The 70,293-nt window shown below is 39.3% G+C and overlaps 8 protein-coding genes across 36 annotated transcripts in view; 3 read left to right on the plus strand and 5 right to left on the minus strand.

Moving 5' to 3' along the window:
- Positions 1 to 8,707, minus strand: part of LOC111243478 (uncharacterized) — a 13,249-nt gene extending 4,542 nt beyond the window's left edge. For 2 of the 8 annotated variants that reach the window (XM_022789118.2, XM_086993904.1), the window contains exons 1-6: positions 4,552 to 8,471; positions 4,065 to 4,263; positions 3,377 to 3,584; positions 2,816 to 2,922; positions 1,951 to 2,076; positions 1,550 to 1,641 (exon numbers count right to left, since the gene is read on the minus strand). In XM_022789118.2, the coding sequence (XP_022644853.2) occupies positions 1,550 to 1,641; positions 1,951 to 2,076; positions 2,816 to 2,922; positions 3,377 to 3,584; positions 4,065 to 4,263; positions 4,552 to 4,649 (830 nt within the window). In that variant the 5' untranslated portion in view covers positions 4,650 to 8,471. Of the gene's footprint in view, positions 1 to 1,549; positions 1,642 to 1,950; positions 2,077 to 2,815; positions 2,923 to 3,376; positions 3,585 to 4,005; positions 4,042 to 4,064; positions 4,264 to 4,551; positions 8,472 to 8,568 lie in introns of those variants that run through there. The other 6 variants (XM_086993896.1, XM_086993890.1, XM_086993887.1 and 3 more) reach the window with 6 other exon arrangements.
- A 385-nt stretch (positions 8,708 to 9,092) lies between these two features.
- On the minus strand, positions 9,093 to 19,770 carry LOC111250964 (cap-specific mRNA (nucleoside-2'-O-)-methyltransferase 2-like). Of its 8 annotated transcripts, none has more exons than XM_022807057.2 (7): positions 18,563 to 19,770; positions 15,374 to 15,441; positions 14,384 to 14,498; positions 11,512 to 12,829; positions 10,735 to 11,097; positions 10,347 to 10,523; positions 9,093 to 9,523 (listed from the first exon to the last, which is right to left on the minus strand). In XM_022807057.2, the coding sequence occupies exons 4-7, from the start codon at positions 12,823 to 12,825 to the stop codon at positions 9,302 to 9,304; spliced, it is 2,076 nt and encodes a 691-aa protein (XP_022662792.1). In that variant the 5' UTR covers positions 12,826 to 12,829; positions 14,384 to 14,498; positions 15,374 to 15,441; positions 18,563 to 19,770; the 3' UTR covers positions 9,093 to 9,301. The 8 variants fall into 8 exon arrangements, with proteins under 8 accessions (XP_022662792.1, XP_022662758.1, XP_086850002.1 ...); XM_022807023.2 differs by lacking the exon at positions 18,563 to 19,770 and adding an exon at positions 18,041 to 18,501; XM_086993876.1 differs by lacking the exon at positions 18,563 to 19,770 and adding an exon at positions 18,338 to 18,405.
- Positions 16,936 to 18,045, minus strand: LOC111250984 (GPN-loop GTPase 2). The gene has a single exon (XM_022807071.2). It carries the CDS (start codon positions 17,977 to 17,979, stop codon positions 17,152 to 17,154), a length of 828 nt encoding a protein of 275 aa, XP_022662806.1. The 5' UTR covers positions 17,980 to 18,045; the 3' UTR covers positions 16,936 to 17,151.
- Positions 19,771 to 19,919: 149 nt separating the features above from the next.
- Positions 19,920 to 23,324, minus strand: Srp14 (signal recognition particle 14). Its single transcript, XM_022807086.2, has 3 exons — positions 22,922 to 23,324; positions 21,322 to 21,486; positions 19,920 to 21,082 (listed from the first exon to the last, which is right to left on the minus strand). Exons 1-3 carry the CDS (start codon positions 23,067 to 23,069, stop codon positions 21,024 to 21,026), a joined length of 372 nt encoding a protein of 123 aa, XP_022662821.1. The 5' UTR covers positions 23,070 to 23,324; the 3' UTR covers positions 19,920 to 21,023.
- Positions 23,325 to 28,242: 4,918 nt separating this feature from the next.
- Positions 28,243 to 37,354, plus strand: LOC111247461 (poly [ADP-ribose] polymerase 2-like). Of its 3 annotated transcripts, none has more exons than XM_086993850.1 (10): positions 28,243 to 28,267; positions 29,552 to 29,666; positions 29,907 to 30,140; positions 30,576 to 31,278; positions 33,534 to 33,844; positions 34,497 to 34,747; positions 34,991 to 35,216; positions 35,403 to 35,527; positions 35,739 to 36,025; positions 36,305 to 37,354. In XM_086993850.1, exons 2-10 carry the CDS (start codon positions 29,592 to 29,594, stop codon positions 36,547 to 36,549), a joined length of 2,457 nt encoding a protein of 818 aa, XP_086849976.1. In that variant the 5' UTR covers positions 28,243 to 28,267; positions 29,552 to 29,591; the 3' UTR covers positions 36,550 to 37,354. The 3 variants fall into 3 exon arrangements, with proteins under 3 accessions (XP_086849976.1, XP_022654123.1, XP_022654131.1); XM_022798388.2 differs by lacking the exon at positions 28,243 to 28,267 and adding an exon at positions 28,274 to 28,467; XM_022798396.2 differs by lacking the exon at positions 28,243 to 28,267 and adding an exon at positions 28,578 to 28,857.
- A 1,222-nt stretch (positions 37,355 to 38,576) lies between these two features.
- On the plus strand, positions 38,577 to 47,732 carry LOC111247469 (MFS-type transporter SLC18B1-like). 10 transcript variants are annotated; one of them, XM_086973682.1, is made up of 12 exons: positions 38,943 to 39,015; positions 41,903 to 41,998; positions 42,713 to 42,789; positions 43,207 to 43,287; positions 43,490 to 43,558; positions 44,513 to 44,603; positions 44,729 to 44,997; positions 45,145 to 45,236; positions 45,569 to 45,664; positions 45,973 to 46,050; positions 46,457 to 46,550; positions 46,895 to 47,732. In XM_086973682.1, exons 1-12 carry the CDS (start codon positions 38,958 to 38,960, stop codon positions 47,039 to 47,041), a joined length of 1,248 nt encoding a protein of 415 aa, XP_086829808.1. In that variant the 5' UTR covers positions 38,943 to 38,957; the 3' UTR covers positions 47,042 to 47,732. The 10 variants fall into 10 exon arrangements, with proteins under 10 accessions (XP_086829813.1, XP_086829808.1, XP_086829822.1 ...); XM_022798409.2 differs by lacking the exon at positions 38,943 to 39,015 and adding an exon at positions 39,911 to 41,642 and having other exon boundaries at positions 43,140 to 43,287; XM_086973687.1 differs by lacking the exon at positions 41,903 to 41,998 and having other exon boundaries at positions 38,577 to 38,947; positions 43,140 to 43,287.
- A 481-nt stretch (positions 47,733 to 48,213) lies between these two features.
- Positions 48,214 to 51,336, minus strand: LOC111255456 (1-acylglycerol-3-phosphate O-acyltransferase ABHD5-like). Its single transcript, XM_022817427.2, has one exon. The coding sequence runs from the start codon at positions 51,022 to 51,024 to the stop codon at positions 49,807 to 49,809; it is 1,218 nt and encodes a 405-aa protein (XP_022673162.1). The 5' UTR covers positions 51,025 to 51,336; the 3' UTR covers positions 48,214 to 49,806.
- Positions 51,337 to 69,031: 17,695 nt separating this feature from the next.
- LOC111255606 (protein Wnt-8a-like) overlaps positions 69,032 to 70,293 on the plus strand; it is a 39,069-nt gene continuing 37,807 nt past the window's right edge. For all 4 annotated transcript variants that reach the window (XM_022817732.2, XM_022817734.2, XM_022817736.2 and 1 more), the window contains exon 1: positions 69,032 to 70,293. This exon is cut by the window's right edge. The gene's annotated coding sequence lies outside the window, so the exon portion shown is untranslated.

A 70,293-nucleotide genomic window follows, 5' to 3' on the forward strand; every position in this document is an offset into this window, starting at 1 on the left:
ATCATCGTAAACGAGGCATTGACCCTTACCGCCAGCCAAAGAGGGACGCGGCAATAGAATCGTATCGCTCTGAAGAGAAATCGGGTTTAGTAGTAGTATCAAGTAGGTTCGAGCGAAAAACAATTTTAGGCCTCGCAATGTACAGCAGAAGGATCTGCTGTAATCAAACACTTCCCGAAAGTATAATGAATATAAAATAAAAAAAAATAATCAATGCAGTCTGCTATCTCAAGAGACTTATTACCCAGTAGCACGGCAGTCGAAAGCGCATAGGTGTACTTGCTGCTAACGCCGCATCTTATCGTCGTACCTCGGTTACCTTGGGATTCAGCGAAATGCTATTCAGTCCGCTTACTGTCGATCGAAGTCCGTGTAATTATAGGATGTTCAATACTTTAAGAGGCGCAGCTGGCAAGCAAGCATATCCAGTCATCGATTTACTTCAAGAAGTCATAGATAGAGGAGTTATATATGAGAACGCGAATGGTAGATATATGGTTGTCCAGAATCGAATGAGCGTTGAGTATGTAAAAAATTAAAGAGATTGCCTCTAACACGTATTAAAAAAATATATATAAAAAATCATCATTCTATGCTAACTAGTTTAAAAGATATTCGATTTTTTAGTCTGCCGGTTTCGCTTTTAACAACCTAATTGTAAGTTATCGAAGAAGTATTAATCGTTTTTTAGTCAAAATTAAAGCAAATATTTTTTATATTATAAGATAATACCTCTAAACTAAATGTGCGCCCTTTTGATCGGTGACGTTTTACCGTTTTTCTGGTAGCAATATAATCCCATTTCTGTGGTTGCTTGGCGAAAAACTGTGATTGTATTCTTCCATCGAACTTTTCATTAAAACTATTAATAACGCTCTGCAGAGGCCTAAAGAGATGACAGGCCGGTGGTGCGATGGAAAATCCGAACTCTACGGCGGTGACATAGAAATTTTCCATCCGAAGTGCCTCCATTTTTTTGAGTAGCTCAGGATGTATGTCGTTTAGTAGTGTCATAGTGGAAGGCAAAGCCTCTTCTGTTCATTAAGGCCAGTCGACTCTTTCAATGGCTTGTTGTAAATCTGTTAGTTATTAACAGCAGGCGGAATACTACGAATGAATCGTTTTACCAAACGACAGCAGGAAGTCATAATACACGACTCCTTTCCAATCCTACCAACTGCATTGCATCACCCTATTTGGCGTCATTCTGGAGTTTACCACAGATTGTGAAGCACATTCTCCATTATCCACTAACGCATCTTAACCACTAACAGTATAAATTCGTTTATGGCCTGAATACCAGTTCTATCTTTATTGCCATAGAACTGTAACGTAAAGCATTTTTTCACAAGGCGCTTCACTTTAAGAATAAAAATATTTAGAACAATCTTAACACATCTACTGCTGCCGAATTTGCTACTAACGTCAACTTAACACGGTATTATCTGCAACAAGTGACCTTGAGGTTTTTGTATATATATATATATATATCCCGAGTTTAAGTCGCACGGATCTTTGAGGACAAAATGCTTGACAATAAAGGCTGTACCCTGTTATCCTGAATTGTGCGATGAATCCGCTATGGGTGTGCAGCACACCTTTAGGTAGGCCAGTTGTACCCGACGTGAATACTATCAGCACCTGAATATCACAATAAAATACTCAAGATCTAGTTGTACCATTTTCGACTCATCTTCATACATCTTCACTCATATAATAAAAATACGTATATCGGTTTAGAAGTAAAATAAGCAATCGAGGCGCGTAGTATCTATCGAGCTCAACTTAATTTTTAGGTTAACACGACTAGGGTGCTATAGAAGATATTCATGATTAATGGCTAGCTTAATTAAACATTTAACTGCTTTTCGAGTATTATTAGAGCACGCAAAGTTTAAACGTTATCCGCTGGGGGTTATTGCTAAGACATAGGTGTGCGTGACAACTCACTTCGTCTTCACTCGGGTCAACGTCATCTGGTACCCTGAAACAGGCTCTGCGCTTTAATAGATCCTCCATAGTGGCTGCGATACGTAGATCGGTGGCAGGCGAACCCATATTAGCCACCACAACTTTCTAATAATTTCACGAATAAAAGAACAACAAAGTTGCAAGAGACGAAGCTTCAAAATCGGATTACCGATATCGATGTCTGTACAAAAATTGTTACCGCAGCGTAAACACACGTACAAAGAGATCACCCGCAAATGTTTGCCCATGAAGCTAGTAGTAAAAATCAACGAGAAATGTTAAACAGCTTTTTGCGACAGTCAAAAATAAACTATGATTGCATCAGTTAATTGAAGCCTTGGTTTTCGCAGATGTCAGTAGCATTAAGTGCTTGACCTTACTTATATTGACCGGATGTTAATATCCAAAACTCATTTAATCATTTCTGGATCGAGCAAAATTTACCAGATTCGTTCGATATCCCATCCCAGCGATCACCCACTATTTCAATAGTAGAGTAGATTGGTTTGTAAACACAAGTTGCTTGTGAATTTCAGCCTAATATAAACCCGTCTTGTTTCTTTGAGGGTTGATTTTGGAAAAATTAAGTGCCACTATTACTATTTTATTGCCGTTTTGCATTTTGCAAATTACTGTACGCTGGACGAAAATACCTAATTTTAGTGAAAATACGTATCAAAAAGTGTGAATGGATGAGTCTAATTGGTAATCTATTGAACATCAACCCTATCGTACAGGTAAAAGGTTGCTTTTCAAGCGTATTTATGCATGTTTAACTTCAGCCCATCTATTATTGATTCTAATAAGTTTAATTATCAAATGTGTTCATTGAAATTAGTCTCACCCGAACCATTGGAAGTTGATCGAGTGATTGCAGTACTACATTATAGCATGCTTTATCGGTTATGATAAATTCGACATCCGCCGCAGTACATTGATACACCATCTCGCCTGAAATGTCAATGAACGTAACTGAAGAACCACGCCTTTTTGTAGCGTACACGAAATCACGAAGCAACAACACTCGCCTTAATACCCTATATATATGTATATATATATATATATATATAAATGCTGACTCACTATAAAACCGAACTAATTAAGGTTATGGTATTCAGCCTATTGCTGTTATTGTTATAGTACTAAGATATCGACTACAGACGTAAAACGCGCAACCACCGACTAGATCTAATTCGGCTAAGTCGATTATTTTTTTAAGCCTTACGACTATCGGCAGTAAAGCTTGTTGGATTTTAACAGAAAACAGGATTGTAGCGTAATCAAACTGGCCAAAGGCAGTCTGCCGCCTGTATATATCCAGTGGGCCACCTTCACAATAGCTACTATTGGTATAACTGAGCTATAAGCTTGTACTGACAAGCGTCAACTAAATCGTCTTACTTACGAACGGTAAAGCTAGTCTTGCATGCAACAGTGGTTGCATTCAAAAATTCTAGTGCTAAAAGAGCAAGAACAGACTGCATCGAATTATCGGCATGAAGCGCTACCCGTTGACGAGCTGTAACCCCGATGGCAGACAAAGCTCCAGCTAACTGAGACACTGTTTCCAGAAGCTCCGAATAAGTCAGTAAGTCACCGGTTACGTGGTCCACCTGTGGATTGTTTTCTTGGTCATTTTACTGTGCTAAATGTTTTTGAGACTAAACTAAAATGTTAAATTAAACTAAAATGAGAATTTTACCATGCTATACTTTTTCGTTATTAATTAGGAACATATAAACACTCACTATAATAGGTCCACGGGCATTTACTCGAATTTTTCGATGCAAACAATTGTAGCGCGCTGTTCAAGGCTTTGAGCTATTCGTAGAGAATAGTATATACGTAGAGCCTATTCCTATGATGTGGTTGTAACACCGAATTAGGAAGCAGACGCCGGATCTTTGAGGGTTAGTTTTGACTATTAGAATATGTTCAGAGATAGTCTCTTATACTGGGAAATGCTTGTGTGATAGGTCTCTTGTATTAGACTCATGACGTATACGATACCAAAAAATCCTAATCGTTTCATACCTGAGCGATGAACAACCTCATCTACCAGCGCATTTGTAATGACTTTTAATACTACATACCAGGGCAGTCTTGTCACCATAGTAAGTCCATCTTGCCCGATAATGGTCACACAATGAACCGTCTCCAAGACTAAAGGTATCCACATCGTCTAAGGCCATTTTGTCCACCGGCATCTCAATGACATTCTCCTTGGCTCCACAAAAGCAAAACAGGTTCATCATCGTTCGTCTCGGCAAAACAGGTTCTTGTTGTGTCTTACTGAAGTAGAGACATAGTCATTAATACATTGGCAAGCGTGTATTAACCGACTTTGTTGAAAACACCTTTCTTTACTCACGAAGAGAATATTAGATGGTGGTTGTTATGCCTTTACTTTTTTGTCTGACCTTGTATTAGATGTGTATGCTATGCAGCTAAAATCATTAGCTTTCATGGAATCATTAACCCATTGATCATTGGAAGCACTGGAAGGCCTTCTGTAAGCCAAGTCACCTAAGTTTGTAAAAAAAAAAAATGCACGCTAACTGCTTGTTACAAGTTTTTTACTTGAGAAGTTGAAATCTGAGGACCTCCAAAGATCCGAGAGCGAAATGGGTCCTCGTTAAATCCGCTGCGCGCACCCTCACCACTCTCTCTCTTCCCATCCAAACGTTGTCAAATCGAAGTCTATTAGCATTTCGACAACAATAGCTAATGAAGTGCTCCAAATAGTAGTCACATCAATATGTCACTGCTAGAATAATAAAACATACTTGATTTATTGCCTCTTCGTTAACGAACAACACATGCTCATGGATAGGCTCGTTTCATAGCAGACTATCCGGCAATATGAACTGGCAAAATTGACATTTTGTCGATTAGTCCTAGTCATATAACTTCAAGTTACATAGATGTTCACTAAAGCGAGATAGATAGCTTTATTATAAAGTTATATAGATGTCCACTTGAATGATTATCCTAGTCTGGTCGATAAAATACTCGTGCTTATACGACGGTTGTGTGCGAGACATCAAAATAAGTTTAATAGCCTTTAGTTTAATAGGCTCGTTTTTAAAATAGACAATAGATTCCATCTGGTTTAATCACAAGAACTGTGGCGCTTTATGTTCATGGGTGAAAGCCAGCGTAGCTTGTATACACCACAAAGACTTATATTCCTTCGCGTATACACTAAATTCTCTATGGAACGTACTTGGCACTGATAGAGGATGCCTGTCGAAAGATTATTTTCTGTATGAAGTTAGCACTAACGACTCACAGTCATCTAATTTATCCGCTATTTCTAAATCGTGTAAGCGTTTCTATGTGTTTTGGCAAGCGCAGGTCAAACGAAACCAATGTAGACTACGTTCTGTAGAAGGACACCCCAGCTTCAGCACAAATTCAAAGCCAACTGATAATGGAAAATCCATTTGGCTTTATCGTGGGCCGAGTCTCAAAAAACTACGATCTCCCAAGCTCGTTTGCAAGTATTTCGAAAACTGTACCCCGTTGAGAAAGGTAGAAGGGACATGTATGGTTGAGAGTCTCTGAGCAGAAGTGTATTTACATGGATGAAATACGGGAATTATTGATTGCAACAGAAATAAGCCAGCAGAAGCAACGTATAACTTACCGTAATATTAAAGTTTCACGAATACTATTATAAGAATATGCAAACATAGAAGAACACACCTTAAACATTTTTCAATTTATTTATATGTTAAAAAAAAAATACTCCGTAAGCTTTTATAGCTAACATGGAGGTCATTACCGTAGCTTTAATAAAATTAAATTCGCGTTAGCTTTTTTTATTCTATTTTACTCTGACGTTGTCGGGTTTAAGTTCTGTATTCGTTGACTTCTAAAGGGATTTCGTTTCCACCCGCTGCTTTTCAAATCGCCATTTATACCTCCGAAGGGTCCCACCCATTAGTCAGACTATGATACGGACAGTCGATCGCCGCTCCTTGATTTCGCACATTTTTTGTTGCATAAATATTATATACATTTTTAAATGAAGTCGGAACAGGCTTTTTCCTGGCTCTGAAGTATAACAGACTTTCAGAAAATTACTCAACCCAATTTTCGTGCAATCAGAAAATAAAAGAATGAACATATTTACAACGTATATCGTCCCAATTTTCGTGCAATCAGAAAATAAAAGAATAAACATATTTACAACGTATATCGTCATTTACATGGATTTGTATTATATAACCTAGTGTCAGTGGACGAATGCATCACCGTAATTACTGATAACAGTAATTTACGGTAGAAAATATGGGGTCGGTACAAAATATTCATCCTGACCTGTTTTATTATTAGGTCACAGCAGATATATTAGTCTAATTAAATAAGTACAGCTCCGGTTGTAGCAAGGCCATTAAAAGTGATGGCAACGTTTTAACACTTTTATGGGGTGAATGAAATAAAATACTTTTCTAGGAAACTACATTTATAGAGCGTTCTAGCCTGTGCGATTCGCTTTCGTTTTTACTTATTGTTTATTTCTGTTCTGCGCCTTACTATATTTAGATTAAATGTACGGAATAGAAAGATGAAAGACTAAGTAGATATACTCAAGAATAATAAATAATAAAACTCAAGCATTACAAATAATGATAAGCGTGTTAGTGATAAATGTGATGTATTCGTCTGTGAACTTATTTGGCTTACGTATTGGTTGGTGGCGATGAAAAAGTTGTTGTGGCCATTGATCTTGTCAGCTAGGCTCCCTTATCGCGTAACCTATCGTTTTACTAATTAACCGAAACGCTCGCATTCTCTGTCTACAACGAAAACTCTATGATGCATCATTAGAGTTTATTGTAAGCCCTTGTTACTTTCCAACAACATGGGCCCTGCCCCCTCCCCCCCCCCTGCGCAGCGACGTCTAAGGTCAGTTTTATTCTTCACGGCTACTACCTACGTTATGAAAACAGTCTATCTAATCCGCTATCACTGCCCAAAATAGCTCCAACGTAGTATTTTTAATCGCCAATACACAGGCTGTCTATAGCATTGCGGGAACCTGTAGACTCCTTGCTGGTATCCGCGTAGGTCGTCACTTAGCAGCATGACGAACATACGAACCAGTAAGTATCTAAGGGCAGGAGAAGCGTACCTGTGGTACATTAGTGGATACATGCTTTTGCCATATTTGTTTTCATACCTCTAAAACGATTCGATAATGCAGATACGAAAAAAGTGAAAGAGAAGGACAAAAGAGAATCAGGACATCGAGCACTGACATTTCGCAAGAATCCGGTTGCTAAACGTTATTAAAGAGCTCATTTTTTTTTTTTATCTTCATACTCACAAAACGCTATCCTAAGCGATTACAATTGGGGTTCCACATTTGGACAAATATTTAAGCGGCAAAATATTCAAAAGGCCACCTGCAGTTAACTAACCCGAGCCCTGTGCTGTTTAGTATTCTATGGTAATAAACTTACGATATCTGCGCATCCTTAGACTAAGCAAAACTGTTCGCAGTGTCTAACGCAACAGCTATGTTGACATCGACTAGTCAGTCTAGAGGGACGCTTGCGTGTATCTGCTCTTTAAAGACACCGAGCAATTAGTGGAGTTTTGATACAAGGCTATTTTGATTAAATTCAGTACGTATTGTTGTTACTCATTGATTGGTGCGTCGGGAACCGACGTTCACTTAGGCTCACTGCTTGAAAACTGTCGTGTCTCAAAAGTACAAAAACCTTGCAGTAGTAGTATACAGACGCTGTTGTCTCCGCCATTCTGAGTGAAGTTGTGGGTTACCTCGATGCTTACGAATCAAAGATATTTGCATTACCACAGTTACGTCAGATATTCCTTAATCATGATATGATTTAATCTTTATTTGAGAACATTTGCTGTCCGTTGAAAGAACGATAGAAGGTTATCAGTAAATACTACACCTAGACGTTAATGTCACTTGCGCCATCTTTTCTTAAAATGGGAAGGTTTAGATCTACGCATGAATAAATAATTCGAAGAAGAAACTATCTTTTTTCAAGTTTCAAGAAGTTCAAGAGGAATTTTTGTGGGTTCACTGTTATATCAAAGGCCAAATTGGCATCTTCAAATTATGGACACAAACGTACTTAATCTTCAGCAAACATTTAAGAACATCGAGCGCCAAAGCATCATCACTCATAACTCAGAGCTAAAAATATTATCGTAATGAAAGGCTAATGTTCCAGAAAAACTTTCACGATAATTGTTGGCACGCTCGTATATGTAGAAGTACAGCATTAAGAACCCTAGTTTTTCTCGCATCAACTATATTAGGAATACGCTCCGAGTTCAGAATCTTCCTTTGTACATTAAAAAAAAAACTCCAAATATATTAATGAAAAATGAGAAAGACGAGAAAGATAGTTGTACAAGATCCAGTAATATCAACCTGGTGATCTCTCTTACTCTGGCATTCCTTCGCGCTTAAAATAACACAAAAATAATCCGAAATATAAAATTGCGACAAGTACCTGTCAGTACCGTTATAGAGAGTCCAATTGTAGTCTCGAATGTTTTTACACCTCAGAACAATTATGGATAGTAACACCGCCAACGAACACTTACCTATGCACCCAGTAATCTTTATGTAGATTACATGAGAGATCGAATGATTCGAGTTTATTTATTGGATACCATCGTTAGGTTTTCTATCAGATAGCTGACTGCTAGCACAGAAGAAAGTGTGTCCCTCAAATTTATCACGCGTACAGGTTACGCACTATTACATCATCAAGTCATGTAGACTGTCTAGGATTCTCCTATGTCGCCATAAATCACATTTGTCTTTGGAGAAAACCACTTGATCAATTTTGCTTGGTAAGGACTGTGATAGCACAGACGCGGCTCTTTAGCACACATTGAGAATGACCGCCTAATTGCATCAGTGGCCTACTGCGATGTATACATTGGCATTATTGATCGACGTAACCTCTTAGGCTAGAACTTTCCAACAAAGAGCTCGTGATTTATTTACAACTAAAGATGCTGATGCTTGGTTCAGTGTTGCATTGCAATCCATCGTTTTTAGACTATACCCCTGAGCATGCAATCTGCAGCACACGTAAAAATCGAAATAAATATAGCAACGATTTATCTTTTTTTTTTCTTGTTATTATATTTCGTTATCAAAATGAAAATAGTAATACACGGAAGATTATTATGACTGGCTGAGTTAGTCAACTGGCATAAAAATGATGTAAATAAAAATGTAAGTTTGAAAATTCACAAAATAGATAATCTTTGGGAAACTTATTACTGGCTCCTCTCCGGTGCTATCCTATCTATGGTGCAATTTACTTCAGGACAATGCAAACGACGACGAAGTTGTAAGAGAAGCTGTGCGTCCCGCGTTTAAGTTACTGCGTTCCTCCACTAAACGGAGCAGCTCTACCGCCGCCAGGTTTGTTGCGTAGTACCTTTCATTACAGCGCCGTAGAAAACGGAAGAATGGTGAAAGGCATATTGTACGTAGAGGGAAAATTTCTACGACAGTCATTCCCGGCAAACAATTCTGGAGGGCCTGCAATAAAACAAAGTAAACACTTACACATGTTGATTCTAGCATTTTACTTAAAGTATGTAATATGTTACCAAAGTGCTCTAGTAATAACATCTTTTTAAACAAGTTTACATTTTAACTTTTAACAAGTTTACATAACTTCAGTAAAATTAGAGATATTCTGGTTAATGCCGACTACTTAATTACCTATTACTACTAATACCCATTATGCAAAAAAATAATACGTTTTTAATAAATGGCATGTTCAACGCTCAGATGTAATAGACTAGCCTGAGTTTAATAGTTTCGACAGGGGGCCTTCGGTATCTGAATCTGTGCTCCTTTGAAGGTTTTGCATGAAGTTCACTGGACTTTGAAATAACTATTAGTACAATCATCTTAATTTTTGTGTTCTCATTTGACTATATATTCAAAGGAAATAGGCAGAAACCTACGGTAATCCTCTACTAGCTATACTAGATATCCAATAACCGACAAATATAATAGGACATTCTTAAACCACTAATTTTTTGCTACTAGTAATTTCCCATCAACAAGATTATTAACTGCAGATAATAATGATGGAACTTCCCTAAATCGACTGTATGGACTTGAATGATTAAGAAACAAATCTTTATAACTTTGTCATTAAATTCAATACACATCATTTGCTAAAAAATAGTGCTCGAAGAAACCTAGGCTTGTTTCTGTTGTTTTGCTTATATGTGATTGGTGTAACGATGTAACTCTTTTGGGCAAATTTTGAAGATGACGAATCTTTTGAATCTTGAAGATTACGAAACCATGTAAAAAGCGCGACACATCTCAAAAATCGATCACTCACCTCACGTACGGGCTGTATTACTGCTAGAACCGGCTCTAGGTCATAAGGTTGATCAAAGGAAAAGGTGAAACAGATATGATCGATGCGGGTAGCTGCGAATTCGACTTCATCGCATACATATGCTAACAAGAATACTAGGCCTGCTGCAAATCGAGAAACCGTTTCACTAAATGTCACCTGTAACGACAACGTTATTAACAGAATCAAAGACGCATTGTATTTACCAAAAAAAAGTATCAGCTAGACAGTAACATCTACTTGGTGTACATTTCTTTATTAGGCTACTATGGTACGTAAGTGCAACAAATAGGAAACCTGTCAACTAAATACAGTAAAAGTTCTGTTAGAAGTGTCCTTACGGATTTTGCTCGACGAACTTAAAAGCTACCTCAAGTAGAAGTGTATGAGCTGAAGCTGAAGTAAGCGCTTCTAGTTCACGCTCAACTTCTCTTAAAAAACGTGCCCGCGCTTCATTTGTGGAAAAATCGGCGTCAATCGTAACTATGATTTCATTCTTTTCCGCGTTCTCCACAGCTTGTGGCGGGTGATGTGCCCCACCGGCAGTCCGGTTACGCGGAAACATCATGTGGAACAGATCGAGGAGGCTTTGTTCGATGAACTTCGATACCGTAACAACGGAACAGCATTCTCCCGTTGTGACACGCATCGCATTGATAAGATCATCTTTGGAAATACTTCCAACACGTCTGTGCTCGTACACCCTCTCATCCTGTTCGGGATTTTTAAACACCTGAAAATGATGACATTCATTTTGTTGTGATGAATAGAGTTCTCTGGCCGCCTGTGTCAAACTTAGCCAGTGTCACCTATCGAAAGATGCTCTCCACATGTAATTACACGCTTTGTATATTTAGTGACAAAGCGACAGAATAGCTTGATACAGCTACAAGGTTCACGTATACCCGCAATTAAAGCCGACTAATACTACATATACTACTGCTCCTGCGATGCTTCTTCCCTCAGGCAGAGCAACAAGCTTATTTGTCAATAACTAGAAAATAAAGACAATGGTTACACAGAAATGTGTGGTGTGCTGCCTTAAAACGACGGGAAAAAAACACGATTTTGCTCACCTATAAAATGATTATAGATATATATTATCATCCATCAATTTCTTAACTAACACACTGCCCTAGACGCTTGCCTGTGGGTGAAGCTCTTGCAATCGACGAAATAGTTCTTCAGCGTGGTCTTTCCACCAGTTAGATTTCCCCCTGTCCTCAAATGATACTACATTCCATGCACGACCTTTTGACAGCGAAGGTTTCGTGATGCACGCACAACTCAGCTGTCTCAATGCTTCCACTTCAGGTTTGATTTTTTTTATGTGAAGCCGACTGATATACATATCAGAGACCATTGTTTTCGAGATCTCAAGCTTTTCACGCTGTCGCTTGGTCATATGATCAAAGAAATCGACGTTCTCCTTGATCGTATCAGTTTGCCACTGGACAAAGCTTCGTGAAATATCCAGGACGGTCCTTTGAAACTGATCGCTGAGCTGGTAGTTCAGTGAACCACACAACTGTCCACTCCTGTCTACCAAGCGATCAAGCTCTAAAGCTATCTCTCTTCCAATAGCTAACTTATAGCCGACACAAATGAGATATGTTTCTGAGTTACTGCTGCGGCTACAGGAAGGTTTGCGGATTGTCACCTGTGTAAAAGTTTTGCACAGGACATGGAGAAGCTCTCGGGTTTCTCGGTGGAAGTATGTAAACATCTTAATAACGAACGATCCACCGTCTCGAAGCAGACGCAACGCAGAACGCGTTTCGGCGTAAAATAACGACAGTACCTTCATTTCTTGTTCGGCTGGGCAGTTCTGACAGTCAATGCTACCATCAGCAGTCACAAGGTCGTACTGTTGCGTAAATTCCTGATTGAATTCCAACGAGAATATATTTCCAGTTCCTAGTGCTCCGAATATCCAATTGTCAAGCGTTTCAAAGATAAGTCGATCATCAACAAACGTGCTTTCTGTTGAGTTTCCTTCAAAATAGGGATTGAGAGTTGAAGCACGCCAATGCCACTCTTTTGAAGAACCGTACTTTTGCAAAAGAAATTGCTCAAGCGCTGTAATAAATGCACCCGGTGCTTCGCAAAGATGGAACGACTTCAAGCTGGCAGACGGCACCAGATCCTGGTCATGTGTCGATAAAATTTCAAAAAACTTCAAGAAGGCTTGTGTTACTAACGGTACATTTTGGCCGATTACGTGACTTAACTTGTAGCTAACGTGTGACGCTTTATTACAATGCGATGTGTGCTTACGCCACAAAATCGGATCCTTGTCGTTAAGCATAGACTTCACACAATTCAGTTCTGTTTCAAGTTCAAAAAATTCTTGTTGAATTCTATCTCCATCTTCGAACGTTAGCTCTATCTCTGGGAGGGATATTTGAAACACACGCTCAAAAAGCTTTCGGGCATCGTTGCGAAGGATGTCAGTTGACATAGTCCTGTAATACAATTAACAGATTTCGAAGTATACAAATGTTACGTACAATGAGATGCACAACCTTACCTAGAATGACCTAGGTGACTTCCTTAACGTAAGTACAACTGAATTTACGCGTCTTATACTTTACGAATTAAAATTACGCGAATTTTCTTATAAGTTCAAATATTATTCTTTTGGACTCTGTATGGGCTTTATTAGGATCTCTGCGACGCTTCAGCTTTTCCAGCAATAATCTGTGAGATTATTGCTGGAAAAGCTGAAGCGTAATAGGTATCAAAAAACGTCGATCAATGTTTCAGTAATGGCACTACCACAAAACTAGTAACAGTGAAATTCAAAAAAACCTTATATATGTTTTAGAGCTCTGATCACTTTATATATATAAAGCTTCGCTTAAATGACATTTGGATATGTCCAAATTTCCGCCTCAACAAATATTTTGATATGGTCGTTTGTCCGCGCTTCTATTTAGTTGATGTTTTAATAATTACGGGGTAATACTACAACAATTAACCCGTTTCGTTCTTAAACATCGTATATTGCGGGACATACAAGTCACATCTCCTTGATTAATTATTACCGACTTCACTACAAAATACATTCATTTTCCGCAGAACTTGCTAATATATTTTCTGATTTTCCTTTTAACCCTGCGGGATTCAAAATAAAGCAGTCATTTCCTTGCGTGGCTTGTATTCGATTACAAGATGTTGAAGGAAAAATACCTGCCATTTTATCTTTGCCAACATATAATGCTGTGCAAGTAAGCAACCAACTTTAAATGTCTCACAAGTAACGAATTTATGAGTGAAAAACAGCATGAATCTTCAATACATACATATCACGCGATTATAAATTAGATTTTTTTTGAGTAAGTCACCTCTAGCTGGTTGCAAATTAGTTAACTTTTATTGTGCTTTTGTGAAACAAAACTTTGGATGGACACAAAAACAAAGACTGGATTAAGTTATTCTTAAGGTATTATTTTAATAAACTTTATTAGCAAAGTTACATCAAAACTACTTTTAGACAAGATGTGGAAACGCAGAATAGCGATGTTCAATTGGCTCAATTTCTTACTAATTGATACTTCACTGTAAATTGCAACATATATTGAGAAAAAAATTCAAGCAAAATTAACTCGCGATGGTTAGAAAACTAACCGTGCAAATACTGGGCAGTTTCATAACTTGATATAATCTTCTTCCATGCCATAAAGATGTCTAACTGAGAACAAAAATATTTGAAAAATCACTAATGTAATAATTTGCAAATTTACTTGGTCTAATAACCGGCCTAATAAAATGTATATCGGATTTGACAAATTCCAAGGAAGCGAAACGTGGCGTTTTACTATTCGACCTTAAGGAGAGACCAGTCAAAAAATTTTCTGCGCTAGTCGATGGAAGCCTCCACACGTTTCGAATTTTAAATGTATTACGTGTTACAAATTCATTTAGTGAAAGGTAAGAAGCGAGGTAGATGTCATAATGTGCCCATATCGTTGAGTTAAAGAGACTGCAGGTCAAGATCTTTAGCAAAACAGGCATACCTATCGTGCGGTGGGTGATATTTAGAACGGAGATTAATCCACACATCGCAGTCTGCGCTGTCCCTCACGGCACCAGTCGCAGCAGATGTGGTAACTAGAGGTGGGTACACGCGATCTGAATTTCAGCATACCAGTACCGTGAAAAAAAGAACCATGCAGTATCAAAAATCGCGCATTTAGAGTGAAGGCATTAAGACGGAATAATTTATATTTTATATATAGGGCAGCGTTTGCTCTTTGTTTAGCCATATGGCTTATCTTTAGATGTTAAAAAAGTTTGGAAAATCTGTAATTAAGATTCAATAGCAGCGTCTAACTATTTAAGGATTTAAGCATTCTCTGCCGAAGTTCTACACCTTCTAGTAATTCAACGTCACATCATGAATTGTTCAAAAAATAATTACATTGGTTCATCAGGCTTATCCTCCATATATTTAGCGCGACGTCGTCTTCAACTGACAATTTTTCATGTCCATAGCACTATTATAAAATCCTGGTATTAATTTTGGTACTGACTACCGAATAAACTCATGGCACTATTCATGCCTTCTACCTAATGCCATTTTTTGTTAAATAATAATGCATTAGATACAAGAAAATGTAATCCATATACTGCTCACTAAATTCTACTTTAAAAAAAATTCAAAAAGCAATTGCTGTTTTTTCGATCCCAACCGACAGATTTTTAAGATTAATTCTACCAGGTTGTCATACTACTCAAAAGTGAACCGCGAACCCAAATTCTGGCTAATGAAAGTATAGCTAATGGTTTCAAACAGTGGATCTTCCGATAAAAAGACAGCCTCGTGGATGTAACGTGTGAGCTATGAAATAAATGTTTGAAGTGTGAAAGAACGGCGAAACGAAAATATGCATAAACGAAGTCTATGCAGACTTTGCTGTGTTCCGTCAAATGGTCCAATAACTGCTCATATTTTTTCTTTCCTTGATTTATCTGAGAATAATAGAAACCTTTGGGGTCGAACTCACCCGATCCTCCGGTAGAACCTCTGCTCCACGGCCGCCAGCAAACACCTTGTCTATTGCTTTCACGAGTCCTGTCGAATCAACATCATAAATAGTTTGGATTGCTTATTTTATCACTTGATTCAGAGTGTGATTAATGATATATTAGGTATTACCTGAAGACCGTCACAGGGGTTTCTATTAAAATATATAAATTTCTGTGTTTCGCAATTTAACAATAAGCTTCGCTTAAGAACAATTCCATGTAATAATGGAGCTGATGTTTACAAAATTTCCGTGTGTTCTAGCTGTAATGGTATCTGGCGAACTCAAAACGTGCAAGCACCAGCTTAGCAATAGTGTTTTCTTGGAACTGCCACATTATTTTTATGTTTACTTATTGGTTATGACCATTAGCTTTTAATACGTATGGGCCCCTCGATGATGACTCACAAGCTCGCCTAAAATATAAGTCTTCTTTTCAATTTTACCCGTGGCTCTCAATAAGTCGGTTATAGTTATAGTCTACTATGTACTTAGATCGTTGTTTACGTCTTTTACATTACTATATCCACGTGCGAAAATAAATTGAAGGGTCGAGTTAAAACGTGAAGTGAATTCACACCATGAAACAAATTTCATATTTCCGCTGTTGATTGTTATATATATAGATGTACATAACCTCACGTTTCATTGAAGAGCAGACCACAGCTACAGTCCAATTGTGGGTTATTAAAGTGCTGCCTTACTACCAATTCAATATTTTTAGTATAAAGCATACTAGTAGTAATATTTAACTCAGTATTAAAAATTATGCTACTAATCGCTTTTAGGTTCGCTCGTGTGCTTATTTAGAAGTTCGTTTGCAAACAAAGAGGTTGCAATCGCGGTGTTCGTAACATAAGCTAACCAACGTCTAATGCATTTCTCTTTCGGCACAAATAAACACAACACCTACTAAGGCCTAAGAGAACGCCAGTTATAAAGTCAACAATAGAAACTAGATAATCTAATGTTTTCGCGATTTGCTACATGGTAATGGGTTGTAACAGAAAGAGAGAAAAAGTAACTAATGACCATTTCGCCGAACCCGCGCTCATATCAGGCAACGGAACCTTGATAAACATATCGGAACTGTCGCATCTGACTGTGGCACTTATTATCTGCTGTTTTAGACAATACAGAATTCGTTATCTTTCGACTATAGCCAAGGCTTCATATGGTCACTTGATTCAAAATTCTCATGCGACCTTCGTCAATTGCGAGGTTCAAATGCATTAATGATTAACCCCTATTTTCTAAGCCAGCAAGAGCATAATTTCAGTTCCAGTAAATAATAAGTTGACGATTTACAGCCCTAATCTTTCCGCTCGTATTTTTTATTATTAACAGAAACCGTTTTCGCGTGTGAAGTCGCTTTGTTTGACTTGCTGGCCTTAAGCATCACAGCAGTAAAGATTAAACCTATGCGCAGTAAAGATTAAACCTATGCCTTTTTGTTTGGCTATTCAATTCTGACTAATTTTTACAGAAATAAAAACAAAATATGAAGTGTAAATACCGATGTGTAAATAAAAGAGCAGATATTTTCCGTATAATATTTTCACTTTTATTATGCATACATATATCTGTGCATATAAGCGTACAAAAATTGATTATACTATACTTATTCACGACAAGTAAACTAAATCACGCTGATTTACGTTTTTTTTTATTACTACCTACGGCAGAATTCCGCCTTATTGTATTATTAGTACTACACATATCATCGATAATATTATTTAATTCCTTTCACAAGGGCCTTAGCCCATGCGGGGTCCTGCCGCATACTCTTGCACCAATCTTTCGGTAGCCTGTCCGAACATCCACCCGTTAGCTTTATCTGTCTCTGCTAAAACCTTTCGCAGTGATTTTTTATCCCTGACATTTAGCGTATGAAAACCAACGAGTGCATAATCTTCGACCACCGCGGCAATAGCTTTGTTGAGACCCCGATGACGTTCCAAAAATCGATCTTCACCCATGATCTCACAAAGCTTTTCCAGGTCCATTACTCCCGTATAGTAGTCAGTATCAAATGCCAACAAAGCCGGGTCAATAAGATCAAATTTTGACAGAACATTAACATGCGGCATTTCTACATTGATCATCGAACTCAGTGACGTTAACAATATGGCTATATATTTCGCTGGATCCGCGCAATATACCCCGTCAACAAGATGAACGGCTGTGAGGCGAAAATCTTCACGCTGTAACGTATGGAGTATGTTTCGAACACCAGTATAATGCGTATACAGCTCTACCTGTCCGGGACAATCAATTAGCAGATATGTATCAGAGGATAAGTCTTTGAGCTTGGTTTGAAGCCAGTCAAAATTTGTTTCAAGGTATTCGATACAGTAGATTAGCGCTCCGTTTGGGCCGAGTTTAAATGTTTCCATAACATCTGTGACCCGGATCAGTTCGGAAATGTCGACAGAAGCCTTATACGGTAACTCGTCATTAGCTGGGTCAAGGTTGACAGCTGCAAATTTACGACCTTGTTCTTCAAGGTACTCGGCCATGGCAGCTGTATATGTAGTCTTGCCGGAACCCGGTGGTCCAATAATGCATTGACCAAACCATACCATCTTCACTCTGCTGTAGAATTTCTCTCAGATAGTGAATTAGCCAATAGCACTTAATACTCACTCGGTCAGATTCGAACAGAGTTGTGAGAGAATTGCAGTACACATCTGACCTGTCAAGACGACTGGTCAGTCAATCGATAGACAAATATGTAGCAGCAACTAATTCACACATCAACCAAGTATACAACATGCGCGGGTCACCTATCGAATTCTACGAAACCAAGAGCCACCCTTAAGTAAAACAACAAGTACACAGACGATATTTTGATAGGGATTTCACTGGCTTGGAACAAGATTATTGTATATAACGTTTGCTTGATGCAAAACGAGAGACTTCACAGCCAAATTCGGGACTCACTTCCATGAAATAAATTTACTCGGCCGGTTCGTATGTCAGTATTGCAACTTTTGCCGTTGTTTGCAAACATTTGCTCTCTTGTGGATGCCATACAGTAATGGCTTAATTACGTGTGAAATTTAAAATCCGCCTATTTTAGGTCATCTGTGTTTAGCGTATATAATATACTACTGCTTTTTAGATATATGATTAAAATGTACTTTGGTGTTAATATCGCAGACTCACAGTTTTGGATCTTTGTAATTTTGTTGAATTTTATCACGCTAATAGACCATCCTTGAGTAGGGCGAGCAGACGAAAACGTCTGGCAAAGAAGCGCGCGAAAAGTTAAAAATTCGGCTGCTCAACGAGTCGAGCGACACCCGCAAGAGCAATGACACACCCGGAACTCCATGCAACCGTATGGTAGAAACTATTAGGCAAAAATAAGTGGGCAAATTATTTAGAAAAAACTATAAAACGACTCAATACAGATCAAGCGGTCAAGGCTTGGTATATAGAACGTACGACTGCCTCTATCATTAAATGTATAACATTGAGTTTATTAATAGTTTAATCATCTTTTGCATTTCATCTATATATTCTTTCAAATCAGTTCGGATCAAGTTGTAGTTGAATTCTATTGGCAGTGTTCAAATCTAGCGGGTGTATTGTTGGCAGCGTTTCAAAGTCGAACGAATTGAAGGACAGCTTCTATGTCATCCAGATTATTAAAACGCTATTATTATTCTACAGCTTTAAAAAAAAATGCACTCCAATTGAATGCAATACAGGTACCATAGTTAACAGCTGTTGAGATACATTGCGAGTAAAAAAAACGACAGGATGAGGCCTGTTTAACTTAGACTTCACGAACTCCTGATACAGTAATAACTTGAAAACAGGCTCGATAATCTGAAACTTAAGTTTCCTGTAAAGGGCACAGCACAGACACGGGAACACTTACGACGAAAAACTGAAGCGTATAATTGATTCTACTGCATTTCGTTACTCCAAAGGTATTCGCATTATTTCCGTCTGTTGTTTTGTTACAGCAAGAACAAACACTTTGGAATTCTTGTAATAATGCTCATAAAAAATCTGAAAATTGTATAATTGGTTTTTGTTCCCCGTCAATTCCAGTAATAATAATGAAATATTGGAAAGGGACGGTTTTTCCTACCATTCGCAATGCAGAGCGCATATGTACTGAATGAGACGTAACCAGCTCCATTCGTTCCTCTCTCCTTCGACGAATATAAAAACCTACCTTGCAAGCATAAAGATTAGCCTGCAGGGAATTCTTGGTCTCGAATTCTGCTGATTTTACTGATAAATCAATGATCTTCGCTCGGAAGTAGACCGCTAGTAGTTCGGCGGAGTTCCATATAGTAAAGAAACTCGTCCTTGTAGACCAAACTACTCAAATTATTCACTGAATAAGTGAGTAATGCAACTTATATAATGCGATTTAATCATCGCTGGGTAGAAATGCTATAACGTTAAACTACTTACTATAATCCAATGGGGATTGCCTGAGATGACCAAGAAATACAAAAATAAAAAGACGGCCAAGTTGATTTGCATTAAAGATAACACCACATTTTCAAACATACAAGAATATTTCATTTTTCTTTCTTTGTATTCACTTAAATCCCTTTGAAGTTAATTATATGTACAGTGCACTTTGCATTCACCGTGGGGGCGGGCAGTTGCCCCTTTAAACTCCGCGCCAGGCCTCGTCGTTCCAACTAAACAGCGGCGACTGTTTAGCGAGAATCTACGGCGATGTGTGAAGTCTTTTCATTATGCATATACATACACACTTACGTACAAATGTACAATTTTCCATAGACGGAAGTCTTGCGGTGTACCCCCATATATATACGCGTTTTAATACCTCGATATCGCCGATAACGACGACAGCGGCATAAGAATTTATTAAAGAGAGACCCTAAAGACGCAAAGAAATTAAGGAAACATCAAACAGATACAGCATGAGGAAGAAAGATGAACGTCGTGACCAGTCACGTATGATCTATTTAAATGCGTTCGTGGAATTTTGCTTAACTTCGTTTAGCTGGTCGTTGGTTATACTTGGAACACGCCTCTGTTAGCCAGACAGTAAAACACCTTCTGTTTTGAAGTCACGCTGGGACTGGACTTCAAAATAAAAAATAAGAATATATCTCCATCGAAAGTCATCACCTCTTCTACGTGTATAGGGTGAATGTGAAAAAGGATTATAAAATAAGCTGCATTTTGGTGAAATTGGGTAATCAATTAACGAATTATTAATGGAACGCTAAACCTTATTGCGTTAACTGTTTTGTTGCAATCTCTGGCACGTGTGATACCGACTAAGTTAAGTACAGACAAGCTAAACTGTTTACGGTCGAATAAGAAATATTTGCCGTTCTGATGAAACCGACTTGACTATGTGCGTTTTATCGCTTATAATGCGTGAACAAATATATCTATTAGGAATAAGTTTGTAAACTCATGACAAGAGGGATTGGAAAAACAAAAAAAAATAAAAACTAAGCGACAATAGCTGACCGGACAGCTAGTAGGAAGAAGCCTACAAAACCACAAAAATAGAACATCCGAGAAGTTCATATCAGATCCGTAATCGTTTCTTCCCACCCATTTCGATTAAATTGCTTTCATTCACGATGCTTCCTCGACCGATATTCTACAGGACCATTTAGTTGGCTGCAGCTGCTTTCTTCTTATTGTCCTTTTTTCTTAACCCGTCGATATTTCCTGCAATCAAAAAAAAAACGGCGAATAAACATTGTTTCTTAAAAACTACATCCGAGTTGAAATGACCACTGTTTCATTAATTTTGCGCAGGCAGAAAAGCAACGCCAAGGACTTAAATCGAAAATTTGCAGCAATAATTTGTCAAGAGTTAACTATTTAGTCAAAAGATAACTATTAGTATCATACTGATTGGTTGAGTAGTTATTATAGTTAACTGAGGCAGCTGTTGGAGGACTAACCTCTGAGCAATGTGGAATACGAAGCCTGAAATTTGATTGCCTCTTGTGGACTGACAACTGTCGAAATTTTCCTGCTGCCCAAGGCCGCTCTGAGAAGACACCTGTATTCTTTTGGCGGTGTTGGCAGGGATCGCAGTTTTTCCAGCTTCTTTTTTACCTTTTTGGCTGCAAGACATACATTCTATTGTTACTCTTATTATTATAAGTGAGTGACTGTGGTCGCTTTTGAAGAGAATATACACCTAAACTGTGCACGTTGGGAGGTAGTAATTCAAAAAACATAACCCATATATTACACATATCCACTAGAAAATATATATATGGGATAAAGCTCGAGTGTGAATTTGAAAGACAAAGTCATAAAGTACGATTGCATTGGGAATTTTGTAATGCTGAATGATAAGACCCGTCGAATATAAAAAAAAATTTTTTTTTTTCAATTTACAAACAAAACGAAATCAAATTATTACAGAAAAAATTCTATATTATTGTTTGATGAGATTTTCTCAACAGTAACGATCTTGCACTTTCAGAGATAGATATGTTAACAAATCAGGAACGTCTAATCGTGATCACGGCCATTATTTTAGACAAATAATTTGAATGCAGAATGTTAAAAGTGGTATCCAGATATAAATCTATGTTATACATTTGAGATACAGTCTAAACGTTACATTGAATACCACGTTTACATAGAGTTAACATGATCTTATCGATAACAAAAACACTAGGCAGTTGTCCTATTTTTAATTTAATAGATAAGAAAATTTTAGCCTTCCTATGTCGAGCGTCATGAATATTAGAAACCAATATGACGTTCCTAATCTATAATCTGCTGAGAACAACAATCGATCTGCTTTCATGTTACCTAGCTAAATGGTGAAATAAAAGTAATAATTAGAGCTAGAGTGGTCGGAAGTGCCCTTTGAGCTTCTCTTGCTGTTCAGGGATGCAGACACCAGTGGAAGAGACTAGGAAGAATTACGACTTCACTAAAAGGCCCGTATGCATGTAACGTTCGTCTAAAAACAGGCAACAATTCATTCATTCTTAACCTACTTGTTATTTAGCTCCAGGATGAGCGGTTCATCGTGTATCACAAGTTTGTGCGACAAAAGTGTTCTAGGTGCACCACGCAAAAATATGACACGTTGAATCTGCTTAAAGCCCTGACAATATGCATCTATGATCGACCAATTTTTACCGCGGAACACATAATATACCGCAAGAGTAACTCGCACATATCACTACACAATACAAAAACCTGCCGACGGAATATAACCAATCTGGTCAAATACTGCTAGTTCAAACATAGCTTTTTGTTTACATTTCACAAGGAGAAAAATATACTTATTCACAACTCTAGTGGCTGTTAGAACTCGGTTTTAAAAGCCGACGGATTGTTCCGTAGTTCGCGGACATTGTCATCGACGTCCATCTGTTGCTGTAGCGAAGAGAATCGCGAGTTATCGTACAGCAGTGTGACATACAGCGTACAGTCATTCAAAACGGATGAGGGCAATGGCCTTTGCTATAATATTTTAGTATCTGACAACACAGAGCTCCAAAAAAAGATTATGCATTTTGATTTGTTTCTTACTTTTTGGCGGCTTCTTATCAATATTACGCGGCGTAGGTTTGTCGTGGCCATCCCACCGTTTCATCGTGATAACTAGCGAGCCAGCCTCTCTTGATTTTTGGAACATCCGGGTTAATTCCGTCAAAAATGACTCCGTTTCGAGCAGCATTTTGCCCGACGGCTCGATCAGGTCTGATGTTAACAATGCCTATGGCTGCTAGCACGTTGACTGGTGGCTCTTTCGTTCTACACGATGTACGACGACACCTTCTCAACAAATGCTCCCGTCACGGGCGGGCGGGCGGGCATGCAGGCACGCAGGCAGGCAGATAGAATGATGAGAGCACACGGCTAACAGAAAAAGAACACATAGAAGTCCATACAGGCCAGTCGTAAACCACCACCCACACTTATCATACGTTCTAGCAGACGACAAGAGCATGTCTAGTAATTACAAGAGAGCGCCAGACACACTCTGATTGGCGGATAGAATGATTTAATGACACGGACGACGAAAGAAATAAGTGGCGCGTCAGCTACAACACGAAGTGGAACATTGTCGGACCGACAGATTGCGCGGATGCTGTATTGAAGTTACGATCGACAAACCATTGGGACTTGAGTTGTCGGTGCTGTTGTCTTAATCCATGCAGCTAAATTTCATAATGACAACCTAACCATTCGTAGAAAAAGAAAATATGCGTAACCTTCGTAATTGTTATTATCTTTATAGTTGTATTTTCTCAGCTATTCTCCTAGGTTTAGCTAATACCATAACTTATGTATTTTTTTTTACATTTACCAACTGCATCCCGAAGTTTGTATGTGCGTCTAGACCTTATATAGCCAAAATCTACTAAGTACTAAATTCTTTAAAAAAAAATTCGTTCTTGTCAAATTATTGTATAAGCGGCATACAGGGTGTGTGCACTTGTGTCCAGTTGTAAGTGTGCAAATTTGTCATTTTTGAATGCTGATTTTTATGTTGAAGATGGAGGTGGCTATACTTCTAGGATTGTCACTAAACTCTACGCATAGAGGCACCTATAAACTGGTTTGTGCAGTAGAATTAAACGCACCTAGTGAAATAAGAACGAATTTTATTATACGATATTTTTAAGGGCGGACGCCTCACACGGAGAAAATATCATGCGCTTTCTGTTATAACCTTAAATGCCTCAATATTCGGTTAGCATCAGTATTGCACCCCGTAAAACAGGTACAAAATGTGGCACGTTAGCTTGGGTTTTGTTTGTAGGATTGTAAACAACGCTTTTTCTAATAAAGAAAAACTTATGTTTTAAGTTACACAAATTATTCGTGTCTAGGTTTGTTAATAAGTCTGGGGCTCTAGTTTTCTAGAAGGGTTCTCGAAGGAGCAACCTACTCCTGTGCATAGTATAATTTAAAATGTAATGTAAACCATTGTCTCTCGAGAGATTAAGTAGGTAGACTGTTAAGGGGCCCTAATTAAAAAAGACTAAGATGTGCAAATAAAAATAACAAAAAACTCATTCTATAGTATTGTGCATGGCTATTATGAATAAACTTGTATATGGACCAGAACGATGTTTTCGAAAAAGTGGTACAATCTGTCTTATCGACTATGATTTCCACGTATGTCTATGCATGCAGAAATTGAATTTATTTTCTTTATTACTGGCGGTAAAGAAGTGATTCGCAGCAATTATCGTAGTTAGAAGCGCATTTAACACCTCGGATGGCTCATCAATCGTACGAAGTAGAGCAAGCTGCCGCTACCGTTATTAGTTAACATCCGGAACCACTCCAGTTTAACTTTAGCACGACATAATCGTATGAGTTTGCGTAGCGATAACGACGGTTACTTAAATTAATGTTTTCCTAAGTGAAGTTACGTAGAGGGTAGTTTTTCTGCTTCACTTATGAGTACTTTTATACTAATAGTATACAAGACGGACACGCGGGATTCGCCTAGTATCTGTTTGTCCACTGATTTAACGAACCTGATTACTAATTTTAGCGTAAATAAAAGCCCACATTGACAATTATCCGGTTGCAATTACCCTGCCCTATATAATCCGTTAATAATCACGATGATGTAAATGTTAGTTATTTGATCAGCCTACCCTAAAGAGAACGAATTAGATTCGCGTTCTAGCTAATTTTACATAAATGATCGTTCAATTGCGGACCTATGCCATCCGAATGCAATTCTCCTGAAATTCTGCCCACCGTTATAGCTGTTCTGTTGCAAAAACTCTATTTCTCTACATAAGTAAATCTATTAGACCCACTTACCTTACAGTTCTTCTGCGCAACATACCTCGTACTCCAAGTGGAATGATCCAACAGTTTTTGTGGCTAGTGACAATTATTATCGGTTTCTTCTAATAACTTGTTCGTGTTACACTGAGCTTAGCAAGTTGTAGCTCGATTACAGACCCACCTCCCTTCAGAGGTGATTGGTTACAGTTCTCTGAAGCTTTGTCGCATGAATTGTATCATAATCATTCGATTATAACTGTCACTCTTTTTTAATTTAGTCAATTTCTCATTTTGTGTTTGTAACTCCATCACCCTGCTGCAGTTATTTCATCTCTCAGTAGTTGCTTCATTATGTTACAGTTAAAGCGTGAACGCAATGAATGCATCATGCTCTTTGAAAAAAAAACTTAGCATGACCCTCAAATTGCGAATGTAAACCCAAACAGATTTTGTACGCTGCTGTAAAATTTCTATTGTCTCTACTTCGCCGGGAAGTCTTTGAAAATTCAAGAGAGTGGTGTGCACACTGATAGTATACGCTTTTTTATTAATATGGAAATCCGCATGGAGGTTCACTCGTTTCCGGTTGTGGTGTCGGCGTTTATCGAACATGCGTTGACATTGTGTTCGACATACTGAAGAGAACCTTTTGAGGTGACAGGTGGGCTCCTTTGGTTTAGCTGTCGAATTATGTCTCTCCGACGCACCTCTATATGTACCTTCAGAATTGAAGCCTTCCTTTTGTTGTCTAGGATGCATGCTCTATTGGATCGATGTATTACGCTCAAACAATTATTAGTACAATTCTCCTGCAAACGTAGCTGTGGACGTTTTGGAAGTTCGGGTCGCGCAGTATAGTGCTTCCATTGCCATATGTTGCATTTCTGTAACCTTGGCGATCTGTTTTTGGAGAAAAATGATTTCATCTTTGACCTTTTTAAAGATCGAATTGACCCGTATGACCCGCTCACAATGTAAGAAGCACTTGACAATATAAACCGTATGCCGAGAAAGTTTCCTAACTTAAATAAATTACCATTACATTTTTTAATTAAAAAATAAATTATTTTCTAAAAGTATTCCTCCACATAATCAAGAATAAAATTCAGTGTAGGTCACGCTTATTTTTTGACATTATGAAGCATTTCGGTAAAAATCATTATTCTTACCTCTAAAACGTAGAAAGTGAAACATAGAAAATTTAATAGACTGTTCATTTTGTAAAGCTTGAAAAAACAAGCCAGTATCTAAAATAAATATTTCACAAATTTCCAACGGTTCTCAAACAAATTATTAAAAATGGTTGACTTGTCCGAAATGATCTTGTGCTCTCTAATAGAAGAAAGCTACTTGTGCCAATTGAACTATGCTAACTAACGGTAAAGTGACTCATAATTAATAATAGAACCGCATATCACCTAAACTAGCATTACACCCCCGCTTTAAGTAGAAGTAAATTACTGCTGAAAAAAGGTCTCCATCTACTTAAAGAGTATGTGATGGTCGTCAATTTCTAATTTTTTGAACAAAAATTACAATTTAACGACTGAAGCGTAACAAAATTTCTCTCTAATTCAATGTTTAGTTTATTCTGTAAGGCTGGAAAAAAACAACCCTCCTCTAATATAAACTTCTCTTAAATTTTCAGCGACTGTTAAGTTAATCAGAAGAAAGAGTGAACAATCTCAAGTGAGCTTTATGGAAAACATGCACTAAAGAAGAAAGAAAATCATCCAGGGAAAATACTCATCCTAGATATAGAAAAATATATACGGTTTTGCAAATTTAGTTCAAATCTACATATTTAGCATTATACTCACTATCGAAAATAGAATCTTAGTCATTTTAGTTTATCTTGGGTTAACAATGATTCTTCGAATTAAAGGGCCATTTTGTTTGCAAACATATACAAACACGTTAAAGCGGAAGCTATTGTCATGATGATTATCGGTCTTCACTAAAACGTCACGAAAGTGTGTTCTTTGCTTCAACAGACACTGAACCTATCTTTCTTTTTAATTTTTTACAAATCGATGGCGACGATATTTTTTTCTTGGTCCTTTAGTAAACCTTACTTTTTCAACAATTGCTTCGGTTTTTTCGCTGCAGAGGAATATAAACTCGCCAAAGTTAATTATTTAGACGAACGCTATTCACTTCACGAGTGATACTTGCATGCGTATTGCATGATAGCAGTACTAAGACCTTTCTATCAACCTATACGTGCACCTACGCTGCTCTCAATAAACCTGTATTGTGCTCTTTGATAGCAGTTCGGCGTGATACATACCTATAGAAGAATGATTCAGCAGTCTCATGTAGTTAAAAATGGCATAGTCTGAGCTGTGCTTAACCTTCACTAGTGAAAACAAATTTGGGGGTTTCGTTCGCAGGATAAAAGCTTTCGAATTTAAATGGCATAGATGCATTAGTTATGACCAAACTTAAGATTTTTTTAACTTAAGATGTGAGAGCACAACTGTGTTCATGCAACATGACCTAAAGGAATCAACAACATGTTCATGGAACAATTTATTATTGTGAATTAAAAAGTCATATAATCTTTTTGAAGCTACAACAGAAGATGCGTGTTATTTGAAACTGCAATTTCTGAAGTGTTTACGATACGTAGGAAAATACCTGGGGAAATGGTTTTGCGGCGTATCAAAAGAGAAGCGCACCTTTCAAGAGAATAAAACGCAAATTAATAGTACAAGCACGTTTTATTATAATTACGCCATTGTTTGCCTTACAAATTTAAGAAGAATGCAGAAACGTAGCTGAGGGAAATATACTATTTTACACTTACTCTCTCGTAAGTAGTAAGTTTTACGATTTGAAACAACCGTATAAGTTATATTGAATAAAGAAAGACGGAGATACTGAACAACACTGGCATAATTATATTATTCGTTGAAATTCATGTTCATCTTATCTTTGCTGATTTTTGCGTAATATTGCGCTGCGTCCAATGCAGTTCCATGTGTTTCAATAGAAGCCTCTTTTTTCAGATTATTACACAGAACATCGTTACCATAACAATTTTTCCGCGCTAGCAGACGAGGTTGACTCAATCAAACAAGTCATACCGGACACATTCAGTTACGCGTTGTTGTTCTCGTATGTAATGTTGACTTCTTAGTGTTTTATTCGCTGAACGGTTTCTGTAGGTCAAAATTTCGTATATCGTTCGCAAAGCAGCTCTTGTTGCTAGGCTCTTTTAGCAGTAACCAAGTCTAGTAACTCTGCATATGCAAATCACGGCTTGAAACAAAGCGCAACAAATCTTCAGAAACAGTTAACGCCTAGCATTATTACTGGCAAGTTTGTGACTGCTGTTTTTTCAAATAACAAAACTAGTTTATCGATCAGACTTAGAAATAACGCTGTTACTATTGTTACAAATATACTTCAGTTTGAATAATTAACCAGTAGCAATTTCAGTATGGCATTTCCAAGTGGTATAATTGATTCAAACAATTACTTAATTGGCGTTTCGAACGTTGCTGGATAAGAGTTAGCGAATGTGGCTTTCTTGAGACTTTAAAGCGTAAAAGAGTTTCTGAATTGCCCATCTTGTTTTTACTATGATAATAACTTATTTGTGTCCGTCTGTTAGTTATATGCTTGAACGCAGCGACCTAGACTAAATAGATCTAAGGCATTGTCGTAAAATTAAAAGTACATTGTAATATAAGAAAACTGTCAAGGTAAGCATCTTGAGACCTGCGTTTTCATTCATGAAGGTTTATAATATTGTTTATAAGTATAAATATCTTAGATCTTTTTAATGGAAAACGATTTGATATAACAAAATAACTTTACGTTTGAGTGATACATACGTAAGTTGTCGGGAAAGACCTTTATCTCTAATCATTGTTTCTTTTTTTGGATTTGCGAAATATCACCTTACTATTTTTCTCAAAGCTGCTGCTGAATATAATGTGGATATTGCATTAACAATGAATCTTGCTTCTTAGGGTACAATTTGTTGGTTGAGTTATGTGTTAATCACCTATAGAAAATTACTGGGCTTCATAAGCAGCTGGTTAGTTCTCGGCTATGGTATAGTTAACCTTTCTCAGTATTCGTCGTGACTGATTGCGTTTGAGAAAAGTCAACAAATAAATGCTTGCCCTGTATTACAAATTTCTCAACTTTGTCTGCTCGTTTGGCCTTCTCATCTATAGGCTATTTATGATATTTGGTTGTATCTTAGTAATATATTTCCATTAATAAATCACTCTGAAAATTAAACGCCGTATTAAGTGATGACTTATATAGTCGTCAAACAATTCCACCCGTATTCTTAGGAGCATATTCATAAAATGCTAAGTTTAACATAATGTCCTATGAGAAACATTGCAATTATGCAAGGAAATTTGCTTTGATTACAAATTTCAGGCGAAGGTTTTGTCGTTTGGAAGCATTCATCATTATCTAAATGAATTCCCAGAAGTCGCAACCATCACATGGCAAAGAAATGTCCACAAACGCCTCAAACCTCATGGCCATAGAAGTAAGTGCAGAGCTCATTTTTTTTAAGCGCTATATCCGCTTGTATTAGACTCAACGAAAAGTTAATCTCAGAACGATCTTCATGCAGTGAATTTGATTTAGTCTGTGTGCGTTTCGCATGTTTCGTGCATACAGCGCTGGAGTGCGAAAGCTTTTGTCTTAGGATGATCGCGACAGTTTTGTACTCTCTAGCTATTTCTATTGATATGTATGTATATTTGTTTTCCTGCTCCTTTGTTAGGTGTACCGCCCACTAACCATGCGCCAGTGGTTTCAAGTAGATCCGTTAGTAAACACTGTGAAAGACAAGACTATTAGCGGAGTGCGGTGTGAGATAGCCGAGGCAGTAGCTTTACCGGATGGCCATCAAGTAGTTTGGCGAATATCTGGCGTTTCTCAGTGTGCTGAGAATGCTCGCGATCTCGAGAGCGCTCGAATGAATAATGTGCACCAAGTCAATCTCGGAACTTTAAAGGTACGGAGAAAGTAATGCAAGTTGTTTTTCTGATGAAGATAAAAAATATTATTATTAATTAATTATTATATATCTTGAATACGATATCATAAAAAACGAATCTGCGCAACGTAAGGTTCTCTCACTCATTTTATTAACATCTCGCAAGTTTATCCGTTCCTAGGCTGGTCGCCGTTATTCTAAGCGCAGTTCATTGTCTCTCCACATTACAAAAAATACAGAATCTTTAATAAGCGGCGTAAATACAATGAATATTAGTTGCTGAAGCGAATCATCATAAGCATAATACAATAAGTTAATCATTTCACTAATCAATGAAATACAGAAATGCATTGGTAACTTAAAGACTGGTTTGGGTAGTACAAGAAAGCGGAATTTGCCGTTAGAGGTATAGTAGATGACTAATCAGGATTGTGTCGATATTATATTATGTAGGTCAACCCGGTAAAAGTTACAAGCGTTCCCAATCGGATTGTCACCAGAACGGTTATCAACGTCCTTCCACTTCCGCTTCTCGATCTCGAAAGGGTTGATGACCAACCGCAGTATAAACCACGAGCAAATCCAAAGTACTTAAAAAAAGGGCAGTCACCTTGTCCATCATCCACCTCAAAACATGAGTCAGGCATAGTAAAAAAAGATAATTTTAAAAAGACTATTGTTGCCAACATCAAACCAGCGGATGAGCTGAAAGAGACAGAGATTGTCCTTAGGCCACCAGCGCACATAGCCGATGACACCAACACTAACCAGGGCTCACTAGGCGAGGATAAGTGCTTTGTTTGGGTAAAGAAGGAGCCCATTTACGATGACGACGAAACAGTAGACGAACAGCGGTTTTCTACTCCCGCCACTAATGTCATCGTCAAACAGGAGACGGTTGACCAAAATAATGAGGACAATGGTAACAACTTGAAAACTATTTGTAGGCGACATCGCCGAAACAGTAATCGGTTACGAGAATCGGACGATGTAGCCACTCTCAGTAATCGAAAGCGACGCCCTAAAAGAGAAATACTTCGCTCGGAAAAAAGGTTAAAAGAAGAACCTATACATGCTACTGATCCTTCCACAACACGTAGATCCATAGATACCGAGTGCGTGGACCTTCAAGGACAGGCAAGCATTTACGTTGAAAGTAAGTGATTCTGGTGAAGAAAGTTAGATAGGCTATATTTTGCCTATTTAAATAGCAACAGTTGCATATCTCTTGTGAACTCGTAAAGGAGGTCAGGCTATTGATAGTCATACTTCGACTTGATTGTTGGCCAAATATTGCTATAGAGAAAGACATACATCGATAAAGATAGCATAAATATAGATTTTTTACTCGTGATGATGGTGATGAGGTGCAATTTAGATAAAAGGTTTAAGAGTAAAACCTTTTTATTACATGCTATTTATATTGTTAATATCAGTCTTTGAATCAATAAGTTAAAGGAGTTTTAAGCGTTTACGGAAGATATGCCACAGACCAGTCAATAGTTTGTAAATGCTATAGCATAAAGACATTAATAGAAGAACGCACGGATTACCTGAAAAGGTTCTAGCATATAATCAATTTTCAAAGCATATGATAAACATAACTCATTTTACTAACAATGAGCATTTCATAGTATTTCTTTTAACGGCTCAACTAGGGCTGTGATATGATTCGGCAAAATTTAATATATCTTCTGGTGTGATTTTGTGTATTCAACCAAAAATTCATAACGATAGTACCAGTAGCAGCGGAACTGCAGAAATTTAACAGCCCTTAAGCTTAATTAGCAGATAAACCATACTTCTCATTACTAATCAAGGCATGATATATTCGACTAGTACAGCTTGATACTAGCGTGCCAGGGAGCTTTCTAAGAACTCTCTCTCTGGTGTAGCGACGCCCGTAAAAAATATAAAGATCCTATCGACTCTAATCTGAAGCAAGGTCTTGTCCTGCGGCGAACCCACAGCTTTAGATACTGTTGCTACTTAGAGAACAACTAAGACAAGCAAATCAAAGACAAACATTGGTAGTCTGAAAATATCAGAAGATTTTGAAACGTTGAGTCAGATTCGAAAAAAAAACGCAGAGGACTTAGCTAGGACCAAAAATTCATTAACATGTGTAGCATCATAAGCTAAATGAAATGACAGTCGTTGACAGTCTCAACTCAATAATAATGGTTGATCCATAATAATAAAAATGGTTGACCGGAGTCCTGAAAATCCGTTTGAAAATTTCGTATGTTGGCTACGTTTTTCATTTGTTATGGGTTACAAATTCAACTATAGAGTTTAAAGTCCTTTCTAGTTCGGTCCATGCACAGACTGTTCTATGCATGGTAGCCATACGTGGCAGTAAAATCCGAACTGTGAACACTGTGTGCGCCTGAGTAATTGGAAGATTGACACGTTGGTGTTACGAATCGATCAATATATATATTATATATACAGATATTATAGTAATATTAATAACAATGGTAATATCGGGAAACGATAGGATATTTGGCTACTCAATTCCTACTGGTCTGTCAATATTACCCACTATCTGTGAATAAGTTATTGGTGTGTCATTATAATAGTGACCAACGTGCATATCTGAAATTCATTATCCAGTATAGACATACACGCTAACTGTGTCAAATATATATACGATATCGTGTATATACGAAAACAGTGAAATATTAATGTATAATCTAATTATAAAAACCTTACGGTTCACGTAATTTTTTTTTCTAGTGAATATTCTGGTGCTTAGTTTGCATTAATTGCACCGAGATTGCGTACCGATACTTGCGCAACATAGAATTTTTATTATTTACATAAACATATATAGATATATATATTTAATCTAATTTTACTCCTTCCAGATTGTGGTCAGCCAAGGTGTGTATCCATGAAAATGCATGTCATAATTTTACACACAATGTGACACCTAATATTCTAGCTTTAAAATGATCTGATCTGATGAAATATGTATAATAATAGAATTACGATTTATAGAAACATTATTTTATGTTTCCACAAGTTCTATAAGTTTTGCATTTATGGACAGACATCTTTTCCTTTCAGATTCACCTATTATATAGGCATTCAACGAGGTGTCGATAGTTCACCTGGGGCATTTTCATTTTAGTCAAATTATTAGCTACTAATTCTTGTTGTCATTACTATAGTAATTTTCATTACATAGGACAGCGTATCGTTGTTAATGCGGTTTTCTTAGCTAGTGTTGGTCATAACTGATGAGAATAAACCGGTCCAACTTTAGGTAACCTTATCCTTGGGTATTGCTACCCTAATGTCAATCAACATCGTTTTAGCTGAGGAGTGTAACACAAAATATAACAGTGAATGCAAATGCACTCTGTTAGCACCTACTGTTGCTTATTGTGTGCTGTCTATCTGCAGAAGGAGATGTCTATGATGTGATGCTGAATCAGACAAATGTCGAATTCAACAACAATAAGTACTACCTACTGCAATTGGCCAAGGCAAACAACCGAAATCAATATTACGTTTGGTTTCGCTGGGGTCGTGTCGGTAAGAAGGGTCGAAACAATCTTATCCCCTGTGCTGATGACCTGGACAAGGCTAAGGGAATCTTCAAACAAAAGTTCTTCGACAAAACGTGTAACGAATTTGATGAGCGCCATGGGTTCGTTAAGGTCAAGGGAAAATACGACCTCGTCCAAGTTTGTGCTGATGAAACAGATCCGCAGGTGGGAACAAAGGAGGTCCTTCTACATGCTCTTCCCACATACGAGATTGTCATTGTATCAGTTTTTAAACACAGAACACTGTTTACTACGTGTTTTTTTTTAAATAACGACAGTAACAACAATTGTGAATGAAATGAACAACTTCTGCAATTAATCAGGTCAACTTAATTTACGGCACTATTAATGCTCTTACGTGCTCCTAAACCGTGTCGACGAACATAAGCAGCTAGAAAACGAACAAGGAAGCGGTGTCTATTTTTATGTGATGTAGAAGAAGTCTTTTGTCAAAAAATGCGTAATGGTACATCAAGTAATTGCTAGATGTATCTATGGTTGCAGACAGGGATTTATATGGCCTGCTACACCGCCTATCAGTCTCCTTGCTCTTTTACAAACATGTATAGCATGTCTTACACGGCCTATGTTCTTGTTGGTATTCTCGGGCTCCCTAAGAAAAAAAAGTAAATCTTTCCCAAATATTGAATGCCTTTTAAGAATCCATATAGTGGTTTCAAAGGTAAAATTTCAGTCATTACAACGACCATTTGACACTACAAGGCCAAATTTAAATTGCTTTTATATTGTACAGTGCTGAGGCTGCAGAGTAGCAGTAACGTCTACATTCAATTGTTTTTGCACATTGATTGAACAGGCTCTTAAAAAGGAGGTTGAAAAAATAACTGCGACACAACGAGAGGAGCAACCTAGCTGCTTGGACTTCGACCTGAAAAGCTTTGTTGAGTTAATCTTTAATGTAAAAAAGATGGAAGTGGTCCTTAAGGAACTTAAATTCGATTCTCAAAAGACCCCACTAGGCAATCTGACGAAGCACCAAATCGCCGCTGGTTACGCTGCTCTGAAGGTGATCGAAGACTGCGTTACCAACGGTATACGTGGGACAAGGTTCGTGCAGAGTCTTTCAATTATCTTTTCCAATTTTCGGGCCTAAATTTACTATGTGAACAAAACAGTTTAACTATGAGAAATATAAATTAAACATGAGCAAGTTACGCACATGGATGTATATAATAAAATAACCTTAAGTTCTGTAAAATATTGGCTCTGTCGTGTACAGCGCTTATGCTTAATGGAACCGGTATGGGAAAGCATTTGTTGATTTCTTCAAGTTTCATTGGCGCCAATTAGGTTGAATCAAGCCTGTAACGACTTTTATACACGTATCCCTCATGATTTCGGCATGCGGGTTCCACCCTTGATCCGCTCATATGAAGAGATCCGCCAGAAGGTTGAGCTGCTCGAGGCACTAACCGACGTACAGTTCGCGATAGAATTGCTTCGTCGCAAGATTTCTGCTGACAATATGCATATAATCGATCGTCATTATATCTCGCTGGGTGCACGTCTCACAAAGGTAAGAAACTAGAACTTCAGGGATTATAATGGTCGATTTTATTAAATAGGAAGTGACGTTAATAAGTCCTGCATTGAATTTCGAACCGGGAGAATTAGGTCCATATTTATAGTTAATCTTTGTAAAAGGTTTTGTTCGCTTAAATTTATGAAGTTTATAACAAGATGCCTTCCTTTTTTGATGCAGGTGTCGACGGCGGAGTTACGACTCATTAACAAGTATCTTCAAGTGACACACGCACCCACTCATAATGAATACACCATGTGCATTCAGGACGCCTTCTCTATTTCGAAACCTGACGAGATTAAACGGTGAACTTAAGCCACGCAGTACTTGACCATTAATAACATTTGCCTGTTATTGTCATCACACGAGACGTGCTTGTTTTCGAGCGCATGCTCTATCTCTTTTAATCCCTAAATTGTAAGCCGCTTGGGATGATGGTGATACAATTGTTATGCTATTATATTTTAACCCGTTATAAGTACTGTAACTTATTATGCATGTACATTTTGATTACAGGTTTAATTCGCGCATACCAAATCGAATGCTACTTTGGCATGGGTCGCGCCTGTCAAATTGGGCTTCAATCATTTCTCAGGGTCTGCGAATAGCCCCACCAGAAGCACCAGTAACAGGTTACATGTTTGGTAAAGGTGTCTACTTTGCTGATTCGTCATCAAAGTCTGCTAACTACTGTTTTCCGTCACGAGCTCATAACGAGGGTATTCTGCTTCTTAGTGAGGTGGCCCTCGGTGAAGTCAATGAACTTTACGAGGCGAATTATGAGGCTAGTGAGCTTCCAATAGGTAAGACCCTAAATAGTTCTTTTCATCCCTTGTAGGATGTCTAATAAGGTAATCCAGAGGGTCGTCGTGGTTTAGGATAATAATGAGTCGCATCAATTTAGTTTCTGCAATTGCGAATCAGTCTTTGCATTTATATTATTTTGAGTTGCTCGGAATGTACCGATAAATAGCTTTAGAAACTTATTCTCTCTAAACCACAGTTCAACTTTAATTTCAGAGTCTCTGAGTAGATACGCTGATACCATTGTGTGTTCTGTTTTACGTTTCTTTATTGAGCAGGCAAGCACAGCGTTAAGGGTATGGGTTACATGGTCCCGCGTGAAACCAGCTTCATTGAAATCCCCAGTCTAGATGATAAACACCCAGTTACTGTGCCATGTGGACAGTTGCACGATATATCCAATATGAAGAAACGAGGAAGCCGCAATATCTCGTACATTCTTAACTACAACGAATACGTTGTTTATGATGTTAGTCAGATCAAAATGCGTTATCTACTCAGAATCAAATTTGCCTTCGACTGAAACGGTCAGACGTTGGCAAATCATAAAAATGTATGCTGTTTTTATTGTGATTTTGTGAACTCTTACTCAACGTTTATCAATATGACAGGACATTTTTCAGGATAGAAAATAATAACCTTCAAAACTGTGATTATGCACATGGGAATTAGTATTAGCAAAATATAATGTGCTAGAGGATATTTTCAAATCGTTATTATTATATTATGACATGTACCTGTAAAATTTGAACGTGGTAATACATGCATTTGTGAATTACCATTATCATGACTGTGTTAAGTTGATACCCAAGAGAATACTCAGTCACCACCTAAAAATATTACAACAAATGCTGCAATTTTTTATATATCGTGTTTATGAGGTACAAATTTGTTTTCGTACTAAGAAGGGAAATGTGTGCTTATCAAGCATAAAGATAGTAAACTTTCGTATATATAATATGAATGATATTTGTTAATGAAAGCAGCTATTTGAAACTGTGTATACATCTTAGTTAATTGATTATCTGAGTATATTCTGGCTGCACGACGGATATGTTTTAGGGCTTTTGGATCTCAAAAAAGAAAAAATCTGGTTTTGAATCGACATTTGTGCTCCTCTCGTCGTAAAAGCTATAATTCACACGGTCATGTACGTTGTCACGTGAGCAAGTTCTAACAGCCCTGATGCTAAGTGTGCGGATCTAATACCTTTTCATCGAGCATGTTATAAAAATATGAGTTGCACTTCTTGAATATACTGATGTATTTCTAACATTCTGTTGAATACATAAAACGCCTTTATGAACTCATATGCTATTGTAAAGGTATTTCTTTTGTGTTTTTTTTGCTAGTAACTACCGGTATAGTGAAGTCGCTAGGGATACACAGTAAAGGTACGTTTGTTTGCGAATTATATTCTAATATTGGACTTAACTTTTGTGTGCACCTAATATGAAGACATATAATATAATAATAATATAGAGGTAATTTTGCAAGCGAGCAACATGGCTGTTTCGTACAGCTGGCATGGGTAACGCAATCTAGGTCACAGAACTACTACGTCAAAGGAAAGGCGAGCGTACTGCTTAATAAGTCATTTCTACTCGATAAATCATGAACATATTTTCCAGGAAATTATAGATTATAAAAATATGAGCGTCTGATTTCTTCTCATTCTAAAGATTTGGTTTTCTGATGTGAAATGCGAAGAAACTGAGCTTTAAACAGGTCGCCTCTTATCAATAACTAACTTGTTGAGGAATATTTTTGAGCATCATTTTTTGTTTTAGTACATCTCCAATGATAAAGTAAGTTGTCGAAAAATGACATCTTTATAGGTCATTTGAGGATGAAAAACAACAGCCGCTTACAGTGAAGTGTTTGTCTTCATTACGAGAAACGCATGATGGCCCTACAACAAGAGAGTTCCGCGAAAATATTATTGCTAGGTGCACAATGAGGGAACGAGGCCTCAGAAATTGACAATTTTTCTGTTTGTGGTAACTTCTTCTTTCGAGATCCATGACGTACCAATCACGACAAGTACATTAAAGCGTGCATATCTTGTATTTGGTTTTCCTGAATAACACCCAAATAATCGTTTGTCTCCTTACCAATCGTATTGTCCGATAACATTTGTGACGAAGGATCACCGTGCATTTCTTAGAGGTTAGGCCGCAGGTCAGGCCAGATTCGAAGCATTGTAAGAAAGCCAGGTCTCTTGTTGCTTGCTCCGTTTGATTCAGCTCAAATCGTAGTCTGTTAAGTTTTCAAGCTTTCAAGATTGGCAACCTAGCCCGCAGTACATTCGCAGAAAACTAAATCAGTAGGAAATAAAAATTAAATCTACTGACTGCAAATATTATAGACAAGGCAGTATTACTACATAATTGTAGTTATATTACTAGTAGCAGTATACTATTTCTACAAATTAATATAATATATTACTTTAGCTTTATTTCCGTTAATATTATTAGTATCGGTATTTTTTTAGTTTGAGAGATACCTGGCAATTTAATTGAAGGGAAAGTCAGGGCATGTACGCCCTGTGGTACCGCTTGCGGGCTTCTACTAATTAAATACCTAGCTAATGAAGCAGATTAGTATGTTCGCTGCGGGAGCTGCCGCGCACTGAAAGGCTTACATTACATCTACTTTGCTAACACATCATTTTACAGAGCACGAATATGTTGACCCGCGGTTTTCCTAAAGTGAGGAAAGGGCAAAAGCGATCTTAGCCCGCTAATAATGCAGGCGCGAATGAGGCGAAGGATATAAACTCGCGCACGCAGAATGATGAGCAAGACCAGAAGTTTCAGATTGTTGGAGGCCTGACAAGGGTGGAATAAGTGTTCTCTATGCAAAAGAAAAAAGCTACTGATATACCAACAGTGCCGGAACTACACATAAGCAATATACGTGTAAGGCCGAATGTACACACTTCATAGTTTTTGTAGTACTGCGGTGACGGTCTCAGGAACCGGAAGTTGTAAGTCACAAAAACTGACGGCAAGGAATAGACAAAATAATTGCTCTTGCAAGGCACAATTAGAATCGAGGGCTACCCTCACCTAGACAAACAGGATGGCCTTGTCGGTCTGTACCTCAAAGGTCACGGGACTAGCACTTGTCGGGTCCATCGCTTGTAACGCAGGCAGTGCTTAACTTGGCACAGAAAGAGCAAGCAGAGTAGGCCTCATGACATACGCGTGGTGACGATTTTCAGTATTATCGGTATCAGCAGTTAAGTTTGAAGGAATGGTGTATCAGCAGACCTTTTACGTGTGCACTCCTGGAACTTGCTTGTTTCCAATCGGGATACGTTTACCAACGGCCTAACTAAATTGTGTTTGCGTGGCAATAAGTTACACAGCTAAGGAACTCAGTCATAATGCTTATCCATACTCAAAACGATGACCTAGGTGTTGGGGTAGATCCATCTTAGAGCAGCGAGTGACTACGACTGATTTCTTTTTTCATATCGACTGATTAACGAACTGATGAAGGCGTGTGCGTAGGTTAGCATTTCAATCGGTGTTTTGTGTCGTGGCGGTTGACAAAACCAATTCAAAAGGTGCTGTATGCCCTTGTTGGGTACACTCAGAGAACCTTACGTAAATCGGTCTTGAACATCTTGTTTAGTCTTCCATCTGATCAGGAATGGACTGCTGGAGCTTGTGATCTAAATGAGCTACCAGCGTCGAGAAACAGTAGAACGGTGATGCCGCAGCTTGATTACGACCATTAGCGATTAGATGGTTGCATGGACGTGTTGGTGATTATCGGTGGCGTGAATGGCGGTGCAATGTTTTATTCAGTTACAAGCGCCGGTAATCCAGAACACAACGATCGCCGCAACTTCGTCGGAAGCAAATGCGGTACCTAATACTACATTAATCGATAATAGCCGCCTTCTTCATCTAAATGGCTTGAACATAAATCTGAAATTGAATGCAGCTGGCGTACGGCCTGCTTTGGTGTAGATGGCCTGTTATTTGGCAGAAACGGTGCTTTGAGACCGATAGTGCTTGGAATCGCATGTTTAGTGCAAACTCAATACATCGTAGGATTGTTTGCAGTGATGACAACTTTCAAACGTAATTCCGTTGTCAGTATACCATGCAAAAGTTGGTACACGATTAACCCGTCTGGCTGGTGTTTGCAGGAGCAGCTCGAACGTTTGCAGCAAACTAGTTGTTGAATTACATCGACAGCATTCTGTAGGAAGAGCTGGTTACCTTCAACAATTACTACTCAGCGAAGTGCTTAGCCTCGTAAATAGACATTTCAGTTCTTAATCCATTTGTGATTCAGAGACCAATAAATTCTTCAATGTCTTTGCGACTCTCATCAAGAATGGCATGGTCGGGTAACAGAGCAGCGTCAATAGCAGGTCGTCATTATCTAACAAAAATTATGGATTCCTCAGTATGGCTGAATAAGCGTCTATTCATATCCGACCGTCGTCATCAGATCAATGCCATCTCACGTGAAATACGGCGGCAGCTTGCAAATTCGCTGATAAAATTTCCACCACTTTGCATTGGGGAAATACTACTTTTGAGCTTGTTAGGTGGGCTATAGCAAGTCTTTATTGCAGTGTTAAGTTTTTTCTTGGTTAAAGTAAAATTGCAGGAGCACTGCGTGCTGTCTAGGAATAATCCATGGATTTTACATTGTCCGGTGATCATTTCATGATGTGAAACATTAGCTGCGCTTTTTATAATTAGAGTCTCGCCGGACAAACTTTTGAAGGGATCTCTCATTAAGTGAATTTCAGTAGAGCGTTGCCTAGCAAGTATGTCCTTAATATCTCGGATTATTTCTCGCGAATCAAAATTATGATCTAGTTTTTACTGCCGGAATAGAAAAAAGATTAACAGCCAATTTCTCGGTTATACTGTTTTCAAGCGTATTAAATTGGGTGTCGAGTGGACGCGTTACGGTAGATGACGTTTGAATGTAGGTGTCATTTGACGAACCTATTCTATACAAATATTTGCACGGATGAGAGGTAGTCAAGTCCAGGTTTACAGCCTAGAAGTCCTATTGATGCTAAGATATGATAGACAGCTCTAGGTGTAAGCAGTCTGTGTTTTCTGGTCGGTTGGTAAAAGCCCAATCGCACGTTATCCTGGACGAAACACGACCCCGATTTCGACACAGTTCCTTCTCTACGACCGTGCTGCCTACTTTCTTGCGACGATCCTCGTTCGACCAAGCAAGGCTTGGCAACTGTAGCAGGTTGAGATCAGTGTCTGTAAAGGGTATGTCTTCGGTAACGAAACAAGAAATAGGATCAACCTCGTAATTCTGCATGTAACTAAAAAGGCCATAATCGCGTGGATGTAGATCAAAGTCTGTCCAGCTTTATGGAAGTGGCGCCATCATTTACATCATTCAAGTTCTGTGACGCTTCAAGATCCAGCCGTTGTAACTGTAACTGTGCTGTAGCCCGTGTACCGTTCTGCACAGAGCAGCACAATGGATTCGAAAATTTCGTCGGCCGACCGATACTGGACATTTGAAAAGATATCCACAGCGTTTGTGGTGTCATTTGGGAAAATGGTACAATTATTGTGCTGTCTCGGATTAGCTCCGTTCTACCCTGAGGAGGTGCGTGTGCTCAACGTTTGAAGAAAAATTCTAAATACACTTTCGACTAACGCTCTGGCTTTAGCGCCTAAAGTCAGCGTCCAGGAAGCTGTTTAAAAAAAAAAACATTTTAATTGTAACCAATCTAACAAATCATCCCACTCTGAAACGTAATCAAGCACACACGCTTCATTTTCACCTTTATATCCATTTAAACGCCCAGTCCTTAGTTGCTACGCTTCTGCTCAGTGAACTAAACGACAGCATAATGGAAATTTCAGGCTGTAGAAAGAGGGAACACATCGATAGAAATAGGCATCCTGTTCGGCGTTTATCCGCTAGTGGGCTTCCTTTGCAGCTCTTTTGTGGGGAAAATGGTAAGTATTAATAATTCTTTGAAACGTGTGTACGCACTGTATTTGTACAGCATATCAATTTGTTTGTTGCGTCGGTTATTGAATGGACTCCAATTCGATCAGGATTCTAATCCTATTGAGGTGTTTGCCTTACCATGAAATGCAAATTCTTCTAAAACACTGTAAATCCGATTTGAACATTCCAATCCGGCATCGCTTACCGAGACTGTCCAGCCTTGTTCCTAATAGAAATTGACCTATCATATCCTTTGGAGTGAATAAAAAACACCGATTTATGCTAGAGAGTGGCCTAGCGGTTAAAAATACGTCTACCGTGCCTGTTAAGAAGCCATATTACTGTATTAAACGAAACATATCCAAAACATCGGCCGTGTTGTAACTACTGCCTAAACAGAGATGTTGCAGTTTTGGGTGCATTAGTTAATTAATCCACTTTGAATACACCAGAAAATAGTTCTTTTAATGAACCGAGAAGTTCTGTACATGAAACAAATACAATTGTAACTACATAAGGTATGACCGTGTTAGGAGCGGGTGGTTTGGCTTGTCGATGAGTTTTTTAATGAACATAAAAGAACGCAATCATAGTTTAGATTGGAAAAATGTTTACATCGAAAAAATAGTCGAGTACTTGCAATACCTTGTTGGTTCTATAAATCACAAAAGTATAAACTAATTCATAGCAGAAAATTAATCCTATTTGATTGATTTCAGTTATCCAAAGGCTACGCACCAAAGAAGATATTATTATGCGGTCTTCTTATAGACAGCACGTTTATAATTTTGTTCAGGTACATGTCAACTTTATAATTAATATGGGAATTTAGTAATATTAACTTGTAGAAGAAATCAAGACTGCTGATCACTTTAATCAATGCTAACTAAAGTTTTAGGAGTATACTGGCATTTATCTCAATCTCACAAGAGATGTAGTGCAAAAATCCTAAAACCACTATAGTGAAGAAATATATATAAATTTTCGACAGGTTGAAAATGATGTTATTTGTCTTTCGAATATAATTTCACATAACTCCGTAGAGCCATTTCCGAAAAAGAAAAAACAAACCAGGAGTTTACAGTTTATGTGCCAAGCCGATGCTGTGCAGCCAGCATGTAATCCTTTCTTGCTCTTGTATTGCAGTATGTTATACAGAATCCACGATTCAACATGGTTCTTTATTGGTTCAGTTTTTTGCCGTGGCTTTCAGTCGGTCGGGGTGACAATGTCTAGTGTCACTTATTACGGAATTGCCGCAGCAAACTTTCCCGACAAAATGACAGTTTTCATTGTAAGTGTGTACTTCATTGCAATTGGAGTTGACTTATGATCAGCTACGAACCAATGTTCTCTGCGTGTTTCCATTGAACTTTGAATGAAAAATGCGTACTATTTCACTATATTTCGTAACTTATACAACGGAATTTCATTTTAGAAGGCATAACTCGTTTTTTCAAACTAATTTACCAAATTGTATTCGCTTGTATGTGCAGCCAATCATCGAAACGATGTCTGGTTTAGGAGTAATGGTGGGTCCGACTATTGGTGGGATTTTGCATGAGGTAAGCGATTTGTACAAACAACTTGTGTTAGGTATAAATATGCAGAGGAAGAGGAAAAGTAGAATAACATTTAGAATCAAATAAAAGCATCAGTCTCATTACCTACGTTTTTCTACTCAGACCGACCGAGTAAATTCGCGATTAACGATCTTGTAACAGGTCAATTTATTTGTGTTCGAAGCACAGTTGAGCATCGTACATTTCAAAGATCAGGCAGAAGGTGATTAAGAGTGACTTTAGACATTGTGGTATTTAGTTCCATAGAACGCGGCACTCAATGTGACCCTCCATTGCGAAAAAATTACGTGTATGAGTACATAATGCCATTTATATGGACATCGGCGAATGATTTACGAAATTCGACCGTGACAGTATGTGTGGATGTTTTCTGTTCAGTTAAGACAGAGAAGGGTACTTAGCTTTTTCCTTCTGAAGATTGCAGAAACTTTAGTTGGTATCCTATAGAAGCTAGGTTGCTAGTGATTGAATATAGTTGAACTAAACGTTATAATGGATCAAAAACTAATTAAATATTCACACTTATCCAAGCTAAATCCGCAGATGAACAAATGATACAGAAACATAACCGAAACTAAGCCAGATAACACTGGTGTGTATGAATTATTTTCTTCTCAGTATCTACAAACCTATTTCTCCACTCCTGCTTCGTTATCTATTTGTTATTTGTTATTTTAGACAATGAAATTTTAATTGTTTCTTCACAAGAGTAGCAAAATAAGCATCGATTTTGCCGAAGCAGTAAATTTTCCTATCCAATAGAATAACCCAAACGGACTAGCATTCACGTGAGGAGGTTCTTAATTTTACTCTAGTACCAATAAAAGATTATTTTAGGGTTCTATTCAACGCATCCAAGCAAAAACCCAAAATGCTACAGGTCATAGTTTATGCATTGAAGAGGTAGATAACTGCGAATACGCTAAATCATTTCAGATTGGCGGCTTCCCGACGCCGTTCCTAACATTTGCTGGGATGACTATTACGTTTATGGTTATAGCTGCCATTTCAATGCCTCCAGTTAAAAGTAAGTGTACTTAAAAAACTAATCATACATCTGTAATTAGGTGATCACAAATGTATTCTCTGTCGGTAAATTCTTGCGTCACGGCGGCGCAAATATTAATAGTCGTTCTTTGTACATGTGCGTAGTGACCGACGATTCTGTAAGAGACTCCTCAAACATGGAAGGTGGATCGGATTCAGGTTCAATAAAAGCTATCATAAGCGATTGGCGAATGCTTATTGATGTCGTCACCGTCTTTACCGGATTCGTCGCGGTTTCCTTTAATGATGCGACTTTAGCAATCCTTCTCGATCGTTTCGGCCTTAATTCTGCGTCCAAGGGAGCCACCTTCCTGATCTCGGCCTGTTGCTACTCTGTCGCATCTCTGATTTACGGTCGCATAGGCAAGATAATTGTATGTTATTTTATTCCAGTTAAGATTTGCGCGATTATATTTTGCCTCTACTATATGGAGAGTCTTGAACATACAATGTACACTGCAGATATTTATGATTGAAAATTTAATCTTACAGAGCGGTTTTACCTTGTACACGCCTTTCAGAGAGACATTCGAATCACTGCTATCTTCGGAGGGGTCTGCCTCATGATCTCCTGGGCGTTCACGTCTGCCCTACCTTTATTCCCATTTCGATCGTAGGTGCACTTGTGTCCCATACGTAATTGATAACTGACCTTGCAAATATGAATTAATTTGTCAAAAGTCTTTATATTTCGAAATCATTGCATTAAAGTACATTATGCCAACATTCATTCGTTGAGCTTTTCTAATGATAACGAGATGCGTTTTTCAAAGGCCGTGAGTTCAACTAGGCATAACAGTCGTCGCAAAAAATGACCCTATTTAGAGGATTGTAGTAAGCTGTCACATTGATAAAAAAAAAAGGTAAGAAATACTACCTGTCTTTTCTGTTTAACAATTTTTTCGATCGATCTAATAAGTATCATTGTTCCTATTACTATTACAGACAATTGTGGCTGGTTCTGCTGATGCAAGCGATTTTAGGCATAGGCGCTGGGGCGTTTTACATTTCCAGTTACAGTCACGGACATACATATCTCACGTGCGTAATTTTCTATTTCCCTGCCAGAAGGCAACATTTTCTAACCTTACAAGTCTGAACGTGTCCATATGTATCTACAAGTAATAGACAAAAGATAATAAGGCATATGCTTAGACCATAGAACTGGATTGCATTCTATCTCGAGTGAATCTAGCGAGGTTACTCAGGGATGTCACACTGACAATGTAGCGAGTAAATGACCTAATGCTTATTGATTAGTTTATAAAATATAACGGAAAACTCCCACGTTGACACTTAACAATATTGATCAAAAATTCGAAGCGATCTGGCTTGTTTTGATTTCGCAGAACAATCAAAGGTTTCCCGAATGACTACCGCACTTACTCGATAATGGCAGGGGTTATTCAGTCTGCATTTTTCCTTGGGTAAGAAGTGTTATTAAACAGTAGCTTCCTGTTCCTTATCTTAATTTGCTTTATTTCAACATAAAAAAAGACCGAGCTTATAGCCTAGGCAACGCTTTCCCTTTCATCGTAAAATACTGCGATGCACACTGACACGCATAAAAATTATTATAATCCAGCTTTACAAATCGTTTTTTATTTACCCTATTAAACAACTAGTTGTTCTGCCACTATTCTAAAATAAAATATAGCAAAATGAAGAGATAAGTTATTTTACGTAAATGGCACGCTATAAATTGTATAGTTTTACCTGCTAAACGCATTGTTTAAACAAGCTGAGTTTAATTAATTGCGAGTTATTAGATTTTGTTCTCTTAGTACTCTCTATTCAGTTAATTATTAATCAAGTTCTTTCATTTCAACGTAGGTCTCTTAGTGGAGCAACTGGAGGAGGTATCCTGCTCCAGTATCTTGGATACGAACGGACCACTCTGGTCATTGTCGCTCTGATGGGTCTTTTGGTAAGCGCTCACTGACGGACGTATTTTATGAACCGTACAGATTAACATGTAGTGTAAATCATCATCGTCGAGACTCTGTTAGATTTGTTAAACATCAGCTTTGCAACGAAATAGGCAAAACATTGACTTGTCTTGATTTCATTTTTCTAGCTTATCATCAGTCATGTGAGCAAAAAGTCATCACGCATATTGCAAAGATAAAAAATGGTTTTGTTAAGAGTCACAAAAGCGTATCTACCTTATAATTTCGAATGCCTAGGGTATTGTCCATCTATGCAGGCCGTGTTTGAACTGGCAGCAAATTAACTCTACAATTTGGCTATGTCTTATCTTTTTTTGTTTAGACCCTGGTAGTGACGGCGACGGTAGTCTCAGACCACTTGAGTCCACCGATTGCTGAGACGCAACAGGAAGTTCAAATTTCGATGAGCGAAAGTGTGAAATTCGAGAACGATTTCAATGCAAACGAAAGTGATATTCGCCAAATATAAAGCCGAATGATAACTTCGAGACACACTGATATAGTCGACAGTTCCCTGTGTCCTCTTAAGCGTCAAAAATGAACTTTCCGATCAACTGAGCACCACTAAGTCGTGTAGCTCGTGCACGAAACTTTCCAAAGTAGAAACTGCTAAGCTTAGAACGATGAGTAAGACTATTCGTTTTTCTAACCGTGCATGACGTGCGTGAACTATCCCTTGTGCACGTGACAGTAAGAACTTTTGCGATTAGTCACGTAGGGATCTAAAAATGATAACTGCTGTTTAGAAAATGTGTGCCTATAAATAGCAAACATAATTTTATGAATTTCGAAAAATCAGAAGCCTACACGACTTATGAACTCTTTCAGCAAAATCTAGCCTAAGCCCTGTTTATATTTCTCCGTTATGGCCGTTATATTGCTAATGCTGATGTTCATTTGCTAAGTTCAATGATCGACTAGAACGTGCTCTAATGAGATGTTAGTGGCGTAGTGTGGCACCGCTATTGTATTAAGCATAACTTGTACAGATCATATTTATAGGTTATTTTAGTTAGAACTACATTATTGTTAGACGATGAATAGCATACTAGTTGCTCTTATGAGCTACAATATTTGTAGAACCAACAATCACTGATCGGACAAGCTTACCAAATGAATATGGAACAATAAATATTCGTACGGTATACGTACATCATCCATTATTATGTGTTTTTGCATATGAGAGTATAGAAATGCATTAATCTATTTTTTTCGCTCAGAGTACGAACGTGCCAGAAAATCACTGTGTTTCATGGCAATTTTCGTGTTTGCTTCATCACCACATGTTTTCGCTCGTACTATTTTTTTGAATGACGCTATTGGCTGCGATACGATAGATACTACAAGTTTCCATCGAGCCAACTAAATAAACGAGATTCATAGCAAAAAAAAATCAAGAACAACAAGCAACAAAAATATTGGTATTATATTCGCAGCCGCTAGTCTCGAAAACAATGTTTACTAAAAAAATTTCAGGATTGACGTTTATTATACCTAACTGAAAAAGTTATTTTTCTACGTAAATAAATACGCATATGGACTTTGACGCTTATACTGATAAACATGACCACAAATAACTGCATTTCGTACAATGTAAACATCAAATATATGGTAAACAATGACGACTGATGAAAGATTCGGTTACAGTTATCACTTTAAAATAGTTTTTGGTATTTTTACTTTATTATTTAATTTTTTTTTTCTAATTTAGAATCAATGAATAACTCTAACGAAGTGAATAACTAAAGTTTGCACTGTTACACGTGTCACGATGTTCTTTGTAATAATTAATAACGCGAAAAGATGCATCAATAAGTCGTCTAAATTTTAGTGGTTACTGAAATTTGGCGGCCATTATCGAAGTAATCGTGAAAACCATACCTTGCTGTAAAAAAAATAAGACAACAAATATCGTATGGTTCATATGGTAATTTGAAAATACTATTGCAAACGTCATTTAGGCCCGTGGCATATCTCTTACACTGGACTTCTCATTTCTTTTAAATTTAGAATCTATATTTCGACACTTCTCGTTTGCCCACTGGAATTGAAATAGTAGCGGTAAAGGCAGTCGTCTCCACTGTTGTCCCACGCGACCTTTTGCGTAAAATATTGCGATGATGACAGCACTGATAATTCGATCGAGCTTAAAGCGGAGTAACTGACAATAGTTTTGCCTTAGTGTTGTCCGTAACCTGGACCGTTGGTTGACTCCGATAAAAAAATAACTATTCTGCACAAGACAATTTTATTTCGGATATAGCAAGGATAAAAACCCGATATAGTAATTTACAGTTAGCGCGACAACTTGCAGACTTATTCCTCACAAAAGCTGTCTTCATTCAGGTGATGGCAAAAAAATTTTGTGACGTTTGAGGTATTAAAATGAACCTTACTTTTTTAACACACAGATATTAGGAGTATTTAAAAAAAAACTTTGTCTATTATACTATTTTATTCATACAATGATGATAAATAATTTATGCTTCCATGTTCCATGCAACCCTGCCTTCTATGAAGCGAAAGAATCATATGATGAAGTTTGCCTGGAAGCAACTATTTACTTCGAAATAATTGATCTTGAAAAAATTGAAAATTTAACCGAAACTAGCTTATTAGTTATATCGTCCCATAATCTATTACACGGATACTTTTATTCTTCTCAGTGACAAAGAACTGATCATTTAGCGGTTGATCCTGTCTTCTCTTTGGGAGTCTCGCAAGGCGAACTAATCATCTCTTACTCATGAGTTAATAACATATATTTAAGTAATAAGATGTGATTGTTAAATTTCAGTCTGCGAGCCAAGGGATATAGTCAGTGTTGATGAACCAGTCGGTAGAGGTCGCCGTGCGTCAGTCGATATCTGACATTGTGGAGGTTAAAACCTAGATTCTAATGCTTAGGGGTGTCGTCAGCTTAAAAATGAAATCTAATGAAATTGTCTTTTTAGTTTAAATGCAACCACGTTTTTGTACGGATAGACGTAATATTTTAGAGTTCACTTACCACATCTTCGATACTTTGAATTTTACTTTATACACTGTTAACTATATATAGTGCAACAGTTCTTTTATAGAGGGTAGTACACATAAGCCGATGGTGTGTGTTTTTATGTACAATAATAACAGTGCAAATCGCTTCTATGACATTCGCAAGCGCGAGTGGTGCGGAATTGGTCAATTCAGGCAAGGGGGCATGCTAATTGTTGATCCAAGATTCCAATTTCCAGTTTATTCAAGAAGAGCGTCCTTATTGTCTGGCGACACATCGACTTGTTCTGCCACTGCGATGATGAGTTTATTAAATTCGTCTGGCTTGTCTCCGTACACATGGTGACCAGCGCCCTCGACCACTTCTACTTCGGTTGACGAATGGGGCCGCATGTGTTTGACACGCACTCCTGGACCTTTGTCAACCCATGACCTTGATCCATACACGAATGTAATCGCAATCGATGGACGAATTTGCGCCATTCGCTTTAGCATCGGATGACGCGCCCAGCCAAGTGAGTTCATCATGCAGCGGAACCCCGCTTCGCCACTTGGAGTTTGTGTGTTCATATGGTACATGTAAGCCGGGACTACTTTGCGGTCGCTGATGACATGATCGAACTTCTTGCGCAAATCAGGTCGGAACTTGCGAACTAGATGGGGGCCCAATGGGCCAGCTGCTCGTAACACACCCAATGGATTGAACGGGTGGAGTAGATTGACCGCCATTTTCGCCCAAGACGGAATCACGAGATGGCGTTCGGTGTGCGACGATCGCTCAGGTAAACCCCAAGGATCAACAAGAACGAGATGGGCCACTCGTTCAGGGAATTTAAGCGTATAGCTGGCTGCAATAAATCCTCCAAGACCATGACCGATAAAGATCGCCTTACGAAGATCCACTGCCTGACGCCACTTTTCCACCGAGTGCATAAACTGTGATTCGACCTCAGCCGCCTCGGTAGCGAATTGCGGTCGCGAAGAACTTCCAAAGCCCAATGTATCTATTGCGTATACTGAGCGACGGCCTGACTGACTCAGTTTGTCGAGGTTGAGCGCCCACATTCCTAGGCCACTTCCGAAACCGTGCAAAAGGACAAGAGGCATAAGGCTGTTGTCATCGCCTTGTATAGTAAATGTCCGTATACGGTGCGGTTCCTTGCCGCCTGTGCAGTTATCTATTGTGACATCTCGCAGTTCGAATTTCATCTTGAGATGCATTAACATGCGGCTTTCTGCTTCAAGCAATTGTTGTGGTGAAGTTGGACACCATCGGATCCATCGTGGAGTAAGCTTACTCGCAATAGAGAACACTAAGTTTAAACCCCAGATGAAGAGCGCCAAAAGTGCTTCTAGATAGGGATGTTCAGTTTCTTCGGTGTGTGGACTGTGTCCATATACGGAGGACACAGTTCTGCTGGCGCTAGCGCGCATCCCGCATGGAGTTACTGGACACATGCACTGGCGAAGATTTGAGAACGTCACTAGTATAATTTGATGAGGTTATTAAACATATACACGACACGACGTACTCTAGGGCGTTACCAGAGGTCAGGAGGTGCGAGTACCGAAAATAACTAAAACATAAACAGCTGTTTAGTATCCATCATTTGTCTTGAACGTATAGCAAAAGAAAGAGCAGCCCTGTACAACGTTCTTATCGTTTGACATGTGCTGATAAAGAAATCGACAGCTCCTGCTGAATTTTGTTGACAAGAGAGTGTGTTTCACGCACTTGCCGCCGGGTGAGGGACGGCGTCTTAATATCCTTGACTATTAGTTCTCTCGTAACAAACTGTGTTGCCTGCTTTGAAAATGACGCGCGCAAAAATCAGTTGGCTGAAATTGTACCTAGAACTGCTGATAAGTAGAATTAAAAGTGCCAGGATAAGACAGTTTTACAGATGCAATACAATCAGCATATGCAAAGTAGAGATGAATAACAAAAAACATGTGAGATAAGAATGACGATAGACGAGCTATCTTCAAATATTTACTTATTGATAAAACTTAAATTTACCTTATGTTGTACCAGATGATAGGTATACTGATTAAAGTAATTGTTGGTAGAACACTGTTTCACGCGTGTACTTGTCTAGCCAGCTCATATCTGACAGCTGCGAGTGTTTTTCTCAAACCTTAAGGAAACGCGTTGATAAAACCTGTCAGTATGCTAAGTGCGCCGCTGAAACATAAATGTTCCTATTGGAAGCCTGGACTTATATAATAAATTTAGTCAGAGAATTTCACATAGAATTAAATGTCTGGTTTATTGAGTTTCGTTAAGAACTTGTTTTAATTCGTAATATAACGTGATCGTATATATATATATATATATTAAGGCCATCATGTTGCCACACACAGTAAATAGAAATTTTCGACTAACTGAAGGTGAGCTTTAGGCTGACTGATGCGAAAATACAAAGCTCAAAGGTACCTATAAAGACCAATGCATAGCCGGTACACACAAAATCATATCTTTCTGGAACGACCTTTAGAAGTACAGGAACTGCAGGAAGTTTAGTACGCTCTTGAAACAGCACAACTTGAATACATGCTCAAGTGCACTCGCCCTATTATTCAATGAACCATTGAGAAGTTTGGAATGCACATTAATAAGCGATTTCTGTTTCACGATTTAGGAATAAAAAATCCGAGGTCGGCGGATATACGACCAATTGAGCAGTAAACGGCTTCTTAAAGCTAATAAAGGGATATCTACCCAACAACCAATAGCTTGACATCTTTTTTAACCCAAATAGCGCCTAAATGTAACCAATAGTCTTACAAAAGATGAAGATGTGACACCTTTTGAAAGGCAAATATAATATATTTTTTGTAAAGTCAACTTTTTTTTTCAGCACAGGAGTGTTAATTGTTATGAAATTTGAACAATGCAAAAATGCATTTGAAACTAAATGTAAATGGCATACATTTATGCAGACTAATAGGGTACATATGTAGCACTATGGGGCAGCTATACATTTAGCACGACTTGTTAATCGCGAAGAGAACAACGCGGCTTATTTGTAGAAAAGAGGGCATTTAGTCGATTTGAAACAAAATGGTACATAACTTCGATCGGTTATGTCACAGCCCGAGTACTGAGTTACTTCTTATAAGACTTCGTCGAGCAGCTCAGATCTATAAATTAACATATAAATGACCCATTTTCATTGCCTGCAACCTGATGCATTTCAGCTGCGCATTGGCAATAGTTTAATAACTTTTCACAACTATTTTTCTAGCTTAGCCACGCTATTTTTTTAGCGACGAATTTTTGAAAGCCTATAAAAAAGACCAATTATAAACATTTATCTGTAAACAAAGGAAATCATCCTATCATATGAAATCAACATATCGGACCTTTGTAATAATTGTAATTATTACTGAAGTGTTCCGAATTGAGGCGTAATATGTCCCCCACTTAAAAAATGATACTAAACTACAATCGCATAAATCACTTACGAATGGAATTAATACCTTTCAGATATTTCGATTTTAAATTGAGGCTTTCGCTGATCAACACTAGGTCGCTTATTAACTAAATTTCTTAATCTATCGAGAGTGCTATTTCGACTAATTTTGCCATTAAGCATAATGCGACAGATAAATCTATTAAACTACTTTCGAATGGAAGAAGACATATAATTTTTAAGAAAAGCAACTGTTTTGGAGCCGAAAGCCGTATATATAGCCTTTTGTGCTGATACTTGTACACTTTTCCGAATTTTTTCGGTGCAAAACATCAATATCTACAAATATATTGATACATTTTTACGGTAAGTAGTGTTTATGTCTAATGCAACTGTCGATAATGACGTCGGTACTCAATCGAAATAGACATGATACTTCGCGGTAGCATATCAATATCTTCACTAATCAGCAAGGTTCAATGTTTGTTTCATTTTTCCCGAAACAACAACTAGTGAAATTTCAGGGCTTCGGTAACTGAGAACCCATCAGTCATTCGACGTGCGGGATCATTCTGTCATATATTGGTTCTGCGTGCACTAGCCAATGGCGCACTTCGTATATCCGCTATACTGCTTCTCTTGTCTCCTTTTTTTTATGCCATAGAAAATATTTTAGAACAGAATATTCTGTTCAATGATATGCCGATCTTATATTCCACTGAAGTCAAGTCCCTTCGAGACTTCAGCAGTGGTTGAATGAAGTTGACTCTCAACCGAATATGGATCTCCTTTGTCGCAACTCACATTCTTTTCTGCCGAGACCCCAGAATTAGTGTCAGAGTGAACATTAGAAAATCAAAGAGTGCAGTAACAGCGTCGGCGGCGGCAACAGCAGCAGCATGAATTCCCCAAAGCAGCGGTGCCTGTCAAGGCAAAGCCATTTTCGGTAGGTGCCTTCGGTTATCAGGCCGTGCTGATGGCGCTACAACAGATGACGAGCAGCGCCCAACGCGTGACTCAGTCGCCGATCAGATCTTTCAGAATTAAGTTTATTGCCCGTGGTGCCTTTTTATCGATGTTATCTCCGATCTTAACATACAGTTCGGCTTTGACGAACACCCAAATGCGGTGATGTCATCGGAACGAGCTTCACCGATTGCCGGCTTGCGTTCGTCAAGACGTTGTGTTCTGCATTGGCGGGCCAAGCCAATCGAACCCATCATAGATAAGCCGCCAACATAGTGTAGGATAGGAAGCTAAAAATGTTGCTTCCACGTTTGAACGACTCGCTTTAATGCAGACTGCACACCGTACAGACATGCATGTGATGATGTATGAACCTGAAAGATTCGACATCTCAGGCGTCGATCGCAACCACATGAGAGCGTGGGGCAGGCAAATTGAGAGTCGCTTGCTAAACCGGAGAGTTTTCCGGAGGATTAGCGGGGGCGGCGGTCGGTGAAAGAATCAATGAAGCATTAACTTGAGCAATTGGAGGAACGATTCAAACGAGTGCCATGTGTGTGGTCTAGCATCCATGTATGCCTCTAACTACAACATTATATTGACGATGGCTATAACAGAGCATTGAAGAACATGTGCGCTAATTCAAAATTAAGAACCAAATGAAAGTGGTTTACCACGTTCTAATCTGGCAGTTAGTTAGCGTGTTCTGAAAAACCGACTTTGACTTTGCACCTTTTTTGAATCTTACACGTTTGATTTCCCTTTTTGATCGCACTTCTTTCGGCAGCATTTCATATTTTCTTGTTAAAAGATGTCCTAAAACAGTTTATATATATATATATATATATATGTAACGATGGCGCAGTTGTGTCGAAATCTGTGAGACACCAAGTCGGATCCCGTGAAACGGACTAGGACTTTCTAATACTTCTATGCAATATTGCACCATCTGCTACGTTTGCGGTTTGTTGTTAAACAACCCGGTTACCCCAGCATAATTAAACGCAAAACTTTGAGGGCAAAAAATTGCTAGTGATATTGTAAGCCATTGCTGAACGCTCGAAATCAGCCGTTCCGCCTTAAGGTGTTAAATCAGGCAAAGTGCAGAAGTCTAAGAACTGCTGATGTGTCGAGATTCCTGATACCATATCAATAACCTTTGACTGTTTCTAACCTTTTAAGCGCAGGTTTCGCTTAGACCTTTATATGTATTAGGAAAGGTTAGTTTGTTAACTGCTTTGTTCTTCTATGAACACCTTGACATATCGCAAAAAAGCCCAACTGGACTCAGAACGCAAAAAAATTCATTCTTAAATCTAATAATCTACTTAATCTAATAAAGGTTTATTACTAAATAAAAATCTTGAACATTTTTTTCATGTCTATACTACTGGGAAGCGGAACGAAGCCTATGTACGAAAATTGGCTTACCCCAATTTTGCAAAAAGGCTTCTTTCCCAATCCCCTATAAGTGCATTTAGTTGCAGGCCTCATTCTTGTGGCGCCCGACAATTTTTAAAAATATAAAGGCCGGAAAATGCCTTGGAAATCTGATACATTATTCTAGAAGATGAGATTAGTCACGAATTGGATAATAAAGCGGATCAGTCGCTTGCATAATAATCAATAACATTTTGCCTAAAAAATTCAGGTTTCCATTTAGAAAAAAAAAAAACCTGTTTACACTGAAACTGACGGTACATGAAATGCCAATTTTTTGCCTTTTTTATATAATTTGCCATAATTTGAATTGCGAATAAGCAGGCTCGTGATGACTTTTCCTTGGGTGCAATTGTTGCACTTGGTCCAAACGGTGTTTATGCACTCCTGGTAATGTAATGTAGATAAAGCTAGCTGAATACTATATACAGGTGTTTCGGGCAAAATTGCATGCCCAATTTAGACTAAGTTGGATTGTTTTAAAACCCTGCCGAGCTTATCTGAAAGATGTCCTGAACCTGTGAAAGCGGTTCTATGCGTGTTTCAGTATGCTTCCGAAACTCGGTAGATCATTAACATGTCCAATCCAATTCATCGCATAATATTTTATAATAGTATCGTAGGACACGTAGGACTCAGCGGATTTAGCATTTGAATGCTATATCCCTGACCTGCACGCCTACGCTAACCATTCAGCTAGTTAACGCGGTAAGCTCAGGGGGCGGACAGATAATGTACCAGCTCAAACGAGCAGTTAAGAGCCTGTACAACTCTAGGAAGAAGTCATGCAAGCATGCAACGAAAAGAATTCGGCCTATTGTCTGCTCGACGGATGTAATGATGTGTTCAGATTTCTAGCTACACGGCGGCACTGCTGCGTCGAACATTGGGCTAACCTGCTTCCCCCCGGCACCCCCAGCTGTTATGGGACAATGAAAACTCAACAATCGAATACAACATACACACAGCACAGCACAACATGTTCTACGTGCCGGTGATTCTCCTTCCAGCCGTGTTACATACATGCAGAGGTTTTCGTATCTACTGAACACGTCGTTGCGGTATTGGCCGATAGATTGATGGTCGGTGTCCTCGTCATCGGCTTTGTACAATGTATGTGTATAATGTTGGCTGATTGGTGCGCATGTATTTGAGCGGGCGCACGTGAACAATATGGACTTGCACGAACTACCTACCTGCCTACCGACCCATCTACCTGTACTGGTCTGTCTATATGCAAGCTCGCTCTGAGTGGTGCTAGATCATGCGCTTGCATTGAATAGAAAACCGCAACTAGCACGACATGAACATGATCCTCCTCGGGACCTCCTCGAGACTGGAGAGCAGGGTGGTCCTGGAAATCGCCGCAGCTATCAAGCCTATTCACTCGTTGTTGCGCCGATCGACTCGGCGGAGTTCGGTTAGATAGGCTTTCCTTTCGCTTGCTGCGCTCCTACTGGTGAGCCTCGTGCATCGAGGAGCGAGGAATACCGAGGACCACCGATACCGAACAACTCAACGACTAAGTAGCAGAACGGACTTGATGCGAAAACGACTGGCAGTCGACGACAGCTGTATTAGCTCGCCGCAGGCCCTTTTCGTGTGTTGCGATGAACATATAATAGTAGCAGCGTATCCTGCACAAGCATCAGAACTAGCTAGTAGAGAAGGAACACACGGATGTGCGGTGTATACACATTAGTCACTTTGGCGAGAAGGACGTTGCCTCTTTCAAATTCCCATCCGCTGAAGTCGGTTGGACTGATCAGAAGTCAGCTCCGCAAAACCATAGAACTGACAGAACGCCGACGCTTAACCTTTTCTTCGTCCTATTATTCCTTCTCACCTTACACCTTTTCGTGTGCGCCATTCACGCTGTGAGTACAAGCATGCGACATTATGATCATGAACTGTTTGTGTCTGACCGTCCAATATGTCATTGGGAGAGATCGAATGGAAATCCTTTTCGACGCGGCTGAGGGGTTCTGGGGGAGAAAATCGAAGGCCGATTTCCTCCTTGCCTCTTAGGGAATGGTTACGGTTTGGCCATTCACCTTTTAGGACGACTTTGGACTTTGACTTATATTACACGACACACGCTACACGTCGCATGTTGCGGGGCGTTCGGATAAATATTAACTGAGGGAGACTAGTAATTCAGTACTTATGTTGAACTGGATTCTAATAGGCTCGAAACGATGCATCTTTTTCGTTATCTCAAGTCGTCTAATTATGTGTGCGCTGGTTGCTCCTAATAAATCGTACATAGCCATGATGAAATTTGACGTGATCTTTGCTACAATATCCGTTAAGTTTTCCATGTATTATAATATAGCGAATAAGTGATCGCATTGTAATATAATCTCTTTGTTGGGTTGGATGCTGTAGACGTATTATCGTCTGCTTCCAACTGTATACGCGAATGCATCCCTTTGGAGTTTCTACTCTCTATATCATGAACAGCCTGTTGCCTCTGGCAGGTTTGTGTATTTTATGATCTGTTGAATCCAGAGAATTGTGTCGCTACTAACACAAATCAAAGACTCGCTTCTTTGTGTGTCATTTGTATTACTTTCATGTTAGTTCCGAAATCGTCTTTCTCCCACGCTTAGCTGCGCTGCGTTCATCGCCGAATCATAATCCTCTAATGGACCCATCCATATTCGAACGTTTCTGCATTAGCAACCCATAAACCATCATTGAATTCACTGCCTGTGGCACCGCTCTCAAGATCGCGTTTTCTCAACGCAGTGAATAGGACGCGTTATGGTCGTAAGCTTTTCCGCGAAATTAGCCCTTAAGCAGGCCATGCGCGTACTCTACATAGACTGAGGAGGCGTCTACCAGAATACAGTGGCAGAGAACACAGGGAATAGTGAGTATATAGTACGCGCGATACGAGTACGCGTTGCTGACCGTCCTAGTAGCTTTGGGACTATCATTTCGCCCACACTTAGCGATTTGCTAGTTATTCTATAGTTGCTGGTTCCCGAACAAATACGAGCGAAGTTCGACAAGCGCACCACCCCTCCACCAACGACAAGACTGCGCAGCGGAAGACGATCGAAGTGATACGCTTGTCAGCCAATGAATACAGTCGGCGGTAGTAGGATCGGCTTAAGTAAATGAGGATCTGATCCGTGATGAATGCGTCCGATTGCAATAAGACGCGTTTAGCCAACGCTTATTCATTAACTCACTTGAAGGAGCTTGTCGAAACCCTCTTAGTACTGTACTCAAAGCAACATAATCGACATGATCGACTTCCTCATAGTTCTTCAACAAGTTCTTCAAGGACCACCTCTGCGGCGCAAGTGAGTATGAGTAGATATCCATTGTAAGAGTGTTTTCGCAGACAATGAGATATTTTGGGTGATCATATGAATCTCAGAGCTACTTTTAGGATCCATAATAAGCATGCATGAACTATATTTGTTAGCGTGTGCACAGATATTATATCTTTCAACTTCTGTCTAATATAGCATACAGCTTCGTTTGTGCGAGCAGTGAGTTTTTATACGCTAAAAAACGTTATCAAATGCTTCGAGGAAGCTGTTTTTGCGTGAAATAAACTTATCGTAAAGTGCTGAAAGATAAGCCTAGGGCTCGACTGAGTGTGAACATAGCACATAAATTCGAATAGCGATTATGTCTCATTTCAAGCGATCCCTTCAAAAAAATTAACAAAAAACATATAGTTAAATGGCACATCTACTCGGCAAGCATTTAGTTCTATCCCCATCTCTAATACCGGTGACAATACATCAGTATTGTTCCATAGGTCGAATAGTATCTTCGAAAAAGATTTGTTACGGTATTTTGCGTAATAATACGCCTTCAAAAAATAAATAAAAAATAAACCGTTAAATCAAACTGGCTTTCTGCTAACGGCAACTATTTTGGTAGATCGTCCATTAAATATCGGTGACATGCATAATTATAGAGTCATTTAAATACAGAGTGAGTTCAGAAATTTATTTACGTCGTTCTTTTATATACAAGCATTTAGTCAATATGTATTGCAGAACACGAATTTGAGATGTTAATTTTTCGCAGATAAGTATTAATAAATTCTCCATTTTCGATCTGACCGGTGCAAATAAACCGCAAATCGTGTCACTGCTTTGAAAAGCTTTGTTCCGTTTCCAATTCGCAATGCTGACTGTATACTGCGATACTTCTGAAAAAATTTCTGCGATTCGGAATAGGTGCTTCCTTGTATCAGAAGGCCATGCATTACACACAGATTCCGCTAAACTGTAGTTGTCAGATAGCAGTGCTTATTCCCGCGCAGATTCGTTTGCGGCGGCGGCGGCGGCGGCGACGGCGCTGATGTTCCGTAAGTGGACTCCGGACTCGATCTGCTCGTCCATCCGACGGTGTTTCGTCAGTCCGTTCGTCAGCGTTTCATGTTCAAAGAATCAAATTTCGTTCATAGCGCGGACTCGCTCGCACATTTTCTCATTTTACGTCTCGCACACGACGACTTCAAACGGCTTCAGGGGGTGCGAACTTTGGACCACCCGCGCCCTCAAGCGGCCCGCTCGTCCACTAGTGCGCCTTCTCAGCGTCGTAGCCTCCTTCCGTGAAGTGTCCCACCAGCCAATGCAGCAGCACCATGTTGAGCAGTAGCACAAGCATGTGGCAACCGGCAAGAGACAGCCGCTCAACCCGGCAAGCGAGCTACATCATACTGGTTCCCAATAAACTCTCATTGAAACAACAAATGATAGAGTCTCGATTCATCTACGGACTTCACGCCCTGACCGGCAGACCTTCAAGAGGGTGCCACGGATGCCGCTACCCCATTCTACAGATATAAACTGGACAAGGACAACACCGATGCTCTCGATGAAGTCATGAAGCACATTGGAATAGATAAATTCGCTTGGTTCTGATGTACGATGTATTGACATGCTAGTCTTGTTATTGCCAGGTTGTTATTATGAAAATATATTAACACACAATATTCTATAATAAATTGAATCAACTAAACTAGATACCCCAATTAACAACAGCAATAAAATGTTTTCACACGCAAGCGATCCTCCAGTTACTGACCTAAGTTGGTTCAATGATCGATTCTGTTTGTTCTAATATATTATTATCTGATTTATCATGTTTACGCATCATAATTACAACTTTTTATTGATATGTATCGGACTATCGTATTCCAAGTGGCCCAAGAACTAGGCGTGATCTTATTGTCTTTTAACTTGATTAATGTGTAGGCATGTCGTTCAGTTGAAAAGCACAATCCTTAGAGAATTATGTATGATAGCCGATACACAAACGTTTTTAATTACAGCCATAATCTGAGCTAAAATGCGCTAAAAAGTTTAAAGACCATTATGTTTTAGTTTCTTCCTGCATAAAACCGTTTTAAGTTGACGTTACATTGAAAATTCTCAAAATTTTAGGGAAACGATGAGAATAAGTAAAACACCGTCTAATGGACTTTTATCTCGAGCACCGGCGAGAGTGCGAGATCGAGCGCATGTTATGATTACAATTAAAAAGGAACGAAGTTGTGGAATTCCACGTCACCCTCCTGGGGCCATCGTTGTTACTCCGTGTGAGGTTAATGACGATACTGATCACTAACCACTACAAGAGGCGCGATGAACGGCGACCAACGAAATGAAGCTCGCAGGCTGCGACAGCGAAGAAATCTAAGGCGGTACCTGAGTAGGACGCGGCGCTTCGCGGCCATGCCACCAACAAGGAACAAAGCCCACTACTCAGTACAACAGCCGTCGCCGCCGCCATCATCGCCACGGCCAATACAGAGCAGCAAAGGTTAAAGAAACGACCGGGCAGGCAAACGGCGATAGAAGCACTTCATATACATGTACAGCGGCAGATAGATACGCAAAGTGAGCATATACAAACGTTTTCTCAACTGACCACTACACAGATAGAGTCAACAAAGAGACATCTAGCAAGCACCTCATCACATCTTACCTGTATACGTACAGCTTCGCGCGAGAGAACTATATTAGATTTGTTATCACTATTATGATTATCAGCGTCGGGATGATCGCAGAACTAGAACGATTATTAAGCGCCGTTGCTGCTTCTATTGATATCACCTCCAGTACTAAGCCACGTTCATAATAGTCCAAAGGAAAATATTTTCGTTTTCAGAATGATTATTACCCAGTAAGAGAGCAGCCTGCAATCAGTGATCCGGCGAATCATTGATGTGACAACCTGAGTATTGGCCCTTTGCTGACTGGCAAGAGATCAGGCGGTCGTCAGAGTCCATTGAGATTACTACCCCATTGGACAGGTCCGCAGCTGTTGCTGATGTAGCTGAGGCGTGGAAATCGCGGCGGCGAGAAGTTCGGTCACCGAGCAACGAAATATTCCCGGGCAAAACGGCAGTAGAGGCATAGGGCAGGAAACCAGTGGGGCTGGGGCAACATGGGACGAAGCACATCGACTTGCGAAAGGGGTGTTTCATCTGAGAATATCTCAATGATACAAGATCACTACTTTAGTGACGATCAGCAGTTTTAGAGTTGGTTAAGGGCTCCGTTGCAAACAGCCTGCCTAACCGGTGGTCGAGACCCGCCCTAAACACGCACCTCGACAAAAACGCACGATTCAACTCTCGCTCAATCATCAGTTTGTGCCTCCTCTTGCTGAAGAATCGAGCCAGTAACTGTTGAAGTAAGTTGCCTTGGCCTGCAAGTGACTCCGACTGAAGCAGTGGCGACCGGATGTGCAAACGCGTTTTTCTTCATTCGTCCCCATTGATCGGCCGATGTGTTTGTGCGTATCTAGAGAAATCGGTGAAAAAAGGGCGTTATGCACGTAAGCGGCATTTTTCAATGGACTCTTCTTCTCGCATTGTGGTCCTATCTTAGATGTCGGCATTTCAGTCTCCGCTAAGTTGAATACTTAACGGAATGGCCATTGCGGCGATGATCACAATAAAAGTGGCGGTGTCGACTTTCGTCGTCTGTCCTGCGACCTTCATTCCGATTAGACCAGTTGCTACTGAAAGAGGTGTCGATTCATTTGTTCATAAAAGTGTGAGTGTGCACCAGGCTCTATTCCTGACTAACTGCCGGCCAGCTCAGGGAATCGCATCGCAAGCGAGCCCTCCTCTCGCCTGAATTTGTTCGAAGGTGACCGATTAGTTATTATTATTCCCGTCTATATCGTCTCTTCGTCTCAGGTGTGGTCTTAATAGGAACTGGGCTTCTTTGAGAATACCTTCAGCTAATAATCCGGATAATAATGAGGTTGCGAGTAGCGCCTACTCTATCTCAATTATGCTTATAAGGCCTAGATTATGCTAAATGACTCAATAATGAATTGGGAACATCTCTGTTATTATATATTCTGCGAAGTGTACAAAAGTCTTCAGAAGTTGCTGTATTTGCAGCGTTTTTCTATCATTTTAACTCTTTTAATCTTGTATTTTTCTGTTATTGACGAAACTGCTGACGATGATTTTTAGCTGAGCAATTTCAGCTAGAATTATCACTCTACTGTTCTCGACATGACTCTTCGTAAATTCGTTCGCTGCTTTATTAAAATGAATAGTGCTCCTAAGCAGATAGTAAACGTAGTACAAATGTTTCTAGCCGTTGTCAATCAGAGTTTCAGTCTTCTTCCTCTATGCTGGTCCAGGCGGCAGTTCAACTTTTCTTAAACCTATTACAAAGACTCTACAGATTTGATCTGGAAATTGTAAATTTGGAAATGACGGCCGAATAGTCATCTCTTTAATTCGGGAGACCTCTAATAAAGAAACACTGAGCCAACGAGTGTTGCGTTGTCTAACACTAGGGTGGCTTAGCAATTAAATGTCTTTAGATCCTATTATTTTGATTTCGGATATTTCAAATACACCTGGCGTTAGATCCATTGTGTGTTTCAGCAAACGAATTCTAATTCGTTCTACATAATCGTTGTTTAACCGTAAAAATCAGTCGAAGAAAACTGTAGACAAATCAAATAGGCCAGGAGGTCATCTCTAAATAAACATACCACTCCATAGCACACCTTTATCGCGGTTTTACCAAATCTAGGCCAAAGCACAGGCATTCAATTGAATTAAAAATCGACGCATGTCTATGGATGACAATGGTTCTTTTCAGAATTTGGCTGTCGAAAGTGACAATCGAACCGTTTAGTTGACTATATGCGTAAGTTCGACGGCCGCTTCCAACAGTGCCGAGCTATTAGAAAGATTTCAGGTGGAATAACCACATCCACGTATCAATGAAATGTGCCTTATTTGCTTTCCTCATTAGCTATTGACGGGCTGAAGGCCTTTCACCTTATGAAGATACTGCACCTTTGACCAACTTGACACCCACTCCATCTAGTTCTTCGTCATTCTCTGATTTGCATGAGTTGTAGGTTAACGGGTTTTCCTCAATCAATTCTATAAATTGTAAAAATCACAGTTGAAAAAAATAATGTATTAGGCCCTCGGCAAAGGTCGAACAGCTGACGACAAATACACTTTACTAGGGCGTAATGATTGCCGGTGTGGCGTTGCTTCACGATGACAGCTCGCTTCAAAATACTGCCAACCACAGTTTGTTCATTTGTTTAGGAATAATCTCTTAGAATGAATGTCTCTGTGGACAAGTGTCTTGCCAACAAGCTATTGAACGAATTCATCTTAAGCATCTAGCACTGGCCAACATCCAATTTTCTAAGAAATGCACCAATTGGAAATCACGGAAAAGTGCTCACCGAACCTTTATATTCCATGTGCTTATATCTTTTTTCTGACCCCCCTGTACCGTACACGAACGCCCCTAGTAATTAAAAGGGCGACAGGAAACGGATAGTCTGCTGTTACAGGTCAACGCGTGAAACACTTTCTCAGAAATGAATGGTTAGCATTTGTGGATTCAGTTCTTTATCTATAAACCCAAATATCAATCTTCTAAATGCGTAGTCTACTTCTTGACTTTTTCCAAGTTCCGCGTGGCAAGTCTGATGAGGATCGATTCTAATGATCCATGGCGCCATTCAAGTTTAGATCTTACAGATTTCCTAGATAGAAGTGGTAAGTTCATATTTTTCAATAAACACATAAATCGGCCACAAATAAGAACATCCGTTTTCGTAATTGGAGCTGCAAATGCGCCGAGGAACACAGGACGAAGAGCTATACTCAGAAGTAAGTTGGGCGAAAGGCTACAAGTTGATACAAATTGATTTGCAGTTTAAATATTTAAAACCTACTTCGCTGCCTCTAATTGGAATTCGGCTTGTTCCTGATTTGAGCTTCATTTAATTTTCGAAGCTGACCTTTGTTTCCTATCATCCCCACGCTCTTCATTTTAAGACCAACTAGTCTTGGCCCACAAGCCAACCAGCACCTTCTCCACTCGTGGTGTCAACAAAGTTTCTTTAAGGCTCTTTTTTCTCTAGTTATTCGTACGGCTTTTAATAGCCGAATAATAATAACGTGTTGAACTCTATTTTATACTGTTTATCAATGCGACTTTTACGCAAAAACACTAGTTCCTCTGCGAAACATTAATATGTAGCAAGTTTTTAATACGGCAAATGTTATAAAGCCAATACCTAAGCTTCGTTATTCGTTAATCAAACTTTGTTAATTTCGCTTATGGCTCAAATTGGCCAAAGAGATGACTAAACATTTATTTATGCCTGGCTCTCTTATCGCGTGTATATACTAAAATGCATCATTTAGAAGCGTCATAAGTATTTGACCTGATCCCTCTGAACAGTCGCTCAGTTTACACTCTTCTAGTGACGAACGTTTGTTTAACTTTTTCCAATCATTTACCCCTCCTTCCTATAGTTTTTTTTTGCTTTATATTTATGTCACTCCGTGACGTCGTATAGCATTTGGGCCTTTTAGCCCACCAAAGTTTTATGAGCAAATGTTGACGCCCACAAAGATGAAAGAAATTTCGCGCGTTTCATAGATTACATTAGCTACCGTTTGCCTTATATATGTCGTTAGGATCCACCCAACGTATCTGTACGGGGGGCAGACCCCCTTGTATAGCTACTGTACCTCCTAAAACGAGCTCGTTTCTTCTCTGCGACTTCAATTTGAGTATACGCTCATCTACTTATGTGTACACACATGTAGTAGACTTTACAGGACCGGGCAGCGCGAAGCACACATATAGGCAGAGAGCTGTAAATGACCACACCTTAACGACAGACGTCAGGATTGTTATTACCGTACCATTCACGTTAAACTACAGTATTATTATTATTGAGCGAAATTTAACGGCTCAGCTTTGTTATAAAATAAAAGAGCTATAATATTCAGAATATACTTCGAGTGAGCATTACAAAAGAGATAAAGATGGTACTGATGACGTTCCTTAATGACCGACGATTAAACGAGTAATTACTATTATAACAAGTTGCCTGATATATAGATAGCTTGACACCGGGATGGATGTAGTAGCGCAAATTGGAAATTGTCTATATCTTTAGTTACTTTCGGGCACCGCCATTTTACCATATATGACGTTGCCATATTCTAGAAACAGCGCCAAGCAAGGATATATTTTGTACCTGATTTTCGTACACAGCATCATTGCGTATGTAATAACTAAAAAAATATTAAGACATAAGTTATATAATAAAGTGTAAGCTAAGAAAAAAAGGAATCACACTAAACGGGTGTATCGTTATCGGCAAACAATCAAAATGTGCAATGTAACGCTAATTTCTTTTTTATGAACGGGGTACCCAAATGTCATTGTTGTGTGCCATCTTTAGCTTTCGCCACGTTTTAATCTTTGAGCAGTTTTTATCTTGCACCAATATATATACATTGCGACGTACTCGCTAGTCCCATGTGCGGCACCTGAAACGATGGACTGTCTTGGTAATCATAGGCCTCTGTAGACGGCGTGGGGCGAAGAGTTGGGAATCACATCCCAATCGATGATTAGACCACAGGCGCTTACCGAACGATAGTACATTACGACGGTTGTCTCGAAACGGCACTGACACGCATGGCTGCACATTCCTAGCCGATGCTTGCTTGTTCGTCCGTCCGTCGCCCTAAGGATCGGGGGTTTGCGAAAGGAGGAAACTATGGTGGGGTTGTTGTTGGCCGAGGGGATGGGGGACAGCAAAATTGCCGCCGCCGGTGGCTGCTGTTGTACGAATGCCTGCCGGTCGTTGTAACGGTTGTCTTGTACGCTCAGTCCACCGTTTGTAGAGCCGCCCCTTTCTCGCGCCCGTCTCACAACCGATGCAGCGTACCGTGCTTGCTTGCGGTTGTTCACGCATAGACTAATCAAATCACCTACGGCTAGCCCGACGCTTCTGTTGCATTTACTGTTAAGACTAGAGTTCCACCAGGGGGCGATATAGTCGCTGCGTTAACTAAAGCTACGTTGAGCGAACTCGGATTTTAGCGCCATCTGCCGGCCAAGGTCAATCCTGAAAATGGCGCGTAATAGTCTGAAAGCTGAAGCACCCGAGAACGGCTGGAGCAAAGAGAGGCGGCTGGTTAGGCCACCAAAGTCGCCTGAAGTCGATGAAGACATACACGACGGTAGTGGAGTTGTTTGCCGAGGGTCTTGCTCTCTCTCTGTCCAGAATGGCCGCTCCGCTGTAGCCACCCACCACCACCACCTTTAGATTAGCGGCTTTCCAAAAGCCGCCACCGATCGCGCTGCTCTTTCGCTCGTCGCTAAACTTGAAGGCTCTTCAATCGGGCCGCTTGACTCAAACTTCAACAATAAACAACTATCGTTTCGGTACTACTTTAACTACAAATACTATGGTGTTTGATCCGAAGGCGCTTAGCTAATCGATGATTGTATGAAACTTAGCGGCATTTTATGTCAGCTTAGCTCTTTGAACACTTTGACATTCGGCATTACTTCGATCACAGCCAATGCAATTGCTGACGCAATGAAATGCTTAACACGTCCGGACATTAATTGTCATGATAAAAGTTTAAATAGGCGCAGCCAGCTGCTGATGCCATAAACCATATTTTGCTTTACTGTAGGACAATTCGGTTACTTTTGCCGGTAACGATGAACCCTTAGAACTGGTTCACACACTGGTGTTATGGATAGCCTAAAGGAACTCTCTGTTGCTGTATCGCTTATTGACCCTTCAAATATTAAAAACATCAAATTTCACCCACGTTTATCAAAATCGTTTAAAAGGTCATGGAGTCAAAAGGATGTCAAAGATTTGTATGCAGTATAGAAGTTCACTATATATGTATACACGAATACATGAGCTTATGCACATACAATAATTCCGGAAAACACAGTGACACGCTCTAAAGGGCTTTCATATTTATTTGGCAGCATCCTATCCAAACTGTGCAGGGTAATAAGCGAGCATTCCCACTGTGCTCCCCGATTCCGGAAGGCTTCATTCAGTATTTGAGGGGAGGGGAGAGGGGGTAAAATGTGTTAGGGGCCTTTTACGTTGGCTGTAAACGAAACATTGTAGCCCTCTGCGTCAACTGTGATGTTACCATGATGAATAACTTCACATTAGCCACTCTGAAACTTCCTTTACTATTTCAAAGAGGAAATGGATTATTAACGTAAAGCAGCCGTATCTGTGTCCGATTACTGTCAAAAGATGTTTACTAACGTTATCGCAGGGCTCACACTAACCAATAGCACAGTATGCATGTATTAGGCCATATTTTTTTGTGTTTTGGATAACCTGATGTTGGTTTTTCAGAGAGGAACGGGATTTCGCATACGATGCATTTGCCGATGCGATGACACAAGGATGTTTTCTTTGCTTAAACTAACGGTAAACTGTAACCTAAGAATAGCGTCTCGAAGGCTGCTGATTATCGGTTACGCGCTAAGGAACCGGTACGCTTCTGCAGTGCATCTAGAAAGTCTCGATTAAAACAATTAAATAATATAGTTGAACGACATGGCAAATTGAACCATACAACGAAGCAGTGTATGGTAAACACGCAATGATTTTGAAACTACAATACGCTACGAGGCATATTTTCGAACAGGGAGTTAAACGAACAAATCCGTCAGACGAATAGTGCGCGTTAACGGCTGCGTCTGCATCTGATTCACCACATTCGGCTACGGTTGATCTATTCTCTTAAGCATGTTTAATTTGCGGTTATGTCTTGTGGTCAGATCGCTCGAGAGGCTAATTCCGGCGCCAGCATCAGCAGTGTCAGACGACGTAGCATTTCGTCTGCGACCGCAGTTTCGAATCGTCCTTGTACCATTTATTTTTGCAATATTATTAATCTGTCTCAATGGAGCAATTTCGTGGAAGAAACCATGGCTTCGGTTATTGAATGGAGCTTGATATTTGCCATCATCTTCGTTATCGCCATCGTTGTTACGGTGGCGGGCTGGGCGGCCGACAAATGACTAATTCAACCGGTTTGGGCCACTGTATATAAATAGTATTGTTATATCTACCATCAACATAGGTACTCATACAATTATCACTGAAGAGGTCAGCACAAACATAAAAAATGTTTCGAGCCGCTTACCAAATAGTTACTTTATGTTAATAATAAATCCTTAATTCCGTTGTCCTTTTTTCTTTCATTGATCCTGTGTCACATTCGCAGACTTTCGCTTCGCGTGTACCGCTCCACTGTCGACCAGTATCAGCTCATCCCCGTGCCACGGACGCCTGACCAGATCCACTGAATAGTACGAAGGTAAACATGACGGCGAGGGTTCTGTCAGTGAGAGGGAGGGCGACAACAGAGGAAATAAAGAGAAAAACTTCCTTTGAAGTCGTTCTGCCTAGAAGCTATAACTGCTAGCAATGACTCGACTATAATTCCTATTTGTTTCAGTGTGTCGTCGTCCGTCCGTCCGTCCGTCCGTCCGCTCACTCGCATGACTCCATCTCAAGCTCGTTGCCGTTTGTCGACTCATAGCTTTCATCTCTTAACCCGAACACTCTTGATGGGCGCTCTCAAGAATATCAGTGCCGCCGCCGTCGCCGCCATCGCCGCCGCCGTCGCCGTTGCGACTGTTCGGCGCTGCCATTCGTACGACGACGATACTTTCACGTTTCGACAGTTTTTTCTCCTTTGTTTTTGACTGCCAGTAGCCTGTCTGCACAAGCGGAACGGAAGGCGTTATTTGTGTGCCGTTCATGTGAGCAATGTGAGAGTGTCTATCCCAGTCATATCTTGCCACTTCAGCACTGGAGCTCTCTAAGGTACAACCGGTCCGCGCAAAATACTTGAGCAGCTGCCGAGACCATTGAGCTGAAAGGACGACACCAGGCTCAGCAGCGGAGTGTCGTCCTTAAACAATAGCACGCCAAGGGTACAACCAACACACTACCCGTCGGCGTTAGAAGAAGATAAACGGGGCGGGGGTAACGGGGATGGGGCCGCTGTGTTGGGTAACAGACTCTTCCTCTCAAATATAAGTTTCACTCTCTCCCCCCTCGACTTTTGGCCTTACCACAGTGCCATTGGCCTCGCGGTCTTCTTTTCCCCATTCCATCGATAAATGGCAGCAGCCTTTTCGTATCATTTTGGGCATTCATCGCAATAGCAGCAATAACAACCCAGTCATCGGAGTCAAGGTTCAAGACGAATTGTTTTAAGCTGTTTTTGTATCTTGTTATTATGTATGACCTAACACCAACTCAATCATTCCGGAGTAGGCACCATCATTATGGCCGATTTGTCGTGGCCAGTCGGCCAGATCCGTACACCAGATCTCGAGCGAATTGACGTTGCTGTGCAAGAATGTTGGAGAATGTCGTATGCTTATTTAAATAGCGACGTCACCAGACAGCGGACGAACGAGTGAGCGCATTGTGTAACGTAGCTTCCAGCCAACGATCTGCGGTCACTTCAACAGGGCAAGTGAGTAATTGCTGGCTGGCCGGCTGTCTGTTTGTCTGAACGACTAACGTGGAGAAAGAAAGGTTGAAA

This window comes from Varroa destructor, unplaced genomic scaffold, assembly GCF_002443255.2.
Source record: "Varroa destructor unplaced genomic scaffold, Vdes_3.0 BEIS01000001.1, whole genome shotgun sequence".
Lineage (NCBI taxonomy): Eukaryota > Metazoa > Arthropoda > Arachnida > Mesostigmata > Varroidae > Varroa > Varroa destructor.

Excerpts from the sequence above, each read along its gene's own strand:
- LOC111250984 (XM_022807071.2), bottom strand. The coding sequence starts at position 17,979 with ATGGTATGGTTTGGTCAATGCATTATTGGACCACCGGGTTCCGGCAAG.
- LOC111255456 (XM_022817427.2), bottom strand. The coding sequence starts at position 51,024 with ATGTGTCCAGTAACTCCATGCGGGATGCGCGCTAGCGCCAGCAGAACT.
- LOC111250964 (XM_022807012.2), bottom strand. The coding sequence starts at position 16,476 with ATGTTTATCAAGGTTCCGTTGCCTGATATGAGCGCGGGTTCGGCGAAA. Across the intron at positions 12,830-14,383 it reads TATCACCCACCGCACGATAG|GACTATGTCAACTGACATCC; the intron begins GTATGCCTGTTT and ends ATTGTATTACAG. Across the intron at positions 10,524-10,734 it reads CTCATACACTTCTACTTGAG|GTGACATTTAGTGAAACGGT; the intron begins GTAGCTTTTAAG and ends TTGTCGTTACAG.
- Srp14 (XM_022807086.2), bottom strand. The coding sequence starts at position 23,069 with ATGCTGCTCGAAACGGAGTCATTTTTGACGGAATTAACCCGGATGTTC. Across the intron at positions 21,487-22,921 it reads TGATAAGAAGCCGCCAAAAA|CCAAAAAGGTAAAAAAGAAG; the intron begins GTAAGAAACAAA and ends TATGTCTTGCAG. Across the intron at positions 21,083-21,321 it reads GTATTCCACATTGCTCAGAG|GAAATATCGACGGGTTAAGA; the intron begins GTTAGTCCTCCA and ends TTTTGATTGCAG.
- LOC111247461 (XM_086993850.1), top strand. The coding sequence starts at position 29,592 with ATGAATTCCCAGAAGTCGCAACCATCACATGGCAAAGAAATGTCCACA. Across the intron at positions 30,141-30,575 it reads TCAATCTCGGAACTTTAAAG|GTCAACCCGGTAAAAGTTAC; the intron begins GTACGGAGAAAG and ends TATATTATGTAG. Across the intron at positions 35,217-35,402 it reads TGGGTGCACGTCTCACAAAG|GTGTCGACGGCGGAGTTACG; the intron begins GTAAGAAACTAG and ends TTTTTGATGCAG.
- LOC111247469 (XM_022798409.2), top strand. The coding sequence starts at position 41,511 with ATGGATTCGAAAATTTCGTCGGCCGACCGATACTGGACATTTGAAAAG. Across the intron at positions 41,643-41,902 it reads CTCCGTTCTACCCTGAGGAG|GCTGTAGAAAGAGGGAACAC; the intron begins GTGCGTGTGCTC and ends TGGAAATTTCAG. Across the intron at positions 46,551-46,894 it reads TCGCTCTGATGGGTCTTTTG|ACCCTGGTAGTGACGGCGAC; the intron begins GTAAGCGCTCAC and ends TTTTTTGTTTAG.